The 59687-nt window shown below is 40.7% G+C and overlaps 3 protein-coding genes across 5 annotated transcripts; 2 read left to right on the top strand and 1 right to left on the bottom strand.

Moving 5' to 3' along the window:
- The first annotated feature begins 1172 nt into the window (after window positions 1-1172).
- On the top strand, window positions 1173-5870 carry LOC119030219 (collagenase 3-like). The gene is made up of 11 exons (XM_037117649.1): window positions 1173-1426; window positions 1641-1757; window positions 1916-2043; window positions 2135-2283; window positions 2460-2585; window positions 2982-3143; window positions 3455-3641; window positions 3731-3858; window positions 3947-4112; window positions 4267-4370; window positions 5335-5870. Exons 1-11 carry the CDS (start codon window positions 1289-1291, stop codon window positions 5436-5438), a joined length of 1509 nt encoding a protein of 502 aa, XP_036973544.1. The 5' UTR covers window positions 1173-1288; the 3' UTR covers window positions 5439-5870.
- Window positions 5871-8126: 2256 nt separating this feature from the next.
- tbrg1 (transforming growth factor beta regulator 1) lies at window positions 8127-16019 on the top strand. Of its 3 annotated transcripts, none has more exons than XM_037079478.1 (15): window positions 8128-8368; window positions 8617-8748; window positions 9257-9314; window positions 9416-9498; window positions 9696-9732; window positions 10098-10160; window positions 11217-11453; window positions 11537-11607; window positions 11745-11986; window positions 12094-12230; window positions 12409-12555; window positions 13346-13443; window positions 13626-13736; window positions 14259-14404; window positions 15379-16019. In XM_037079478.1, the coding sequence occupies exons 2-15, from the start codon at window positions 8630-8632 to the stop codon at window positions 15465-15467; spliced, it is 1638 nt and encodes a 545-aa protein (XP_036935373.1). In that variant the 5' UTR covers window positions 8128-8368; window positions 8617-8629; the 3' UTR covers window positions 15468-16019. The 3 variants fall into 3 exon arrangements, with proteins under 3 accessions (XP_036935375.1, XP_036935373.1, XP_036935364.1); XM_037079469.1 differs by having other exon boundaries at window positions 8129-8405; XM_037079480.1 differs by lacking the exon at window positions 10098-10160 and having other exon boundaries at window positions 8127-8405.
- siae (sialic acid acetylesterase) lies at window positions 15836-24435 on the bottom strand. The gene is made up of 10 exons (XM_037079481.1): window positions 24194-24435; window positions 23815-23976; window positions 21699-21853; window positions 20675-20813; window positions 20290-20458; window positions 20117-20199; window positions 19331-19464; window positions 18929-19083; window positions 17430-17616; window positions 15836-17242 (listed from the first exon to the last, which is right to left on the bottom strand). Exons 1-10 carry the CDS (start codon window positions 24246-24248, stop codon window positions 16976-16978), a joined length of 1506 nt encoding a protein of 501 aa, XP_036935376.1. The 5' UTR covers window positions 24249-24435; the 3' UTR covers window positions 15836-16975.
- Between the last annotated feature and the right edge of the window lie 35252 nt (window positions 24436-59687).

Raw genomic sequence — 59687 nt, 5'->3', positions numbered from 1 at the left:
AAAGCAGCACACAAGGGAACTCATTGTTTACAGGTGTAAACCAACAGGATCATAATCTATGAGCAGGCAGGTAGATGCAGATAATCAGTTTCTGTCCACTCCTGCCTCATTGAAATTCCAGGAGGAAAGACTTGGCAACTTTGGCGTCCCCGAATGGCAGCGGCAGGTAGTTGCACCCTCCGTCAGTGGAATTCAGTGTTTGGTATAAAGTCATGTAACATGAGTTAACCACACATCATGCCCTGTTTACCCATAGGCATATATACATAGATGCCTCATTGAGTGGGTTGGAACGCTGTCGATACGTCAACGTCACCACCATATTGGAGGAGGTAGCTCTGCTCTGTGAACTGATAGGAGTGAACTTTATAAACCACACTTATACAAGTGCTATAAGTTACTGTCTCTCATTTACACATTCACACATGTATGGATATATTCAGGAAACAGAGAGTAGCCAAAAACAACGTCTGTAACGTTATCGGATGATTATAAACGTTAACTACTCCTCATATGTTCAGTATACAGGTCAGCACCAAGCCATTTTATGTTTTTATGAGTGTTTACATCTGCTAATGTATGTAACGCTGTTGCTGTGATGATACATGACAGTCAAATATTGAATCTGTCTATAATAACCACATCTTGACATGTAAACGTGATCTGTGTGAATAAAAAACACCAACGTTTTTATAAATACAGTGATTTTAGATGAAGAACTAATAATAACAATCATGGCGACAAACAAAGCCTGCAAATCAAGATCAGAAACTGCAGCAGCAGTGAGCCTGCTTTCTTTTCTTTCAGCAGTGACGAGATATACTCCATGACAGAACATTATAACATATGATAATGTATACAATAACATTTCATGGTAAAGAAAAAAGTAAAATTGCAGCAGGCTACTGTTATAAATATGCGCCATATAGAGTTTTCATTATTGTTTTCATTATTATTATTATTATTATTATTATTATTATTATTATTATTATTATTAGTAGTAGTAGTAGTAGTAGTAGTAGTAGTAGTGTAGTACCAATATGGCGGCAACATTGATGTATGGTCCAGCGCTCAGTGAGGCATCTATGTGTCTATGATGTTTACCTACCAAATTGGACTGTGGTCCCTGTTCAAGTGTTATCAAAGAGTACAAGAGAACACTGAGTACCCTTCCCCCTTTGGTACGGGTGCTTGTGTGTGCATTTTCACTGAATGTGCAAGAGGACACTGTGTTCTCCTATTCGGCTTTCATCAGGCTGTCGTGCCTGTGTTTATAAGAGGAGAGTGGATGGAAAGAAGACAACATTTTAAGAAGATGTCTACGGCTGATTTTGTGACTTTGTTGTTGCTGGGATGTTTAGCCGTGTGTCGTGCAGCACCTACCACTGCTCCAGTAGTTTCACCGGAGGATGAAAACCTGGCTCAGGTAATGCAGCATATAGTTTGAAGAAATACTAGCAATAATGAACTGTCTGGATCTACCAGGTGACAACATGTTGAATTTAGAATCCACTCTGATAACTTAAGAGGTGGAACAAGCTGTAAATTGAGTCTTGAAATTCCTGGAATTAAGCTTTGTCATAGATTTGATAAAATGTGAATGCTTTGCAATAAAATCACCTCTCTTGTGCTGACATTAGGCGTACGTTTATGACTTCTACTCTGACGTTGGGATGACAAACTCCTCAGCTCGAAGCCTCGCTCTCTCGAACTTCACCGAGGACCTACAGGCCATGCAGTCTTTCTTTGGCCTGGAGGTATTCACAATGAATGAAAGATTTCACTGATGTTTGCCCTCTTGTAATCAACGCTGATGGCTTCAACACTGACAAAGCATAACATAGAGTAAAATGTTAACACATTTAAAACCTCACTTTAAAAAAATCTCTACCTCATATCATCATGTGACCACAAGGTGACCGGTGTCTTGAATAACGAGACTGTTGAGGTGATGAAGGCACCTCGCTGTGGCGTGTCAGACATTAGCCGATACGGACACTTCCATGGGAAGCCCAGATGGAGGAAAAGGCTAATCACATACAGGTGACTGGAAGTTACACGCAACGCCTGAGTCACATGATTTGCATTTTCACAAACAGAAATGTGACGGTCATGATGATATATGATTGAACAGGATCACTCAGTACACTCCAGATCTGAGCCGGAGTCAGGTGGATGCAACCATTGCTCAGGCCTTCCAGCTCTACAGCGATGTCATCCCACTGAATTTCAAACAGATCAACAGTGGCACTGCGGACATCATGATCCTCTTCAAGGGTGGATGTGAGTCTGGATTAAGCAAGAGCTTTTTAAACACAGCCTGATAAAAAATACTCCCTTTGCCTTCTTCCTTTGTTCTTGTCACTGTCCCCAGCTGATCTTTTCAGGAATCCTTGTCTGTGATTGAATTATAGACTCTAGAAACTACAGATTACATTATCTTCTTCATCCCTTTGTAGATCATGGGGACTTTTACCCTTTTGATGGGGCCGGTGGTGTTTTGGCTCATGCTAACTCTCCTGGTGAGAATCAGGGAGGGGACACGCACTTTGATGATGATGAAACCTGGACTCTTACCCGAAGAGGTAAGTACACTCTACTCTGTCCACTGGGGAGAAAATCAATATAAGCAGTACATCTCCCTCCATAGCAGTTTAGTTGTCCATTGCATGAAGAAAAAATAAAGCCCCACAGTTGAAAAGATGAAATGGCTGCAATTGAAAATAAATATGCAGAACCTTTTGTTTCTAAATCTCAAGACAGTTACCTTGAAATTAGGAGCTGCCCCACCTACTAATACAGGCTATATTATCAGTACAATTTTCTCAATAGTTAATTGTAATTTTATAAAAAATGTCTCTGTTACAAAACAGGCAGTTTGATCACTGGTGAAAATAAACACCTGCACAATAAAGCAAATGTACTGCAGATAAAATATATATTTATATGTCTGACTGATTCATTGTAATTGTTGTGTTGAGGTGTGAATCTGCTGCTCGTGGCGGCCCACGAGTTTGGCCACGCTCTGGGCCTGGATCACTCCAGGGACAGACGAGCACTGATGTTCCCCACTTACCAATACGTCAACACGAATGGATACAGGCTGCCAGACGATGACAGGCGTGGGGTTCAAGCCCTCTATGGTGAGTGAGGACAGCACGTTCCATGTAATGAGTCACATTAATGTTGGATTATTCAATTATGGTGAGACATTCTTCTGTTGAAACAATCAGTCCAGATATGCAGGGCGAGAGCCAAGCTGAATTTTGCAACTTCATATTTGGCTTCTGACAGTATCTTCCATTCAACCACCACAATTAAACTGGATCCAGTCTATATTAATGTGGTTCATACCCCTGACTGATTTAAACATGAGTTTAAGGCCCAAGCATTACCAAAAGTGCATCTTGAAGTTATTTATGGTGACAGTCTTTCTTGCTAATCCATCTTTCAGGCAGCCGCCAACCAGTGCCCACACCAAAACCTAAACCACCTCCTCAACCAGAGCCTGAACCAGAGCCAGAGGACCCAACAGAGGATCCAGACGTAGGTCCCAACCCAAAAGATGAGCAGTGCAGCCGCAGTCTTGTATTTGATGCTGCCACCTCCATCAGGGGAGATCTATACTTCTTCAAAAATGGGTACTTTCAATAATCACCTTGATCAGTTGTGGCACATTTAAATATTGATACATGTATCTTGTGACATTTTAAATTCAAATCTTAACCAGGTACTACTGGAGGAAGAGTTCAACTCAAGGACTCCGTTTAATAAAAGTGAACACGAAATGGTCACGAATCCAATATGTTGATGCTGCCTATGAAGTCCCAAGCAAAAATTTGGTCCACCTGTTTGAAGGTAAGTTTCAAATGCTTTGGTTATGGACGAATACTCAATTGAATGGATACCATGAAACAGGTGATATCCTCCAACTGATTCTCTGCAGGTAATCAATACTGGGGCATAAGAGCTTATGCAAAGACAATAATGCCAGGCTATCCAAAGCCCCTTACGGCCCTCGGTCTGCCCTCTTCAGTCAGAAAGGTAGATGCAGCTGTCTATGTGCCAAGGACTGGAAAAACACTAATTTTTGTGAATAACCAGTACTGGAGGTGAGTGTTTGTAAATGATCAAGTCTGTATGTTTTTCAACAAGGCACATACTCTTTGGAAGATAAAATGTAAATATAAATCAGTGAGATATTTATTGCGTACAACTACATACCTACAAAGCTTTTGTTACAGTTTCTATTTTTTTCCCTCACAGCTATGATGACCTCAGAAACCAAATGGACAGGGGATACCCACGATACATCTCTTGGGATTTCCCTGGCATAGGCTCCAAAGTGGATGCCGCCTTTGAGAATTACGGTGGGAGACATTATTCACTTTACTTGTTTAACCCAAGTCAAGAGTCGACTGTACTTACAAGGACAGAACATTAACGGCAGCAACAGTTAGCAGCCGGACCTGACTGGGAGCTCAGAATGGCATCACTTGACAGGATGGGCCAGTTTTAGCTGGTTAGCATGTTCATTTAAGTACACACCCCTGGAATGCAATAAATAGATGTTCTTGTTTTTTTTTAAAGCAAAGTTTTCACCTATTTCAACTTTAAAGACTAAAAGCAGGCTGGGAAAGGCAGCCAGGGTTTGGCCCAGTCATTCATTAAGGAGGTTATGGGGTTGACTCCTCAAACTTTAAAAATCGCTCCAATGACTATATGTAATGTGAAAAGGTCTCACATTTACAAACCCACAGAGAACTCCTGCCATATGTCTAGGGGTGTATTTTGGGTTTTATGGGCCAAGTGTAACCTAGTTTCCAGCAACTATGTACTGTTTTTTTTTTTTTTTTTTAAATAATAGATCCAATAAACCAACTGCGCCCTGTGTCTAACACTAAACAGCAGACTGACGCCGCTAGCTATTACCTGGTGAACACAGTGGAGCAATACGCAATGAACGGGTGGTTGAGACCAAAAACAGAGAGAAAATGAGAGTGAATACACAGTGTACATTCATTTAGGTGGCAGGAATCATGACTCTAAATTAATGATGACGTTGGTCTCTGTAAGAGACAGTTCACTCCAAAATCAAAAAATAAATAGCCCCACCCTTTTTTTCAAATGTTTTTTTTTTTTTTTACACTCTCGAAGCACCAGAAGCAATCTAGTTCCACTACATTTCAAAATCTGACAATTCACACCAGAATAATACAGATGGATAAAAAGCACCGTAAAAAAGGAAGAGGAAAAATATCTATTGATTTCGGGGTGAACTGTCCCTTTATTGGGTTGGTTGACTGCATATAAAATGAATCTCTCCTCCCACAGGATATCTGTATTTCTCATCTGGCCCCAGACAGATTGAGTACAACCTGGCATACAAGACCGTGGTGCGTGTGCTGCTCAACTACGGCTGGCTCAACTGTTACTGAGAGACAGAGGAGGCACAACGACACAGATGTCAACATCTGAGATGTGACTGCAGTTAAACATCATGACGTAAAAAAAAAACATGAACAACTGTAATATATTCTTATGAGGGGGGGACAGTTCAGTTCAGAGACAGATGTTGTTCTGCAAGTCTTACTGCAGCTGCTGACGTAAATATCGCAAATACTCTAGAAGGCAAAAGTCAGTGACTGATTAGCATTCGATTAATTCAGTAAATAATCCTTGACACACTAAAGTTCTGTATAATGTTTTTTTTCCGTATGGATGATGCAAAGGAATGTGCTGATGGTGGATATATTTGCTCAGAGATTTTTTTGTCATTGCAGCGATAATGAATTGCAGAGTTTTGAGTGTAATGTGAGGAGTCCTCTGAACACGTCTCGGGGTTGCAAATAAATGATAAAATAGGCTAATGCAAGAGTTACTGTACGATTTCTCCATCCCCTTTAATCTTTCAATTTACACTATTATTTGTTTTTGACCACATCTCTGTTATGTTCAGAAGCGCTCCTGTGTTTTGTGTGGATTCTGCAATTTTAAAATTGGACCACAGGGCTTGTTAGGTCAACTCTGGCCACATGAGAAGAGACTCGATAAAGAGAGAGAGAGAGCTGAGTCACTACTGTTTTCGTGAATGTGGTTAAAATAAGGATTTTATAGTTTAGTGATGCATGTGACCAAGCAGTACAGTCTACAAAACAAACCAAGAACGTGAACAAAACAAAAGAGGTGCTTTGAAGGGTTAGTTCACCCAAATTAACTTAATCTCTTAGATGTAATAGCATCCACTCATTTTGGTTTTATTTGCTGGGGTTTTAAAATATCCATCACTAGAATTTCTGCTTGTACCTGAATACAATGGAGGTGACAGGACTTTACAAGTGTTATCGTCACAGGATTACAAAACACCAAAATCTTGAGTGTGGGGACACACTCAAGATTTTGGTGTTTTGTAATAGCCTGAACACACTGTCAGCATTTGTCATAATGACTCTTACTGCAGTGGAAAACTATCCACACGACACACAAAGTTACATCTCCACTGTAAGAGGCAGCGATCTCAACGTCAGCAGAGAAAACCAACACTGTCTGCGTAGTTATTTACCGCAAGGAATAAGTGAGAAATGCTTCATTGTAATTTGGGTGAACCGACCCTTAAATTAGTAATTCTGGTGGTCTTGATACTGATTAGAAGACGTAACTGGTTGAATCAAATTTAAGGCAGGGCTTGTCCTTCTATTGCCTGCTAACACGTCAACATGACAGGAATCAGGCAGTAACTCAAGTGTAATTTAGTTTGGAGATGTTGACATTCCAGTAAACAGCCAATCAGATCAGTTTGACCTCACTTTTGTCAGTCACCCATGAATTCGAAGGACTTTTTGGTGCTCTGTGGGGGGAGATGTGGCATATTTTGTGCTCCTCAAGATGTCCTCGTGATCTGTATCTTATTCTCTGCACATAAAACAACCACACAAACATTTAGATCTGTATCACATGCTGTCAATTCATTTTGCAACTATGAGTGATGAGAAAATTGAGTGATTTGAGTAATCTTGGCCCTAAAGAGTTCTTTCAGGAAACCAAGTTATGTTAACAACTGCTGAGGCAGAAGCAGTCTATACAAGTTTGTGCTAGTACCACAAGATATCCTCTGACCTGGACGACTGAGAATTCAGAGGAACGGTGAAGACGTCTGAATCCAGGTATCTGAAGAGGAACAATTCATTTACTTAAATGAGAACATGGGACACAACACTAAACTGGTCAGCACTTCCAGCAGTGGTGAATTTTGAAATTTAGTTTGAAATCTATTCTTTTTCAGACAGGAAGTCTGTCTGTGTTTGTAATACAAGATGTTTGCACATTGGGAGTGGGACATTTGGACACTTACTAAGGGAACAGGATAATATTGTACATGTAGTGATAGCTATACACAACAGAATAAACACTTGGGATATGTTTTGATCTTGGCAATTTAATTCAAAATGGTTATTATTCATAATTATTATATAGGACCTCTTTAAAAGAAAAATAATTTAGAAAGATAATCCTGGACAAACTTTCTTTTCACCTGTTATTAAGTCAAGAACTCAGAAGAGAAACAATTACGATCAGATTTAGAAAATGGATCATCAGATTTTTTGTTTCTCACTTGCTTCTTGGGGCTTCAGTGCATTTGGGGATTATGTATCCCCAGATTATAATCTTTCTCCTATCATATCACACACCTTCTCTGTATCAAAAAAAAAGATGACCACTTAATTGTCTTTGTTTATCTGCGCTTGCCTTATTTCATATTCATTAACATAAAGCTGGATCTTAAGTGTTTCTCCTCTCCTGAAACCAGTCTGATAGATGTTTACATGTCCATTAATCTTTTACAAAATATGTTAATCTTTCATTTACAAAATCTCCATTATTATACAGAGGTTGGATGGATGGGAAAGTAAGTGAATGTGACCAAACCAAGGACTAAACTAAACAGAAATAAAACGTTAAATTAATTGAGATTCAATCTTCAACAATAGAGAAGAGAAAAAAACAAAAAAAAACAAAAAAAACAAAAAACAAACAAACAAAAAAACCCCCAAAACAACTAAACCGGATATCCGCTGAAGGTGCGCTCAGTTATAATGTCCGGCCACTTCCGGTACCAATCTGCTTGATCGTGTATATTTATTTTTACATACATCATGTATATCTTTCCCGTCGAAACTCAGATTTTGAACCACAGTTCTTCCCTGTTTTCTGCACACAGCTCCGCAGTGTAGGTCGACGCAGACGTGGCTGCTGCTCGGTGGTGAACTATAGCATTTAGCCTCTCCGTATGTAAACAATGCGATTAAGGACGACCGAAGGTTCCGGTTGACTCACGGAAATAAACAATCCGGGAGCACGACCTGAACAAGTGAGGCTTGCTGGTTTGTTGCAGTTTTTACCGAGGTGTGAGTATTTGCTTCTGTCGAAACGTATCTCCTATATATTACGTTTTAGCCGCTATGAACAATTAGCAAGTGTTAGCTAACCACACCGCGACACAGTATGCAGATATCTGTGCCTGCGTGCCCTCAGAGTTGCTGGTGATACTGCAGCTCAGTATACAAGACTCTTGTACGCAGAGGATGATACATGTTGTGTCGGTGTGTGTCCGTGCAGGTCCCTGTCTCATATGGAGTCACTCAACACGTTTGAGTCTGAGATGGAGGCTGACGGGCAGGGGAACTACTCTCTGTTTCCTGCCCTGGACAGCATTGCAAGTCTGTCTGGGACTGCTGAGACTCTGGAGAGGTTGTCATTTTAAAACATGTTATTACTGTGTCACTTTAGAAAGTGTCGAATTTGCTGCTTATATATAGAAAACTGTGGAAGATGTAATTCATGACTCACTTAGATTACAGAGGGATGGCTAGAGAGAAGAGCATCACAGCTGTTTGTGCCCAAATGAAAACCTCTGTCAGTGGGTGTAGTGTTGTGTTTACAGGAAATCGAATTATAATGCAACTCGTGTTTAATGCTATGATTTAATGCTACCCCTAAACAACAGTGGCAACGTTATTTGCGACTTTAGACTGCATCATTCATGTTTATCTGGCTAAAGATCAGTTTGGTATCAAATGATTAACAATGCGTTGCCTGTTTCACTTGGAAGCCAACATTCTTAGTTTCCTGGTACAGTTTCCCTGCTAAAATATGGATGAACATGTACTCTAAAAGTTTGATATTTTGTAGATAATGATTTCCATAGTGCCAGGAAATCAGTGTTGCACTGGATTATACGAAGCATTTCTACTTGCAGTGAACCGCAGAGTGAAATCGCAGAGAAGCCAAACCTCACATGGCTCGATGCTGCACAGGTACCCGCCATTTGTTCCGCAAACTCTGGTGTTATTGATAACATTCTATCATAAAATAAGATGGTTTAGCGTGTTGAGTCATTGTCCTTATTTTTATGCAGATCGTGTTGGAAGAGGCTGGACGTCCCATGCACATAAAGGAGATAAAACAGAGAATCATCGACAGGGGACTCGTTCAGTCGAAGTACAGTAAATCTCTCAGTTTAATGTACATCTTAGAGCTCAAGTGCTCACATGTTAAGCCAGGTCATGAAGCAGTGAGGATGGGTTTTTAAGCGCTCACTGAAGGCTCAGTTTTGTCTCAATTTTTGAAGTAGACCGCAAACTTGCTCCTGAATCTACATTCACACTCCGCTTATCTCGCTGTTCTCTCGTTGGCAGTGCAAAGTCAAGCCTGGAGGCTGTCATGTACCGGGAGGTAAGGAGGATGTTTAAGACTCAGTCTAACAGCAACCTCTGCTGTTGAGTTTTACAGCCTGCACCTCCATTTCCCACATGTGTTGAGTTTGGTTGCTACAGGACATGCATTCATCTGTTGTATTTCTGTTTACTACTTTTCTTTCTCCATGTTGTCCATCCTGCTTCTTTGGCTTTATTTCACATTTTATAAAAAGAGACACAGCAAAGTATTGCTTTGTGCTCAGGCGCAGAGGCCTTATAGCTGCTACATCTTATAATAGTGGAATTAATTTAAATTGACTCCCCCTCCCCCACCGGCTTTTGGCAGTCAAATTTGGCTTTTCCAGCCCAATGCATTGGCATCAGTCTCACATTATGTTTCAGACACAAAAAGGCAGCAGGAGATTCAAGAGGATTGAGAACAGAAACGGAGTCTTTGCACTGCTGGTGAGTTATTTGGGACACTAATGCCAATTTCACACAAAACCTTAATATGATACTGAAAATGCATTTGACTATTGGTCATGGATTCTGCTAGGGGTCGGAATTTTGTTGACACATCATGATTTGATTTAGAGGGCTACAGTGCAATTCTGATACAGCTATTGATGCACCAAATAATTTTTTTCCGCTCACGGTATGACCACTTTTAAAACATTAATGATCCATATGTAAAATGAACAGATTAATTTACATCCATTATCTGTGCTCACGCTCAGCCATCCTCACCAAAACTCAAGAAGTAGCCTAGCTTACAAAAAACAAGACAACAGCCCGGTTTTGCAGAGTCATTATGGGGGGTCATCGTGTAAATTGGGTGTAAAAGTTTCTATTACTGACCGTCCCGCATCAAGAAATAATCTTTCAACAGAGAATCACAGTGTGTCTAAGAATCGAGAAATGGTTTTCTCTTGTGCTGTTCACACAGGAGCTGCAGTTTGATACAGATCATTGACTGGCATAATTATAATAACCAGAAAAGACACTATATAGATGTAGAAAATTAGATTTCGACATAATTTATCACTCCTTATATCTAATTACAATGATCAGTACACATCTTACTACTTTTACACAATCAAAGCTGAGCTCATAGTCCATAGTTGGTAAGTGTCATGCCTGTGTTAATCGTAGCCTGGATCCATCTTAGAGCCATTTCAGACGACTCATTTTGACTTAGGCGTACCTGGCTTCAACATTATTTTTCATGGATGTGTGTTTCACTTGAAAAAACACGATAAAAAGGGAATCCTACTATTGATAAATTCAGTGTGCAAATAATTTTTTTCTTTCATTTTCTTTCGTTTTGAGGAGGCCGCGCACATTTTGTTTTCCGCAACTTTCACCGTTTGTCATACAGCAGGTTAAGTGTAAGCTCCATCAGTGTGATTTTGCCGTTTATATTCTCATCCATCATCCTGGAGGCAACACAAGCTTTAGCCTCAGGTGCTTGTGGTACCGATGAATAGATCTGTATTTCTCTGCGCCATTTTTCCCTCACAGACTGATGAGGAGAGGCAGCAGGCCCTGCAGGCCTTCACCGCCCAGTCTTTCCTCGGATCCCCGCAGCAGAACACCATCTCCAGTTCCGGCTCAGGTGCCTCGGGACCTGCCTTTCCATCCCCTGCCAGTTCCTCTGAGCGTAAGACCAACATGAAGAGAGGTCCGCGAAAAAACCAGAACGAAAAGTACAGACTCAAGTACCTCAGACTACGCAAAACTGCCCGGGCCATGATATTTGTAAGCAAATTATTCATTCTTTTCAACGACTACGACTAGTTCTTTTGTAGGTTTACTCGGTATGATAATGATGATTTCCACAGGAAAATGCAGCCCTCTGTGATGAAGTTGCCCACTTAGAGGAGAAGTTTCTGAGAGCGAAAGAGGAGCGGAGGTGAGTAGATGGTTTAAAATTGGTATTGGACAACTGGTGCGTCCAGCATGGACTTTAATGTTCGTCCAATTTCATTCCATTTTTTTGCACACAAACCAAATGACTGATTCACATCAGTATTCCCTTTTTGTTTGCAGGTTTTTACTGAAGTCGCTGTTGCAGTATCAGTCTTTGTCAGAGGGTGAGATACTGCCAATGCCTAGCTCGAGCTCTCATCCACCTGTGCCACCTGTGGCATTGACCTCAGGTCCTGCGGGGGCTTCGGGCCTGTCCGTGGGCCACAACTTGGTGTCAATGGTGTCAACAGGGGAAGACGGACCACTTAAAAAACCAAAGAAGGAAAGGAAAGAGCGAGGCAGGGAGAATGGAAAAGAGGAGCGTGAGTGCTGGAATAAGATAATATGAGATGAGGTGAAAGGTGAAATTCGTTTCACATTTCACAACGGCTGGGCCCTTATTTTATTTTATTTTCTTGTGATTGTTCAGTTCCAAAGAAGATGTCCAAGAAGAGAAAGTTGGCTGACGGGTCTCGGAAGCTGGTGCAGCCCATACCTCTGGACTCATCTGGTCGTCCCGTCTTCCCCATCGTACTAGGAGGTTTGACGGTCTACAGTCTGGGAGAGGTCAGTGTGTGGCGTCACTCACTAGCTTTATTATCACTGTGGTGACTCATATTGATGGGCATGTGCACTCTCGTCATGCTGTGACAAATCCAACTGTCCATCAGGCGGCGGTTCAATAGATAAATATCGAGTCTGTAACACAAAGAGAGCTGAATCCGACCTTTTGTCTGATCTCCAGATCATCACAGACAGGATGTTGTTCCACGATGAGTGTGCCATCTACCCAGTGGGATTCTGCAGCACGCGAGTCTTTGCCAGCATGAAAAACCCCGACCAGCAGTGCCTGTACACCTGCCAGATCAAGGATGGGGGAACAGGTCCACAGGTACGCACGTGCACACATACTTGTTGTTGAAGTCATGTTTGCCAAGTCATTCTCCTGACCATTGTTTTTCTTTATGTAGATAGCATTTAAAGACAATTATTTGAAATCAAGATAAATAAAGAAGTCGGGTTCCATTTGTAATGCCATGATTGACAGGATTCCCACAGGTCTTTGAAATCCTTCAAGTTTATGACTTTGAGGGGACGGTAATCAAGGCCTTAATTTTTTTTATAAAGAGACATGGCTATCTTATGCCTGGATTGGACATTTTGTGCAGGAATAGATTTTAAGTTCTTTTGACGGTAGCACAGGTCATGTCCCGCTGTCTGCCTGTGTGTCTCCCGCTGTTTTCTGCCCTCAGTAACACAGCAACACAACTGAGAAATGTTCCCTTATTCACACATCCTCTCTTACTTCTCAAGATTTGTCTGAGAGCTTCTGTAAAGCCCACTGGTTTAATTATTTATTATAAAACTTAGGTGCTGTAACACTAGTCAACCATTGATCTGTGTCTCAAACCATGCTGTGTTTGGTCCTTGAATATGACTGAATTGGGGATGTTTAAAGAAGTATTGAACGACTGGCCCAAGATGGCCAGAGATTTTTGTTGGGGTTCTTGGTACAGGTGAAACAGAGACAGGTTCACAGCTGTTCATTTGCATTTTTACCAACATTGTCGTGACACAAAATTCAGCTGCAAAATTCCCACTGTAGAAGGTGCAGGAAACCTGACAGTCAAAGGTATTAAGTAAACTTTACTGACACATGCTATTCCATATTGTTCTCCCAGTTTGAGATTGTGCCTGAAGAAGATCCTCAGAATGCCATCGTGGCCTCCTCTGCCCTGACGTGCCATTCCAATCTACTGAAAGCCATCGCGTCTGTCAGGTACCAGAGTTCACCACAAAGGCTTGGAGTGGTTGTGTTTAATTGGGGCGTTTGGTTTTAATTAACAAACAACATAAATGCTTTGTGCTTCAGAGTTGGATATTAGTCCACTATCAGTCCAAGACAGCCAAGTCAACTGTATTTGATCCTGTTGGAAAACTCTTGATGTGTCCTCCTCTTAGTTCAAAGTCTGTGGTGCCCATCGTGCCATCAGGAGCGGATTTCTTTGGCTTCTCACACCCAACCATCCAGAATCTGATCCAGAGTTGTCCTGGAGCACGCAAATGCAGCAAGTAAGTTCACCGTTCTCACTGAGTACACAGCACACACTTCACATCCTTTCTGACTTTTCAGAATCTTCTAAGATTAAGAAGAAGATGTTTTTTTTCATGTTTTTACAACATTTTAGATTTTTGACTGTCTACTTTGAAAAGGACATTACTTACTGTGCCTAGTAATGTAAAGCTTACATTATTTAAACAAGAACCTATTCTAGGTAGTGTGGTCACTTAGGGAAAAATCATCAAACTATGAGTGAATTTTACAGATGGGTCACTTAATTACAGTAATTATTATAGACTGTGACAATTTTTGCAACCGGTTTTCCTAGATGATGAGTAATATGATTCACAATATGAAATAATTTAGAATTTTACCATTTTATTTTATCATGACCCGATCTGTCTTGTGTCCATCTAACCAGTTACATGCAGTAAACTGAAGCAGAAAGAAGAAAAAAAAAACAGTTTTGCAGTTCTTTCAAATTCCTTGTTGATATTGCATCAAATTAACAGGGGTTTACTCTGTTGCTTTAGCTACCGGTGGATACGTTTCGAGGTGTGTCGCCCTGGTGACGGCCAGGTTCCTCACAGCCTATCAGAGGACGATGCCTCGGTCAACTTTGATGCCTACCAGAGACGCCAGGGCTATGATGAGAACATCAAGACGGAGCACGTAACAGGTTGCCTGAATATCATTTACATGTACATTTAGGGCATTAAGCAGACACTTTTGTCCAAAGTGACTTACAGAAATTCATATAATTCATACACTGATGGTGGTGGCTGCCATGCGAGGTGCCGACCACCTTATCACTTTTCCATACTGGAGATGTTTCTAGCTTTGTGGTACTGTTTATTAGACCTGGGAGTAACAAGTAACGTAGGAGCATTATAGCTGACTCGTCAAACATATAGAAACCAGTATAGCCTTAGGTTGATCAGCTGGTGAGGAATTCTCGTGGTGGAGAAACAAGTAAAAGCCATCTTATTCCTCGATAGCTGCTGTCAAAATGTGTGAAAGTGAAGCTGCTCAGCTATACTTTTCCCTGCTAGAGTGTGTGTGAATTAGCTCCAGGCCTCCGCCGGTAAGTAACATATTACAAGTGAAAGTGCCAAGGTTAGCTGAAAACTACAGGTGCACTCCTCTTACAAGAGTAAGGGTTAAAAGTGTAGCCACGCTGCCAAACCTTCCATAGTTTTAATTATTTTTTTTTTTTTTGATACCTCTTGCATTTTCTAGTGCTGACATGATGATCCCTGCAGCATTTAAAGTAGCTGTATGGACAATATTTCTTCAAGCAGACTGAAATCACTCCGACTCTGTTTAAATGCAGTATGATAAGTGATCTGAGAGGATGTGTGTTTACATGCCCTAAAGCATTTTATCACAATGTAACTTCTTGCCATGTTCTGAAGCATCTGATCTGCTGACAGGTAGACCAGTTATAACTTGAAATGATATTTTGGTGAGGGATATGCAGTCACACAGAATCTATGCACAATTCATGAGTAAATGGCATAACAGTGGTGTAACGTTACACAGCATATTTGCCCCTTTTCTGCCCCCCCACTGTTTGTGGAATATTATATTGGGGTCCACTTAAATGCAGCTAGTGACTCGTCTTCTCATGTGTATCCGTCTGTCTTTCCCCAGGACAGACACCGCAGTCCCCCAGCTCCTCTCATCAGCACCACCTGACCTCCCCGACCATGAAGCCCTCGACCTCATATTACAGCAGCTGAAGCAGCAGCTTGGTCAAACATGATCCCAACCGCTGTGAACTTTCACTTTTTACAGTGTTGCTTGTCTTCCTTTGTCCCCGCCTGGCTCAATAACTCACTATGCCATCTTCAAGCGATCCCAGACTGTATTACCGGGAATATATGTGCTAGCATGGTTCATGCTAATATACCGGATGTGGTTGGTTAGTTGGTTAGCTTTGTGCTTACATAAACCCAATACCTGTGTTGGGGGACATTACATTTGAAATGCAATTAGTATAAAATTTTTACCAACTGGTGTGTTGGCACATGGAACACTATAGTCCTGTGGTATTTAAAACTGCAGTAGTTGAAACAAGTAGATTATTGTGGATTAATAATAAACTCACCACATTTCCATCAGTTTTATTTTGAAATCATCTGCATCAGCTTTGATTGTAACACACCCACATAAACTTAGTGGCTGCTTTGACATTTGTTTGTGCAAAATTGTACTCAAGTCTCATTTGTGCTGTAAACTTCAAAATCCACAGTTTTGTTTGAATAAAAACCCATTTGTCACAATTACCCACATTCATACAGTCCAGCAATTATTATCAGTGGTTCTAACAGCACATATTGTTTACAGGATAAATCCATCCAAACCTATCTGCCTTTGTAAGCGCCAGTAAGTTCAAGTAAACTTTGTGTTTTACAGGCAGACCGATCGTAAGTGGACGAAAGATTGTTAAATCTACTCAAGTACATTTACATTACTGAAATATTACTCAATTACAAGTAAAGGGTTATTATTAACTACTGGTATTAAAATAATATTCAAGTAAAAGTATGCACCATTCTTCTCAATTGCTACCCTGAGTATTAGTTACTTTTAGCCCTTAATGTTCAATACTTTTTCAGTAACAGCATTTAATCATAGTGGTTTCTGTTTCTCTAAAGTTTTAGTCTAAATTCCTCTCAACTGGACCTGCGCCTGCTGGACAGTTCCGTTTAATATGCCCACATGTCAGGGTTTTTATTGCCCTGTTTTTGATTGGATAGTCTTATTGGGTACAAAATGTGTATATATACCCAGCACTCAATTTTGATTATAAAAGTAACAGTAGATTATATGGTGTATTGCACACTTAAGTGTAATACAAATTACAGAATGACAGACAACATTCATAACATACAAGTGCCCTTAAGAATGACCTACAGTCATTTCAGCAGCTGTTGTTAGTTAATTCAATCTCTGCTGACCTTAAAAAAAAATAATGGTAAGTTTCCCTCTCAAAACAATGCAGGAGCCAAGTTGTTGATTTAAAAAAAAAAAAAAAAAACTCCCTTTCTTGAAGATTTTTAGAAAAAGTAATTTTTATATCTCTGAAAAACAAAAAAAAAACATTTGCTACATTTATCTCACCATCACTTTTACATTGTCATCAATTGTCTTGTGCTTAAATCTGGCAGCGTCCCTCCAAGCAGAATATTTTCATCTCAATAAAAGGCACTTGCTTTTATCAATTTGTCTTCTCATAGTCGCTGGTTCAGTAACTTATCCAAACGTTTCCTTTGGTCGGGTAGCGGGTCATGATGAAAGGCGGTGCAGGTAAAATCCCGCTGGAGCTGTAGATTGGACAGGCTTTAAACTCGCAGGGCCAGTCTCTCCATGCATATCTGATGGCAGCTACTTCATCAGTAGGCTCACACACCTTGGCAGACACTTGGACAGTGGTGTTACTCCACTGCAGGATGGGAGCTTCAATCCAGCGAGATTTAGGCCCACATGGAGCCTTAATCCGTGAGCAACAGATCTTATTAAAAAGGGAAAAAAAAGAAGACGGATGAAAAAAAGATAAATGTTTTGTGTTGTTTGATTAGCAAGATATGAGTTTGTTGATTACCAGACCAAACATCCACTTCATCTAACTGTTATTTGACAATGGTTTTCTACCAGTGGGTTACTATAGGACACAGCTCCCAGTGACTAACCAGCCTTACCTCAAAGATGTCTTTAGATGGTGTGACGGAGACTCTCTGATCGTAGGCGATATTGACGTACATTAGAGTGGATTGGATGGATTTGGGGAAAGGTCCAAGGAAGGCCACGTCCTGCTCATTGTAGGCCACTGCCCTCGCTCCTAGTGTCAGTCTGAAGGCTACATCCTGCTTGTCTCTTGGGTGGATCCTGAAACAACAAATAAAAAGCAGTTATCATTTAAAATAAATAAATAAAAAATCATGGATGAGCCAGATGGTGAGACCAGACAGGGAGGTTGAAAGTCAATACAGTAAAAAATAAAAAGAGCTTATCACTTAGAAATGAAAATAATCACATAATCAGATGTAATAAAGAAAAAAAAAAACAGAGAGCTGTTTCCCTGCTGGTCTTTCATCTTGTGATGCGTTAAGGAAGTCTGTAGATGAGAATTATGCCAGAGACTTACTGTGCCTTGGCAGCATATCAGGCGCAAGTCCATTAAAAAGTTTTATGGATGTTTATAAGCATCTTAAAATTCATCCAAAGACTGACTGGAAGCCAGAGCGAGAAATCCTTGAACAGGTGGGATCTGAGCTCTTTGCTCCCATTAAAAAGTCTTCCAGCAGAACTCTTTACAAACATACTCAAAGTAAATGGAATCAGGTCAAACCTGTCACGGTCGTCAAAAATAGCGCTGGCTTTCTGCACCGCAACGCTCAAATTAAAAGTTAGTTTTACACGGACTTCTGACAGCTAAGAATTCTTGATCAAACCTGTATGAAGGAGTTGCACAGCAGTAGCTTGAATGCTTATTTTACACGGTGTCTCAATATGAATTGTACCCCACATTCTACCTGAATGTCCTGAACACGGGGCTGTAACGAACAGAGTGAAGCTCATTCATAACGGTGCCGTTGGAATCACAGATGCTGCAGAGTTAGTTTCCTCCTGTACGTATAGTCATTCTGATTACGTAAATTGTCCCTGTCCCCCCAAGAAGATGATCATGTATCTGCATTAGCTTGGCGCTCAGGCAACACGTCATCACTTTCATACCACCAACAACTGTGGAAAGATGTGGAGCCCGCTGATTGTTTTATGCCTTTAGTGGATAAGCCTGCCTCCCACATGGTTATGTCGACAAAACTGTTGAGTTAAATTCATTCAGGAGATTTGTTTCATAAAAAAAGATATTTCAAGGATCCCTATATTCAAATTAGGTTGGGTTTTTTTGACGTCATATGATCTCACTAGAAGCTCTGAATGTTTATAAAAAAAGAGAGACATTCGGTAAAGTCCTGAAGAATTGTACTACAGAGTATGATGAGCTCTCCTGTGCATCGCTTGAAAATCACACTTCTTCTGGTTTAGTCTTGCTATGAATGGCTATTTAATACACATTGCGTAACCTGGACAGACACAGTCAGGTATCAGCAGGGTAACATTTGTTAATAACATCATAGGTTCTGTTTAGAAAAGTGTAATGAGTTCAAATGTTAGGAATGAACACGATCCTTACGAGCCATAGGGGGAGTTCTCGTCTGGTAAATCCATAGCCACAGCCATGAAGGTTTTCTGCATGCGGGGGTTCGGGACAAAGCCGACGTCTGCTGTCTGGTGCCAGCGAATGTTCGGAAAGCCGTCGTCTGTGGTGTCTTTTTTGTATGTGGACAGCTGCGAGTACAAAGAAATTATGGATCACCTCTACCACACTGCAAATGATAATTCTGTAACTGATTTTACCCACATAGTAGCACATTTTCTGCTCTGATGCTACCAAAGTCCAAAGTTTAGAATTCTACGTGTAGTATTTTTAAAATACAAGACCTGCAACTATTTTTGATTGTTTGTTTTTTTTTAATAAACTTTCTTGTTGTCAGCACTTGTTTCTATTATGCAAAAAACCCCAATACCAACATACCTGGACAAATCCAAAGGGGAAGTCGTGAGCTGTCTGCCACCCTGAGCCCTCGTGAAACGCCATCCTCCAGTCATCAATCATAGCGGGGAAGGAGCAGTTGTATGTATCTTGATGATAGATTGTATTTGCCTCACCTGGGGGAAAGACGAGAATTATAGATGCATGACGGTCAGTGTATCTTTTGATCATTTGATCCCCTTTGAAAAAACGGGTATTAAAAAACAAAGTGATAACAATAAAAATACTTCAAGGCTTTTTTTCTTTGTCATGATCAAAAAGGGATGAGTGAAATTACAAGGCAAGACCGTCAGATGTAGGATTATCAGACAGTTCCTTAAGCCTGGGTTAAAGTGCAGTCAAGCCACCTCTTGGATTTTGATGCACATTTACTTGCGCTATTATGGTAGCAGTGCTTGGTGTGAACAAAAAGGACAAAAGACTCACATTGAAGCATAAAAATGATCATTATTATTCATTTGGTCTCATTGAATCTGACATTACCAAGTAATAAAATAAAACCATTGGCAACACTGTGTGGTGCACTGGAAATTCCAAATTTTTGATGCTCTTTACAGCGCTTTTTTCACTGAATCAAAATTGAATAGAAAAATTACATTCATGTTTATGATCAGAAAAACACCTTATATTTGAATTTTAATGTTTGTATTTTAGAAGGAAACTTAAATTACTTGTTTTTTTTGTTGCTCTTTTTTTTGTTTCCAGAGACTAAAAGGTACTTGGATGCATGGTACAGCAAATATCTGCTACCTGTGCAGGCGGTCTTACCTTGGTACCAGATGGCTCCTTTGATGGTCATGTTGAGCAGCGGGTGGATCATCGCATTCCACAAGACAGAATTGTCTTTAGGACTGATCAGATGTTAACAGTTAGTGCATGCCAGTGCAAGTTTACATACTCAGCTCAGGCTGCAGCTTAGCTGAACTGTGCCGTATCTTTACCTGTCATCACTTGGATTTAGTCCACACTTCTGCAGTGCCCTGGACGATGACCAGGCTTCGACAGGGGTGCCTCCCCAACACGACTCCACCAGCCCGATGGGGTACTTCAGGTTCTCGTACATGTAACGTCCAAAGAGCCAGCACACTGCTGAGAAGTCTGCCACGTCTCCTGGAAATACACCCACTTGTTCATCAGTCATCAGCAACATGCAAATAGACGGTAGTACGCACATAAACAAATAGCATAATTGTTCTTTAATCCATTTACTTGTCCTGTAAATGCATTGATAACATCTCAGTTAAAGTTCAGTACCCAAAACCATGACATTTAGCTGCACACTTTAAAGTCCTTAAATAACTCTGAGTAAATAAAACCTTGACTCACTGGCTGTAGGCACAGACCAGGGAAGTTCCACTTGAATCAAATCAGTCAGCTCAGTTTCACTTGTGTTCAAGGCCACCATAAAAGTCCTCACATGAGGATACTTTGCTGCGAGGGCCAGCTCCTCTAATGCATTGAAAATCTGTCAGAGGATGTATGAATCATAAAAAAATAGAGTTCATTAAACAATAAACATTTTTTTGAAAATACACAGCAAATAAATTGTCTTTTTGTAAAGAACGCTTCATAGCCACTTGTGGATTTTTACGGATTCATCACAGCCAAAGTCAACTTTGCCGGTTTTGCTTTGTCAGAGATGTTGTAAGTCATCTTTGACCCTGATATTGTCCTCTGAGGCCAATTATGTTGCAGCAAACCCGAAATGAAGTACATTTAATTTATCAGATTCACACACGTCATTGCATAGTTTATGTACTAAACATCAAAAAACAGTTTAACACCTCACCAGAAGTCCAGTAAAGTGCAGTGATATACAGTTTTAAAGGCATACCGTGGTATGAAGATTGACAGTTATTATACTGTGTAGAGTTGCTTATGTTCAGTATTGACCTCTACTGTATTAGTGTGATTGAAAAAACAATAGTTCAAGTTCATATTTGGTTTGTATCTGTCAGGAGGACATTATATACTACTATACTACTATATAATACTTTTGTTTTTATTTTGTTACGGGTCATTGTAGTCAAGAAAAACAATTTTAATAATTGTCTAATGTATGCTGTATACTGTGATACTCTGAAACTGTGATATTTTCTGAGATATTGTACCATCAAAGTCTCATACTGCAACATACTGTATGTAATATAGATACAGGGTATATAAAACAGTGAGTTGTATTAATTCGCTGAGATGAAGTTTTCTGTACGAACAGTGTTAAGGCTGCACCATAGGGTAAAAAGAAATATACTGTATTGTGACTTAGACAATATGTATGATTTATTATGCAGCATACAACATAAATGAGCTCATCAGAAAGACGGACTGGAGTTCACCTGGCTCGGCCTACCTGAGATGTTTTAAAGTACATGTTGCTCTGCCCTCCACACAGCCAAACATCTCCAAACAGCACATCTGTCAGAGTGACGTTGTTGCCCCGAATGGCCGCTGTCAAATTGTAGGGACCGCCGGCTTCAACAGGGTCAAGAGTTACACGCCAGACACCTGGAAAGTCAGTGTTTGGTACATGGACTTTAGACAGACTCAATCTCATGTTTCCCCTTCGGGCTGAAGACTGGGGTTGCAAACAGTGTGTGATTTTCACAATAAGATAGCTCAGAACACATTATGTTTTCACAGTAGAACACAATATAATTCAGTGCTGTAGGTTAGTAAATGTATTTGGTATGATCACCATCATATTATACCACAGACCTCAGTGATGGAATGTAACTACGTACATTTACTCAAGTACTGTGCTTAGGAACACTGTTAAGGTTCATTTTCTGCCATACTTCATCCATCCAACCCACTGCGCTGTGGAGGCAGATACTGTACTTTTACTCCATTATATTTATTTGATAAGTTTAGGTACTCTTTATTTTCCAGATGCTGCATCAGAGCCAAAGCAGAGCATTTTTAAATTATTTTAATTGATTAGCAATCGGATTAAAAAACAAAAAAGAAAGCCACTGAAAAACACAGTGTTATATAAACTACCCAGAAGTCACTCTTGAGTAGAAGTAAAGATAATATGTTAACATATTTCTTTGAGGAAAATGTAAACCAATCATACGAGTCGCATCTGATATTAAATGTATTAACTGCAAAAGTACAAGTCAAAGTAAATTAAACATATAATACACTTTAAGTAAGTTAACCTTACTTATGCGACCCACAGTATACAGTATATCCATACATGTATGGATAGATATACTGTACACTACGGGTCGACTGATTATTGGCCTGACTCATAATCGGATCCAATAAAACAGAATTTTTCAGATAGGCATTATCAGTGTGTTTTCTATGACCGTAAACAAAATGCATTCAATTAAAACTGTGCTACTTTGGCTCTGATGCAAAATGTAACCTGCAAAGTAACTCGTGTAATCTAGAATAGCGAATAACACTCCACAACATTGTGTGCAGAGAGAGAGAGAGAGAAGCTGCTGCCTCATCAAGAACTCCACCAGCACACGTGATAGTGGAGCAACTTGAACCTTTCTAAGTTTTAAAATCATTAACATAACTTCCTTTAAGGGTTTAACAAGTCGCCTTCGACTCATTCAATATGCTTAAATATTAGTCATATTTCAGAAGAGCGCCCAGTTGCGCTTGTTGAGATAACTGCTTGTTAATGAGAGTTAAGAATAATCTAATCTGACATTCACTCACAGTTTGTCACATCAGATGTGTAGCCTGTATTTCTAGTTTGCACTTGCCCTCCAGTAAATAACCTACTAATAAACCAGAGTTCTATTGCTTTTTTAAGAATTGCAGCTGAATTGCATGTCTTCCAATCCTCAGTATTGTGATAATGTGAATAAACTCATGTTGACACAAATGAAATGCCAATATGCGCTCACATACCACTCTTTTCTGACTCTGAGCACCTGCACTTCTATAATCATGTGCACGTCCTTGCTAAGGTACATTCCATCACTACATACATGTACATATATAAAGAATTAACTCATACTTGTACTTTTGATATTAGAAGTACAATTGTGTGCCAGAAGAGTACTTTTGATACAATAAATTTAACTAAAGTATTAACCATATGGGTGAGTTTCATCTACCACAGTAATATTTTAAAATAGTATCTTTACTTATACTCAATATAACTTTTGTGTACTTTTTACAAGTGTGTATGGATGTCAGGCAAATTTGTGACAGCGGGCTGTATAAATAAAATGGACACAGTAACAAACACTGACATGTTCTGTGATGTCACAGAAACATGCAGCTAGGAAATATAATGCATTATCTGTAATCTATTAAAACAATGGTTGAGAAGCTGATTCTTTGTGCAAACGGTGGTCACAAAGCCAAAGCTCCCGTTCACAATACGGGTCCCTCTCTGCCATATCTGCCGCTGTGTGGATTCACTCTGTGTGGCCCCTGCTTGCATTCAGGGACCCTGTCGATGTCAGCAGTAACCCTCCCACCTGGCTTGCGCTCACCTTTTGTCACATTGGCCAGTGAGGCCCTCTGTTTGCCGGGTCCTGACAGGAGGAGGGTGACCTGAGCACCCTCGGGCCCGTAGCCCCACAACACGGCTTTCTCTGGAGACTTCTGCAACACCATGTGGTCTCTGTAGTAGGAGGCGAAGTGCAGGGTCCCATCTAGACACACACACACAGAGTTTTTGACCCACTACTTCTATAACATGCAACCATTATTTTGAAAGTCCCATTCAATCTATGAGGCGTTTAACATGTAAAGAGGAAATTGAAAGTAGAGGCGTTTGCTGTCTGTTTTTACAGATATTGGCAGTGTCAGCATTATCTGATGATTGCAAAAGCTGTTGACAACACTTGCTGTTGAGTGCAGCCTACTCACCAGAGCTCTGAACGGAGGCAGCAAGAATGAGAAGAACACACAGAATCACAGCCATGGCGAAAAGACAGCCCACATGAACACACAGCTACAGAGCCTTGACGGACAAAGTCATGAGAGGTAGTCTGACTCCTCCTCAGTCACAGGACACGCGGCTGACCCCAGATCTGTTCGACTCGCCGGGATTACTTTACGACTTCGAGGAGGAAGCAAGGACTTTAACCGTGCCTCTGACGTCACCCAGTAGACTGAGCCCGACTGCGGGCCTTCAAAATAAAAGCACCAAAGAGCAAGCGCGTCAAAAATGGTAGAAATCCTGCAAGTGTCACGTGATCATCGCATGATGTGGCATGATGGGGAAAAAAACACCACATACAAATTATTAAAGTTAAAACATATAGGTACACATTTTATATACCTATGAATCCCGTGTTATTGTAAGTATCAATCCTGGATATTTCAACTCCAAAATAGAAAATAATGATAATAATAATTTAAAAATTAAATATATAGTTAATTAAACTTTGGTTAACAAACAATGAAATGCTTTACAAACTAAGCAATTGTAAAGGTTTATAAACAGTCACATGAGTACTTACCGCCTAGTGGAGTTACTTTCCACCAGTAGTTATTAGTTGCTCCAATTGTTACTTGTGAATTGATAGATAATCTTAGTTAGATAAAGTAAGTGGGTGTTTTCCAAAGTTACAGTTGCTTTGTTTACTATTCCTCAGTTCCTCAGTCCATGGGATCATAATAAAGGACATTTTGCGCAAAAACAATTGTACCCCTAGAATACAGTTACTTTATAGTCCTGGTTGCTCCTGTCTTGAATCGACAGGCAAATTCTGTGGGGAAAAAATCTGCTCACATGGGAAGGACCAACATGTTCTTTAAAGGGGCATGAATTTATGCGTTACCACCTGGGGGCAGAAGAACTCCACAACACCATGACAGACAAAGACAATGTTTTAACCCAGTAAGCTTTAACAGCACACATAGAGCCACATGCACATTGCAGCTCAAATTCCCAAATCTGAATCACTAGCGCTTGTTTGAATTTCTACTTTTTCACTATAGTTGATATCTTTTTTGCCTTTTGGTGCTGAGCAGGTAGTAAACGGTCATTGTTTTGGACACGTTGTTCCTGTAAACAAGCTGACATTGTTGAGGCCGAAAAAGTTGTAATATGACACTGAGAGTTAGTAACACCTTTCATATCACACACATATTTCACAAAAAAAATTTTGAAAAAAGATGTGCAGCTTTAAGGTAAAAGAAATGTGCCTAATTTTGTTTGTATGAATATAAGAGAGAATTTTCCTTTTACTGAATACAATAAAACAACGCCTCTGTGTTGTGTGTCCTGCAGTTACTGAGCTGAAACTGGTGCAGATACTGCTGTTCTTGGTGTTTCTGCTGTTCACTGATTACTGCTGTAGGTTCTGGAGCCCAATATATTTAATTCTTGTCTCATGACAGCATGCAGATACTGTTGCTGCAGGGTTTGGCAAAGCAGTCGTTGTTGTTAATTAGGTGAAAATAACACTTTAATTTAATTGTCTCCATTCATTTTTCATGCAGTCATGATAAAACAAAATTGTTGAGGGATGTTGATTTTCTAAAAAAGCACATAACCGTTCAGTAAAAAGAAATACACAAGTGACATTAACATGATTACAAATGTTATAAAACAAATAACTTCATAATATAGACAACATCAACAGCACAAATTGGAGTAGTCAGGTAATTAAACATGATAATTTCATCAAGTTGTTCATTGTTCGTCCTAACTCATTTTCAGGTTCATAATTAAATTCTGGGTTACTGCTAGAATAGGTTTAAATGCTTTAGTGTTCAAAAAACAGATCAGTTTTCTCTTACTGTCAAGTGCTGCAACACTGTATTCAACCTCTGACTGAAACGCCCTGTTTTAGCTCCCGTCTCTTTAAGGCCCCCCCCCTCCTGAATACCCAGCCTCCTCCGATTGGTCAGTTCACACAGGCCTGATGCAGCCCCGCTAACAACTACAGAGCACCTGTACAAAATCAATTCTTACTTGCCAAACTAGGCATTCAGTGTGCAAATGTGTGGCACGGTGACGTAGTGCGATGTCACAAAGTTGCAGAATTAAGGGTGAGGCTACAGGCGAGGCATTTCAGCAGCTGTTGTTGGTGTGGACCTTTTTTTCACTTTCCAGATCTTTTACATGCGCATGAACCTGTATAAAACACAGAAGAAAAGGAAAGAAAAAATGGAAAAGGCACAATAGGTTTCCTTTATAATTTTCCTTTATAATAAAGCTCAGATCTGGAGAGTTGGACAGTATTTTACCCTCAAAGCTGAAAGTAATTATTTGTAATTGAATATGCCTATAATGCTGTGTGATGATTCAGGTTCTGTATCAGAACAGTGGCAACGGCTATTCAAGAGTTAACATCCTCTACTGTAAACCAGTGTGGGCTTTTTTCTTCTTTTCATTTCTCCTTTTTTTTTTTTTTTATAAGTTTCTGTTTTAATTTGAGTGAGTCATCCTCTCAAACACAAACAGCTTCAGATGTTTGCACACTTTCTGAAATGTACTTTGAATTAATTAAACTCGTTGGGCAAACTTTCCAAATATAGCGACCTGCTCACATGCAAGCCCATGTTACGCTGTCAGACATATAATGAATAGGATTTTTGCTGGAAACACTGAGGTAAAGAAAACAAACTAGCCGAGACATTTATTGATTCATTTAACACAGAATCACAAATTATCTGCAAAGAGCTTCAGTATCTGCACAGCATACAGCACCACGGCTCCCTCTGTCCTCACACACACATTGGATAAAGTGGGTGCTTGTGAAACTTTAAAAGCAGCCTCCCACTGTGAGGTGAATCCTTATGAAAGCCCAGAAAGTAATTAACATCCATGGTCTAAAACAACAGCATGAAAAATGAAATCGGCTGTAACATTAATTATCCAACAGTTTACCAGCCAGGTGTTTACTTACCGGAGCGTTTTACGTGTTTTTTTTGTTTTTTGTTTTTCTTTAGTAGAGACAAATGAACATGCTGTGTTCTGTTGGCATGCTATTCACCACAAACCTTCAGCACTTACATGGAGATAATAGATGGATCTGGGCAGGAGAGTGAGAAAGCTGTTGGAGCATAAGGTAATGAGAGAACTGCAAAGTGAGGGATGGAAATGTATTTGTGGAGTGTAATTATAGTGAGATGTGGGGTAGCTACATACGTTACCACAATCAAAGGGGTTCATGACATCATTTCCTCTTTGCATTAGTGCCAGTGTGCACCCACTGTGTCAATTACAGACCCCCTTCAAAGGCCAGTGACAATATTTGAAAGTTGAAATTGCAGTGAAATTGCCCATTTATCTTAATATGAACCCCCGGCTCAAGGGTGTTTAAACGTATGCCACTTTCAACACGATGATGAGGAAACAGAATGGGAGTGATACGTCTGAGGATGTAACTTCTGGATGTAAAATAGGGAGGTCTTCATTGTATAAGCAATTACAGTTTAGTCTCCACACACACAAACAACCTGACTGCTCTGATCATAAACACTGTCAAAGTCATCAATTTTAGGGTTTGTTTGGTTCATGTGGTTTCAGGCAGGAGGCGCAAAAAAAACAAAAAAAAAACAAAACACTGAACAAATCAAATATAAATCATGTTATGCAAGTTTCAGACCTGCAGATTATTTTCCTTCACAACTAAGAGCTCCAGCTCCACAAAAACATATCTTTCAAACGCATAACTCAATTTTCAAATTTGGATCTTGAAATCTATGGCTTGCAGATCAACAAATAATGCAAAACCCCTTTCCAAGACTGTTCGAGATAATTGAGACAGAGGACAATGCATATTATGTTGTTCCTGTTGGCTACATCAACCCCACTGACTCTGACAGAAAGCTGCTGTCAGTTATCATTTAGTGAAATCAACAGGAATAATATCTTTCTTTGTCTTTGAAATCTCACAAGCACTTTACATGCACTGCTAAAACTGATTCTTTTCTTTTCTTTTCTTTTCTATCGTTAGCAAACAGTTTCAGAGGTACCATCCTGCAGAGGGAAAGTGAGATGAATAAAGTGAACATCTGAATTAACTAATCATGCGGAGGCAATCTGTAAACACAGAGAGGCGTCATGAATGAAATATTTTCGGAAATATTTAGCATTTCTTCTGTGCCATTGTAAATGTTCCAATCTTCTTCAGTAAATAGGCATTAAAACTTAAATTTTGCAAATAAACTTTAATTATTTTTCCAGCTTCACACAAATAGAATCTCAAATAATTTATAAAGGTGAAGACGTGTTTGTAAAAGTGCCCACCATTGCAAAGCCGACTGGTTACTACACCAAATTATCCATTCTTCTTCTTCTTCTTGTTCTTCTTCTTCTCTGATTTTCTTGCCTTTTCCCTCACATAGGCCTGCATGGGTTAATATACAAGCATTCACTTAGGATTTGATTGACATTAGAGAAACTATCAGTGGTGTCATGTTATATATAAAAAAATACTGTTTAAAACTGCAATGATTTATGTTAATTTTTACAGAAAAAGGTCAATTAAATCAAAAAGAATCAATGATATAATTAGATAATTAAGTGTTATGGACAAGTTAAAGGAGATCAGATGCTTTGGAGATTTTTCTTTCATGTAAAAACAACAACAACAAAAGACATAGCATCGATACGGGACAACACTTGCACTTCAGTATGGTTGCTAAGTGATACCGCGCATCAAGAAGACAAATGGGACTAGGAATACAAAAAACATTATTTCCCCCACATACGGCTGCTACCTTTATTTCCTGACGGATTTACTGAAAGAGAACAATACCTTGCCAAGCGCTTCGCCAATTATGGCGGCATGCACACTTTTTGTTTTTTCCCCAGCGTACATACACATACACAGCAGATCAATAGAGATGCAGACATTTCTGAGGTTCGCTCTAAAATGAGAAACAAAAATTGAATAATTTGTCATCATCAGCACCCCCAGATCTGTAATTTACTTATCTTGTTTCTGTACTTGCCGACCAAGACAGCATCGACCTGATGTGACAGTGCACTTCCGTGTGAGTAATGCATCAACATTACCACTCCACTTCAGAGTCCGAGCCAGTCCTCAAATTAGATCGCAGAAATTGGGTTGAAAATGCCCATCCCTCCTCTAGTGATCCGTGGAATGGGCTCTGCTCTGTTCCATCACATTTTACAGCTAATTTCATGTGGAGAGATGAGAGATGCAAATATGTTTGTGGTTTCATGCATGAACCAAGATTTATGACTGCTGTCTAGGGCCCTCATAGGTCTCTTAACACATCGGCTCCCATCCATCATGTGATAAATCCCTCGAATTAGCGCCTCCCTTTAAGTCACTCAGCAGCTATTAGGTGCATGAGAGGAGCCCGAGCATCATCTCCTGCAGCCCTCAGTGCACCGTGCTTTTACACTTTCACACTCACTGCCACCTTACTCCGTTTACACTCCAGACTGCATTGCCCTGTTTACGCAGAAACAACCTGCCGAAGAATATATTTTCTGCACGCTGTAAATTCACTTTTGAGGGAGCAGCCGGGCAAAGTAACTGTGACTATCAAGCGACATCTCATGGGGAAATCAGTTCATTCGACTCTTGCGGGGAAAAAGTGGATACTTAGAATGTCTTTCAACTTTGACTCATACATTTGTGCTGCATGATGAAAAAAGAGCAAGCTTTTTTTTACCTCAATTTTCCTATGCTGTCTCATCACTATCACTTACAGTACAGTTAGAGTTGGGAGGCTCAAAACGCAAAACATAACCCCCTTGATGGAGGTAAAAATGAAAATGAAGTGCATCCACCACAATCTCCTCCCTATGTGGACTTTTGTCGATCCTTACATGACATTTCCTGACTTCTTAAAAGCTCTATAGCAGAACAATAAGTTCTGTCCAATCGCAGCACAGTAGGACGGGGCTACAAGGTACAGTCTTGGGGGGGAAAAAAATGATAATAATAATAACGTGAATGATCAGTGTGCAGGTTTACCCGGGTGGTGGATAGTGAACTTGCCGTTAGCTGGCCAGCTACAGCAGTTCGCAAACGAGCCCTCCACAAAGGGCCCCACAACACCAAGCTCATGCAAGCAGATTCATGAATTTTAAAGAAGTGGGGTATTAAAAATGTATTAAAAACAAGCAACAAAACAAATATGCCCAGTCACGTCCGGCCTCACGTGCCGATCCAGCGCTCAGCCTCCCACACAGATCTAAATTGGTTTCTGGCTTCATGATGGGCCAAGGTGTTCATACTGATCAGGCACTAAACGAGTGCAAGATGCGTTTGAGTCTATTTGTGGGCACGAGGCACTGAAGACAGTGAGCATCAATTTCCTTCGCTATTGTCGTATGGCCATTATAGCTTCATGTGAAACAGCTGGAAGTATTAAAGCTGGAAAATTGATACAGCTTCTCTCACTGATGACCGACATTATATAGTAAAGCCAAGCAGCAGGGGAAAGAGGGCTCCTCACCCTCTGTCATAGTTACTAATAACATTGCAAAACAGAAATATCCACACACAGAAGTGCACCCCTCATGTCATGAATAGAGTGATATCCAGAGGGGCAATATGAAAACGACTGCGAAGCAAAATGCAAATACTATAACGTTATTAATGACCTTTTCTATTTGGGTGGCAAGCCATTAGATGATAGAGCAAAGCCCACACTGAGACACGCCTGGGAGGAACAATCCTGGCTGAGTGTCACATTAATAAATGGGAGTATCTGGCTCATCAGCTATTGTGTTTTTTTTTGTTTTGTTTTTGCTTTGGAGGAAATCGCATAAGTCAATACACCGCGCTCATTTTTCAAGTCGCAGCAAAAGTTGCAATTTGATGTGTGACATGTTCATTACTGTCACACGTTGTGAAATTCCTTGTGAAATCGGAGTCTTTGCGCACGCACACACACACACACACACACACACACACACACACACACACACACACACACACACACACACACACACACACACACACACACACACACACCCATCACGATGACATATTCCCCCGATTTAAATGTCTCTAATGTGAAGGCACATTTTATGATGCATGAGAAGTACACTAATAGAAAAATAGGCCACTGAATTGATGACAAAGTTTGCAGTCATCATTCCTCCTGTTATTACGGTTATTACGATTGGTCCGTTTTGTTTGTCAACTTTCTCAGCATGCTGTGTTGCCAGGCAACCAGCCCTCCTCTCCCTATGAAAACAAAAGACTCTTTCATATTGCCGTCAGGATTAGACAATAGCATGCAGAGGGACAGACTGCACGCTCAAGTGCAATCATTTAAACTTACCGCGTGCAATTAGCTGCATATTGACACTGACTGTAAATCATTATTTTATCTTAATTACCTGCTGTTCCATGCACTGTGGTGGAAGCTATGAGGACGGGTAGTGAGCGGTGCATTTAATAGGTTCACAATAAAAATGCACATAAATTTCTGTGTGTGCCTCTGTGTTTTTTCTGTAGAAGATACAGACATTAAGAAAGTTTATTACGCATTGAGTGTCAAGATTAACAAGATTATCACAGCATCCAGGAACTTTTTCCCCTCCTTTCCTCTGCTTGTGGTGTGAAATATGATCAGTATCTACACATGTAATCTGAAAATAAACATCCAGTGGCCAAAATCCTTTGTCTCTCCTTGAATAGCAACATTTTCGGTGTGTCATTGTGCAAAAGAAAAGACATTTCTTCCCATTTTTCTTCCTCTTCCAGGTATGTTTTGAGTGAGTTTATTTGTGGCTGCTGTTGGCCCTACATTCTTATCTCTTCCTGTACCACCACCCCCTTAAAGAAATGGAACATCACCTCAGCTCCTTCATCATTAACAGGCTGCATGTTAGACACTGGCAATTACACACTTGGTGAATTTAGTCCTTTCTGCCTATAATATCACAGTTTCCCTTACCCTGGGGATTAAAGAGCTTTAAAAGAAACAGTGAGAATTAGCTGTAATAGATTGCTGTAAACCAGCTGAAGCTGCTTTTTTTTTTTTTTTACCTGTAAAAGGTGAGCTGTGTTTCCATCTCGACACAATGGGGCCATTGTAGCAGACGGATGCTGGACGTGCTTCAGATCACCAGGTGGCGCTCTCACGTCAGAGGAAATAGGCCGGGCCCTGTTCACTTAGACAGGAAGCGGAGATGAAATTAGGTGGAGGAAGTGTGGCACACTTAGGGAGCTGATGTGTTTGCCTTTTAGTTTATCTAAAGCCTTTCAGAGAGGACAACTTCAGTCGTCTGGATTATAACAACCAGGTTTCAAAGATAAGCCACATCAGACCAACACAGTGGGATTTAGTTCTTTTTTTTCCCCTTTCATTTTATAGATAGTAATGTCTGCTACTCAAGTGCTTTGTTTAAGACTTGGTGCATAAATGCTGCATCCTACTTTTAATGTCTTGGATAAGCTCCCAGGCCGAACAGTGTGAAATCACTTCGACATGATTATTGCATACAACAGCGGAAGCTGAGATATCGATGCACTGCACAACAAATGCAGTATCCCTCAGTCGTTTCTTCTCATTCTGTGTGCCCTCTCGTATGAATAGATTCATTAAACAATCCCCTCCACACATATATTAATGCAAACACAGAAAGTCTCTAACCCTTGTCTCATGTTTTTTTTTTTTTTGTCCTCTCGCTCATTAGAAATTCCAGAATAAATGAATACACAAATAGTTTTCATTTCAAGTTTGACTGCTGGGCACTGAGTGTGTGCGCACAGGAGGGTTCAGGTTTTCGCATCACTCTCCTGTGTGCCGAATGCTGAAGCAGGATTGGCTTCCTTACTATTTGTGAAGTCAAGCTTGTAGGTCTGCCTCTTAAAATCAGGTTTTAATGAGCACAGGGTAAAATTGACACTTTCAACATTGAATGTGAAAACAGCCTGCTAATGTCAAACTCTGCACATACGTCATTCTATGCAGTGAAGCTCAAACATCCAGCAGCTTTAACAGGCAATGTCGTTAGTCTTAAACCTGGTCCCTATATACACATGTTTTGTTGAGTAAATGATTTATACCTACCAAAGGTTTTGGAATTGGCCCAGTGGATCTTCTCAGCTGGCAGCTGTTGGACGGCTGCAGTGGCGACATAATCCTTGCGGGCATATCTGTCAAAGTTGTATCCACTAAAAGTGCTTGTTTTTGCCTCTGACAGGCTGAGGTTTGTTATTGTAAGTGTCTGACAGCATTATGGAAATTCCCAGAAACACAAGTCTTGCTTCTTAGAGAGGTGAGTTGTTACAGTTGTTGCCTCCTCTGACTCACGTTTTCGTCATAGTGTGTTCCTGCAAAAACTCACCTCTCAACTTGAGTCTTCAAAACTTTCTCCTTGATGATTTTTGGTAATTAAAAGAGATCCTAATATCTTGCTAATCTACAGGAAAAGGAATCATTTGGGCAATGTTGTCAGACACTTGGAATGCATTTCGATGGCATAAACAAGCACTTGGATGTAACTTTGACAGTTGCCCCAAAGGATTACAATGCAGTCATTGTTGCTGGCGTGTCACAGCTGCCGGCTGAGGCAATGTGATGGACTGATTCCACAGCTTTTGGTCGGTATGAATCATTTACACACTAAAATATGTAAATATCAGGCACAGTATTAAAAATACCAGAATTCCTCTATGAAAAAAAAAATACTTTTGAATTTTGCATCTCTTTTTTTCATGATAAAATGTGATGTTCAAACTGGTGAGACACACTGACAAACCATTTCCAGGATTCAAACCTGTGTTCTGCTTTGTAATTAACTTGCAATTTTTCTTTGTGTGTGCGTTTTTGACAAATTTATATCTGCAGTCTTGGCAGTTTTCCATTCATATTAAACATGACAGAATCAGTGTCAGTGCAGCTGCCTGCATCACAAAGTCTCGGCCGGCTCGGAGCAGACTGACAATTACAAAATCTATTTCACAAATTGTCTTCTCTTGGTGTAGCACAGGTGAAGTAGGGAAGCAGTTACAGCTTATCAGCAGCAATCATGTGTCTATCCGGGATTATTGACCTGTCAGGTGAGCTACAGTGAAAATAAAATTATGCCACAATTCCCAACACACTGCTGAATGCCGGTAAGGAACTGAGATCAGCAGGAATAATTGCCTCCAACTCCAGCCCCTTGATGAATTAAAGGCAATAAAGTCCCAGAAGGCAGAGGTCATGCACTGGATGAAATTAGCTGAGTATTTCCAATTTTACCTTGGACCTAAACTCCAGCTATTAAGAGCCAGGGTCATATATACTGGCTGCCCCCTTTTGCGGTTTCCTCTCGGTTGAATGCTCAAGAGGCTTGTGGAGCAATTTCCTTCATATTCAATCAAACGTGAGTGAGGTGTTAACAGTGTAGCAGGAGGAGAAAACACACTCCGACTGCCATGCCCAGACACCTCTCCAGATTAATAAAGTCTGCGAACGTGTAGTTTCTTTTATGAGCAAAATGCACTTCCCAAAAACTGGTCAACCTCTGTCAGCCTCGCATGCTATCAGCGTGACAAAGTGCGAAAAATATGTCGAGGAATAAAAACGCTCTCTAAAGTCATTCAAATTTAATACTATACAGCAAGGAAAGATGCACATTTTTAAAGCAGCGCAGCAAAAGCCTGTCTCCTTTAATTTACAAAGTGAAAGATTCACTGCGCACACACCGATTTCCCACCGCATGCCCATTTCTGCGGAGATGAGATGGGAGTGCGATGCGAAGCAAGAGAGGAAGCAGGGCTGCCTAATAGCTTTATCTGAAAGACTGACTTTGAACTGCATCTCCTGTGAAAAGGCATCTTAACACTCAAAATGTTTTTTGTTTTTTTTCTTTCACTTTAATCATCTCTCAGCGAGCTTCAACATTTATCTATTTTTTTTTTTTAAATCTCTAAATAAAATTGGCAGAGCAGAGATGACACTCACAGATTTGAGGATGGATGGCCACTGCGGTTGTTTACTGTGGGCTAATTATCTATTTGGTTCATGAAATGTGCAGCTTGTGGTAATTAGCTGATTAATGCACATTTAGAGCTTCTGTAAAGCGGCTTCAATACCACATAAGTCTTAACCCCGCAGAGGAACATTTTTTCAAACCTATCCACGTCCTCCATGTCCTTTAGTTTGTTGAAATGGCAGAAAGAGTCCTAACTGTGTGTGACCTTAAATAAAATTCCGATTCATATAGGTCTCCACAGCATGGTTGCTCATTTCATTGTGGCGGGTAAACACTGTGATGCACCACTCAGTATGTTTGAACCGCATGTGACATTTGCACCCCTACATCTTTTCTTCCATCTGCCCACAGTGTGAGGCAGGGGGACAGAGGACCGGTCCCCGCCTCTGGATTTAATTGTGTTTGGTCCTCTGAGACCCTGCTGTGCCCCTACTGCGAGATGTGGGTTACTGCTGTTTAACATTTACACAGCGCCTGGTGTGAATTTACAGAACAAAATGGGAAAAACTGTACATTACTGTTTTTTTTCTTCTTTTTTTTTTTTTGGGCAAGCACGCGCACCAGCACCGTTTCTCTGTTCTCAGAGTCCAAAAAGAGGATGAAAACCTGAGCAGCTCATGATGAACTGGATGGCACCACATTTCAAGGGGATGCTCCCACAGACGTTATAATGATAAAATGAACTGGAAAATCATCAACATACAAAATACACATACAAAATCATAAATCATCACTTGTTTATTGTATTGTATCATAGCGCATCGTATCGCATCCTATCATATCGTATTGCATTGTATCGTGTCATATTTACATCATATTTAGCTATGTTTTGTCTTTGTTGAACTTAACTACCATCTTCTGGATTTTAGGCCAAATGCCCTATCTCACAATATTTGCAAAAGATAAAAAACAATTGATGTGTATGCCCAGTGATTTGGATCCGCTCCAGAATTGTATATGCTCTTCCATGGCCTATGGTAAACCCTTCAACTGTATCTAATCAAAACAGGAAAGATAGTTTTTCCACAATGCTGCCAAAAAGACAAACAAATAGAACTAAAAACGCAACCTCTTTGGCAGAAGGCCTTCATCAACAGAAATAAGACACCCCCCACCCCCCGACACACACACACACCATCCATTTAAGACAACCTCCTGTTACACTAATGAAAGTGTCACTCTTGCTGTTAATGCAGCCCGGTGCTGGTAAACACGCAGCCTCCATCAGTCCTGTCACTGCTTCAGTCTTCCCCACAACTGGCTTCTTTCTTCCTGTTGATACAATTCAGTTAAATCTGGCTACCTGACACCTAATTGCAAGCAAAGACTAAAAAAAAAGAAAGTAAGAAAGAAAGTAAACAGCTGTTAAGGATTTTTGTTTTTAGTGGATAATCCATCCACTGTCGTACAGTGTCAGTGCAGGTGCTGTGGCTTATACTACGATAATGAAATAAAAGGAGAAATGAGGATGTTAGTGCGATGGATTGGCATGTAGGAATTCACCTCTAACATTTGAGGCCCAGAATGGAGACTCATCTTGTGCCAAGACTCAGAAATGTCTTTTTAAATGTTCAAACATGACTATAATATTACACTGAGTTGTTTTCAGTAACACTATAACAACCAGCATTAATAAATCACACATTTATAGACAATTAAACTTTACTTGATAGTTATTTCACTGTCAACAATCAACAAAACACTTGATAAACCATTTATGAAGCAATTCTAAAAGTTTATAAACAATAGTTGGTACATTAAAGCGGCCACATGTTGATGAACTACCAGTATTTATTAACCATTTATGAAGTATTATCTTTAATAATAATAGTAATAATTTAATGAATGTTTTATTAAGCACTGCATTGTTTATTAAATATTGAAAAGTAATAGCAGAAAATTGCCAACATGCTCCCTTCAGTTTACTAACATGTAAGATTTACTGTCAACATGTACTGTAAAAAACAAAAAAGGGTTATGCAGAATGATCTGGTATGAGCACACTGTTTGGCAAGTGGTTTGGAATGACAAAAAAAACAAAAAAACACAAACAAACAACAACCATCCCCGTTGTGTAACGTAGACAACCAGACATGCAGACAGGGAGTACATATGTCAGGACACAAACACCGAACCCCGAATCTGCATAAACCCTGACATTTACCGCCCACAGACAGCATTGAGATGTAACAAGGGGTCCCTCCCAGTCCCACACCTCCCACCGGCTGGCCACCGCGTCTATTAATCAAAGCAGAGCTCCACAGGTGCAGGTGATTTGGGATTATTTGTCGCAATCAAGGCAGCGAGTGAAATAACACTCATGTGGTCTCAAAGCATGCATAAAACCATGAGCAATAAAAGCACGGCAATAATGAAACCCAACTCAACATTATATAAAACCATCCAGATAAATAAAACTTTAAATATGGAAGCAGGAATGTGAACACAGCAACTTAAACGTAACTGGAAATCTCCAAACTTGTGTGACATGGAGAAAGTTCAGCAACAAATCACTTTCATGTGTGCGAGCGGCGATGTACGTGTCGCGACACACCCAAATTGCAGTTGCGTTCAGCTTCAGTTTAACATCGAAAGTGACACTTAAAGTACGCGCCGCCCTCTGAAGTGGGGAACTGACAGAGTAAAGGACGACCTTGAGCTCCACCCCCCCCCCCAACATTTTGGCATAAGTCAAAGTATTTCATCATCTAATTTGGGGGTCTTGCTGAATAATTCAGGTACACGAGCTCCGTTAACACCTAGGTTACTTTATGTTGACTTTGTTTCCTCACTGAAGACGAATAGGTTTGAGATATTTACAAGTAATACTTAGAAATCCCTCACATAGTAAACAAAACAAAGCCACGGAGATAACAGAGGAATTGAACCTACCCTCGCCCTGAATAAATGATTCATGTGTTTTCGCTTTTCTCATATCTCTCATTAGTTCCCCATCCAATCCAAATTCTGTCATGTAGCCAGAGATGGAAACTACAGGAGGATAAAAACCAGCGGCTGGATATATAAGGAAACAAGATTTAGCCATAATCACACGGGGAGAATCCCTGAAGATACGGCCGACTCAGCGGCAACGCTTTATCTTGGTTATATCTGACAGTTCTATCATGTAGGCAAATTCCGCAAACAGAGATAGACCATCGTAAATCAGATGAAGGGGAATAAACGGGTTGATCCCCGTCTAATGAGTCCCATCCAGCTCGGGAGCCAGACTGTGACACCTGAGGAATTTATAGCGCTTCCTTTACACCGACCAAAACAAGACTGGCTCTGCATTAGTTATGGCTTTTATGTGTCTCCCTTGCATCCATAAATGCATCATGATGGCATGTTCAACCAGGCGCCACGCAGGAAAATGAACTGCTTTAACAGCTGACATATATCAGATTTTACCTTCTACAAGAGGGCCAGTGAATTTCAAAGTGTTTCAGGTAACGGCTTTCCAACTGCTCCATACCTAGCACAACATTGTAGGTGAAATGTTAGGGAGTACTCAAACCTGCAAAAAGTCGTTCATTTGGTTTTCTCAACTAATATTAACATTCATGTCATTTGATTTCTTTTGGATGGTCGAGCACCTGCACTTCATGGCTAGAAATGCTCTATACTTTGTAATTTTCTAGAAGTCAATCAAAAGAAAAGATCAGAATAATCACTGTCCAAAACCACCTCTCAGTATTTCCCCATCCCTTCGGTGGCTTCCCTTTTTACTGAAATCACAACACTTTAAAAATGGGCACGACAACCAAATATATATGCTAACTATAAAAAATATAAACAGCAAACATGCAGTTTTTTGTTGGGGACTATTTTCAGCTGCAGTTTTGGCGCTTTCGTGAATTCTCCAGCAGCAGGACAGTGTATGCGAGACATCTGTGGCAATTACTGTACCTCGACTGGTCAACAGATGATGCTGTCTCTCTAGCATTTCAATTTCAGAGTGCTATAAATCTTCGAAATAGACAAAGACTGACTCTCCGTGTGGTTAAAACCTAAGACTGACTGTCTGTTGGCTTCTAATTGTCTGCTTGGCTGTCATGCTGGCCATATGGTGTGCCGTGTTTGGATGGAAACAGAGGCATTTTATTGTTTGCTCACTTACAACTGGGGACACGACACTGGCAATTAACTACCAGACATTTAGCCACCGAAAAACGTTCCTGGCCTCAAAGCAGTTTCCTCTCTGGTAAGGAAGTCTCAGATATTATGCTTAATAGTAATTCATCAGATCTTTCATGTCTTCCTTAACTAGCCAGCAGAGATCATTGAATCACCACGCATCACAGGACAATATTGTTGTACCACAGTGTGTCTAATCTGATTATTATAATAATCAGCACGGGGGGAGACGGTCTATTTTGGGCTGTGATGTGGCAGCAGGCTCAGTATCACTAGCACATTTTAATGTTTGCCATTCTGTGCTTTTGCCTCCCACTGATCAAATAAAATCAATTCTACACCAAATAAAATAAGAAAGGCCAAAGGTGAACAAAAGGGTAAAGTGTATTGCACCGACTTCATGTTTTTTATGAATTCAATGCCCAGCATAAAAATGAAATGAAAGAACATTCACAAAATGAATTTGTGATCAGTAAGAGTTGCTTTCCATCTGAATCCTTAAGGCAGGTGCATACTGTACATGCTCCATTTAGTGCAACATCATACTGTGTTACTGTTTAGAAAAGACCATTATTTGAGTGGCTGCCATTAGTGGAGCCCATTGAAGCTCGCGCTATCAGCTGCTGATAAGAAGATTAGCAGAAGGAGGGGTGGTGGATACGCTGAGAGCGGGTACTTGCTTAGATTTGTGCCAGCATCTCTCAGCAGTGTGAGCCCGCCAAGGCTGATAATGAAAAGAAGCCACTCAACCAAAAGGTTCAAAATCAATTTACAGATTTGGGCACATTTAGGGGAGAGTGTCGTAAAGGCAAATGGGACGAGTGCTGCGGCGGTCTGAGCCGACGAGAGCGGGAGGCGGGTGAGCTCCAACAGATATTACAACACAAACGTGTCATATAACAGACATACAGGCACACAGACGTGACGTTGCTTTGCTGGCCAATGTTTTTATTAACATACATTTCTAAAACTAATATATACTCTATGACCACTACTTTGGCACAGGGGTACAAAGTGGTAGGTAGAGGACTCCCAGATATGCTATTCTAAAATGAGATAAATAGATACAGTAGTATCAAAAATACTTTAAAGGTGCAATATGTAAGAATTAGCCACCTGTAAAAACTTGTACTGAAAACAAAGCGGGAGCAGCATACCAGCAGGTCACGTCTAGCTGCTGCTAACAGGAGATCAGTAGGGGAGTGTTGGTGGGTTAGGGTTTACACTGCTAGCACAGGAGCTTTGGACTTGGACAGGCTGGGGCTAATCGGCTAGCATGCTTACATCAGGAGATATCCCTGTAACACAACACATAGGCACCATAACTTCAGAAGTGTTTGCTGATGATTTTCATTTCTGAATGTTTTCAGTTGCATATTGCAATTCTTGCATATTGCACCTTCAAATGTAATTTTAAATATGTTTTTATCTCACGTAGACACGTTCACGCATGTGGCGCACACATACGTCATCCATGATTAGTTAGGGGCAAAACTCAAGCTGTGATGGCAGAACAATAAGTGGATGTAAAATGAAAAGTTAAAAAACACTACAAACACGGCTGCAAGCAGCAATTGGGAAGAGAAGAGTGTCGCATGAGAATAATAATCATTGATGACATGTAACAAGCATGAGTGTGAGTGGCCTATGCTTTTTTAAACATTTTTATTAGCACCAATTGCTCGAACATTGATGATACAGAGTGTCCTTTGGGGGGGTTCAAACAAAGCATCACTTTAAAGCATCACATGACCTGCAGTTCTGGCCTCCATGCCGCGACACCTTTCAGTGATGACAGCTCATTGTTGTTAAGTGTTCAGTGGGCAGCAGTGAATGAGTGAACAGGGGGCTGATTTCAAACGGCATCAGTCTATTTACAGGTATACCATTGGCTCATGTCACATAACTTACTACAAGCCAGGTATTGATGTAAAACATTGTTGCCACTTGTAGTGTATGGACGGACTTTTCTGTTACACCACTTGCACTGGAACACGAAAGCTCCCTGAACAAGTCCTTCAAATTAAAACACAAGTGTCCTTTTTAGGCTTAGGGAAAGATCGCGGCTCTGGTTTGAGTGTGTCCTTTGTTAAAGTATGGGAGCTTTGTCATCATGTTTGTAATAATAAGTGCTTGGTTATGTTACAAAAACAACTGAGGTCATTCAAAAAGCAAACAGCGCTCTCTCGTATTGACCTATGTCCCTCTATAACAGCATTGCCCGACTTCCTCCTCTGCTGCTGTCATAATTACTGCGCCCCCTTGAACTTAAACACACTGTATGTCGTTTGAGGGCTACTTGGTGAAATGACTGATGCCGTCGTTCTGCTTGAGAGACGATCTCATTGTGGATTTCACTCACGTTTTAAGTTTGATGGTATTGATTCTCACCGACTCAACGAGCTCATGAAGGCTTGTTTTTGTTGCTTCAACACATTGTTGACGTTACTGGGAAGGCTCATGAATAGAGTGCTTTGCTTGGATAGTCACAGAGGAGCGCATATTTCTGACCCGATGCTTGCCTGATGTTTAATATTTACCGTTTTGCCCATGCCGCGCTGTCAGTCAAACAGACAGTAAATTAAAGTAAGGGAGAGTCTGTCAAACATCCCCACGTCCTCCAGTTTTCTTACTTCGTCTGGAAAACACAATATTACAAAACATTCTGACAATACAGCAATGACTGGGGATTGTAATGCAGACAAATTAGGGTAAAGGCAACTATCTGAAAATCTTTATGAACAAATGTATTAATTAGTCTTCTAATGATTCAGATTGGAACATTTCAACTTTCATCAATAATGATGGGCAAGCATTACAAACAGCAAACTGGAATTAAAAGATGGAAACACTATGAATATAAGCTTAGCTGTTCTCTGTGGGGCAGATTTTTCCCACTGAATGTTATAATTTAATTCAATTCAATTCCCTCACAGATCTCTGGCTTAATATCTTCGGACCAAATGGAAATGAAATCATAATTCTGCTCTCTCCAGCCTCATCTTGTGGTTTCCCTTGAAATGCATTATTGCCTTAAACTTGTGGGGTTAGAATTAGGAAGAGTTGCCTCAGCTGCTGTGCTTTTCACAAAATCTACAAAGTCAGACATTTATGTGTTTTGACACATAAATAAGAAGTACGATAAATAAAATTAACTCTCGCTCCTCATAAATCTGACGGGGGGGAATCATGTGGGTGCATTTGCATTTCCCACTGTGCCATCTAAATCTCTAAGAAAAGCCTTTTTTCTCCGAGAGCTTAAAACAACATCACAGACAGGCTAGCGTCAGGCGAGACTGCTCTGTGCACGTCAGTTTGCTTGCTCTTTAGTTTTGTGAACACCCAGATTTAAAAAAAAAAAAAAAGATGAAGAACAAGCGCTCTTGCACTCTCAGATTGAGGGCTCTCCCATCTCCAAATGTCTGTTCCACATCTGACCTGCAGCTGGGGAAATGTGCTGTTTGTGGACGAAAAAGTTAAAGGGAAAATCCACCCATTTTAAACATTAAAGTGTGTTTATAGGTCATGGGAAGTACTACAACATATGTGAAAAAAAATAGCAAAAATTCTCGTGGGGCTCCAGAGGAAGCTGCATTGATCTGATAGACTGCCTCCGGGGATGTCACTCACTCGCGAGGTTGCGCTGAGGGTAATGTAGGCGGCAGGTTTTGGAAAGCAGTGCACCGGTCTAGCAGTGCAAACGCTGTTGGACTTGTTTGCAAACTAATGATCAATATCAATACAGTAGAACAAGATATTAACTTATCTTGCATAATGCAAGTTAGCCACTGAGCTGGAGGCACTTTATCAGATTACATGCGGCCACAAAAGGCTTTATACTACTTTGTCACATTTGCAGTAATTCTCTCCAAGACCTGTAATCACAAAATAACGTGTTAAACTGGTGAGTTACCCTTTTTAAAACCAAAACTAAAATCCAGTGGCACATGAGCAAGTGTGAGTCATAGCTCTGCTCCGTATTGGGACTTACTAATTGCATATCTAAGCCCAATCGTGTCCTACAATACAACACAGATACATACCTTTTTGTTTCCGCCTCATGTTAACAACAGGCAGGTTTCTCTTGGGGAGAGAAATCCCCTTATCTACATTTGTACAGATCTCGGCTGTATTGTCTCTATCAATGGTCTTTTGCAGGCAGAGTGTGATCAAGCAAAGGGTCATCTGGAGCACTTTGTTCAGCATCGTATCGGCCTGAGCTTCTGCTGTTCAACAGTAATTGTGAGTCTGAAGAGTGACCTTTTCAATTTTCACCGACCTCTACGCGTCTAGTTTCTCTTGCAGCCCTGCGGTGGAAACATTGATTAGTCCCACAGCAGTCCCTCCCTATTGTTTACCCACTGACGTTTTTCTGTCACGATTCAAACCCATCGCACAGTTGAGCTTTAAACTAATAGCCAATGATGACAGATTTGTGTTTTCTGTAATCTCATCCAGCCAGTCTGATTTAGTCTATTCCCTCGGACGCTTATATTTGACATTTTGGCATGTGTGGCTGTCTGCGATGTCGTAAATTCAAATAACAGCGTGCAGAGGGAAGGTTGCATGGATCATTTAATCACTTTGAAAATAAACGTCAGGAAAATGATTTGCTTGCCCATCGGGTGAAATGTGACAAAAAGTGCATTACTTGTTTTGTATGGAAATGAATCACTAACCAGGCCTCCAGGAGAAAGTCCTGCTGTTCTTAATACAAGGTGATGAATGACTGTGGAATTAATTTTGCCCAAAATGACACATTTCTGGAAGGTGGTGTGCCTTACTGAGGGATCAGTTTTGTTGATGGCTGGAACCTCTTTTTATGGTCATCAGTGGATCCAAGCAGTGCTTATTGTTGTGTTGTTAAAGCAAATACATGCGCAGTTGGCAAAGGGTCTTCTTGTAGAACTGTGCCAAACATAATAAAACTAGTGTTTAGTACTAGTGCCCCACCAGTGTGTAGTTTTTCTTTTGAGCAGCAAAAATGTTGAACATGTCGAAAAGGCAGAAAATCACACAGGAAAAAAATGCCTGAAAATGACTAAAGTATGCCTGTGGTTTAGATGATCAGACACTACATGATGTGTCCTGATGCTCTAAACCCCGAGAATCTGAGATTTATTTGACTCATATCTTCAGAATATTACATTCACCCTGACAAAGAGAATGGAAAATGAAGCATGTCAGCCACACATAATGCCGATGTTTTGTTCTGGGACACATCTTAAATGAAAGAAAGGAGCGAAATACGCTCTTTCACTGCGAGGCCACAGGCTTCAGACCACTGAGACTTCAGCTGGAGCTTGTTGAGGCCTAAAGAGGCTCTTCTCGTTTCGCTGTAATAACCAGCTGTTGTTGATTGAACCACAGCGCCTGGAGGAGTGCGCAGGCAGATGCTATGGTGACACTGAGAATGACGAACACCGTCTGCCAGCATCTGCATCACCGCAAAAGTATGCAACAAGCACGGCTTAAAACGCACACTCACACACACACACACACACACACACACACACACACACCTACAGAACTCTCAGCTGGGACAGTAATTGTCCACAAGATCAAATGAATGTGGACGATTACTACGGGGGCTCATCAAGAGCACCTCCAGCGTTCAGACAGTTGAGTACAAGGACCAGGTTGTTGTGCACCGCTGAACGATGCGGTAATGAGGGAGCGATCTGGAGAGGTTTGTTTGATTTTGATTATAAGCTGCTTAATGTGATTGAGTGCAACATCTGCATTTTGGAGTATTTAAATATTTTTTTTTTTTTTTTTTAAGTCTAAACCAAACTGGAAATTAGTGGAGTTAATTATGTTTAATCATGTGTCATCTCGTAAAAAAACCTGAATCAGTATTGACCAACAACATTTGTCACTTTCTAAATGAGCTTTTGCATTCACAGAGCTTGTGCGTCACATCATCCACACAGATGCGAATACAGTGATGATCTGTTACCTATCTATGTGAAACATTCATCATAATGATGAATCCCAAATGAAGGTTAATGCCGAGCTTTGATCGCTAGTAAATGACAGGGCTCAGACAACGATCGGATGAAACCCGGAGCCTCACAGCGGGGGGCGCCCTGTGCTGGGCTGCACAGCAAATATCAAGTGTGTTTTCATTTGACCAAGGCCATCAGTTGCTGGGTTAGGATTTGGGTCTGCTAGCTGAGGACTCTATCAAATTACTCTGTGGAAAGTCTCTTTGATATTCTGGTAATCCTTTTGGACTGCGAGATCAAAGATCAGTATACAGAGACAGCATCGTAATTGCTGCCACACACTTAAATTAAACCAGCGGGTTACTCCAGTGTTGGAAAAAATCAGACCGTCATGCAACAGTGATGTAATAGTGTGACTTTTTAAAGCATTTTGCTTCCACATTGTTGCAGTTAATTACCACCAGTGATGCCAGGAGTGCGTCACATAGTTACTTAGTAATGCGTTACTCTAATCTGACAACTTTTTTCAGTAACGAGTAATCTAACACGTTAATATTTCCAAACCAGTAATCAGATTAAAGTTTCTTTTTTAAGTCACTGTGCGTTACTAGTATTTTTTGTCATTTTTCTTAGTAAGAATATATGTTTTTGCTTTCTTCTTGCGTCTCGGGGAGTGATGTCACGTTTTCAGCACGAGGAAAACAACTCATGTGTAACACCACGCAGCAACACACACACAATCACAAACACAATCAACAATGGAGGGAGGCGAGAGATGCGCGTTTTCTAGCTGGAAATACAGTCACTGTTTGATTTTGTGTCAGCTAAAAATGAGAATGTTAAAGGAGTAATCACTAATTGGATTAATTTTTCAAGGTAACTGCGGCAACACTGATTACCACTTTAAAGCTGCATTAATCAATTGTTGCCTAACACGCGGACTCCTAAACAAAATCAATGAGCCATAATAAATATATCAGCTACTCAAGTTTTTAAACAAATATGGACCTTTACGAGACAATTGTATTACAGGAACATGTGAGCCTTGGTCAGATAACTCTGTTGTCTGAGTCGCAGCCACTGTTAACTTTCACGTTTTCAGGTATTCCTCTTTAAATGCTGTTTTTAAGGTATTTCAAGTAAACTGTCCCATTTTCGCCTGATATTTTACAAAGCAATAGATGAAGACAGCAGTGTCTATATGTGCACACTAACAGTGTATCTTAAAGAAAACAAGGGCATTAATGAAACTGTGAGTCGATACCACTTTAAACTTCAATAAAGCAGAGATCCGTGACTCACAGTGGCTGCTTTGCAATCGTCACGAACACACAAGACGAGTTCATCAATATGTTAATCTAGATATTGGATCACGACATATATAATTCTAATTTTCTTGTCCGTCAGTTCAATTCTGCACAGTTTAGCGGAAAATAATTAGATATCAATTCACTGATCGTTGGACAATTTGATTAACGAGGTTGAGGGAATATCTGCTTTTTGACAGCCTGCTGATGAGAGATCTGTACTGTACGTATATAATCTTCGCATGACTCAATCTTTGGCGGCACAACTGTCCATCATAAGCTCAGCCTGTAATGTTCCCACCTTTTTTGCACCGTGACAAGAAACCTCGAGGGAGTCTGGCAAGTCAAACGACCCCTGAATGAAAGCCTTGAAATGCAGGTTATTTCAAACTGGTATAGAAGTGCTATCGCATTTCATTCCCTCTTTACTGTCATTATTCCCGCTCAACCGAAAAGACTGAGGTGGGACTCTCCAGTTTAATATGAGAATATAGAAAGAGAACTGCTAAAAAAACACTGACTATGAGAAGAAGTTTGCTGAAGTAAGGTTGGGTTTTTATATTACAGTTTGTGGTGCTCACTGGGACATTATACAAAACGATAAATGAAAGAAAAGACAGTATGAATTAATTTAGTGTTCATAGCTGCTGGAACACTTGCCAGTGGATCATTGGCAATTCATCTAACATGTATCATCAGTGTAAGAAGTTTTTTGCCAGTGATTTATAACGACTTAATTATAACTAAGTAATTGTTGCTGAATTCATGAATATTACATTTTTGCACAGGAGTTCACTCATGTTTTCACAGAGCTGTACAGGCTTTACACCTTTTAATCATGGTACTAAAACTCCCGTACCTCTGAGCCCTACCCCTGCATTTTGTGCATATTTGTGTAGGGGAGGGGTCTCCTGATTCTTCTGTTGGGGCTATATGGCCATCTAAACAGAAGTTCTTCCACATTGTTACTGCTGATCTGTGCGTGGCAGCCCTGCATTTTGATGTATTCCAATGTTGAATTCCTCTTTGATGGCCAATCTCTAAATTAAGTCCAGCAGTGAAGTTGCTTCCCCTGGTACCAGTCCTCTAACATCAGTGCAGACTGGTAGGGTGGGAGCACGAGTTACTAATGTTAGCTTATAGAGCACCGCTAGTGGCCTAGTTTCCTGGTTATGAAATTAGCTGGATTCTCTGCATTTTGGGGCCCACGGAGCCCAGAAGGATTTAATCATGTGGCTCTATGGTTGTTCCAAATTTTTCTGGATGGAAAAGATCAAATTTTGATGAAACACGTCATTTCGCTGGGGTTGATGATCCAAAACATGTATTCACCATTTTATAGCTGCGTCTTTCACAATGTAAGCTTAAGGTGAAAAGTGTTTTTGGGCCCCAAATGCATAATGATGAACAGGGTTTGGCCATTATGTAAAAACGTCTTTAAAGCCTGGCTCTCTTCCTCAGGGCTTGAGACTTTAGCTTTAGTAAGACTGAACTGTTTACAATATTTCACCCTCATGGATTCCTAACTACAAGCAGGGGTAACAAGGGATTTGACATGCATGTTTCTTAGAATATATATATCTGGTTAATGTAAGACGGCGTGTGTTCTCAGTCAGATCTATTACCTGGCCTCTGGTTTTCACCTGCTGTGGTCCTGGATGTGACCTACATCATCCACAGAAGGCTCAGCCTGCCTTTGTGCCCTTTGTTTCAACCCGTTATCCTTTCACTCTGGCAGGTTCAGAGTATCAGGTGCTTCCATCTAACAGTTTTTTTAAACTCTGCCAGGAAACATCCCAAAATTAAATTTCCTGTTTCATATAGTCATCCGCTCACACTGACCGCGCTGGTATGCAATTCGCCACTGGCTGGTTGAATATCTGAAACAAAACTTTAGTAATTTTCTGCATTGGATTACAGTTTGAACAGTTTTGTTTAAAAACCCATGCATCAACCAAACCCACATAGCTGGCTAGTCTTTTTGCCATGTATGCAATGTATGGGTGTTGTGATTTGTATTCATTCGACCCCACATCAGATCATTTCTCTAGGACTGTGTTTGAAAGTGTATACCTCATAAGGCTCTGATGAAGGTAGAAGAAAAAAGATCATTATGCGATCTGATCTCAGTGACAGGGCACATGTTATCACCATCTGTTCAGTAGAAACAGAAATATAGTTGTCTTTATCTTGAGGATACCACTGCATTTAGTGACAACCTCCAGAATGTAAATTTTAAGTACTAAGAATAACACATTCCATCTATCTATTTATTTATTTATCTGTATATTTAGTGCAGTCCCTCTGGAAAAATCCAGGACAGTTTTACCTCGACCAGCAGTATGTTAAGCCATAGGTACTTTACCAGGAGTACTGGGAATATGATGCAGCAGATTCTATTTTCAGCCTCGGCACATGAGCTCTGATTGCTGGGAGGGGTGAGGAAACAGGGCTGGCCGAAGGTAGAACAGCTTGGTTTCACACTTGGCCAGCCTCCATTGACTCAGTTTAACCAATCAACGAGACGGTTAATGAGAACTGATGACACCGCGGTCCCTTAACGCAACATTACGATTCAAATCCTTTTACCTGACAGTAATGGAAAAGAAAAACAGAGAGCTATGGGAGGTTGTGTCAGCAAACTGAGAAAGTGACTAAGTGCAGTAACAGGAGCGATCTGGAAAGAGGAGAGGAGTAGTCAGGGACTGACAGAACAGTCTAAGAATAGGAGACGACAGGACAAGGTGATAAAGGACAGGACGGTGGAAGGAAAGGCGAGGAGAGGAGAGCAGGGGAGGAGAGGGCATGAGAGCAGAGGAATGAGACAGGATTGGACAGGGCGAGGTGGTAGAGAACAAGACTGAGTCATCATTATGGTAATAGAGAGCGGTAGTGAGCACAGAGCAGCTGAATGGCGCTGACTCACTCAGATGCACTTTGGGTGAAACATGGAACGTCATAGCACACCCAAGGGAGGGCATTATCAGTCCAAGGTTAGAAAATAGACATAGCACTTCATTTGTCTACGGCTCAGCTTCAGCCTGCCCCCTGTTTCAAACCAAAAACTGATCGTGTCTACAGTCATGTGACGAAACTTTTTGTTGCATTCATTCAATTGGTTAATTTTGGTTTTAACGTTAAAGAGCTACACATTACAGACCTTCTTTCCTGTCATCGCCAACTACATGCACTGTGTTTCCCTGTTCTTTTTACCCAAATCAATTGATAAGTTTACGGTAAATTCAGTCGGTATTCTGTTTCTCTCATCCTCTCCGAATATCACCGAAAAGTGCTAAATTTCTAACTGACTCCTCATGAAGTAGCCTCACAAATCAACAATTAAACACTTTGCCTTCTCCACTTAACATGTGCTGTCATGCTCATTCTGTTTTCTTATGTTGTTTGTCCATTTTTCCAGTTCTGGCGATGACTTGTCCAGACCTGTAATGGGTGCGATATTCCAAATGTCCCCAAAAAGTATTTAACTCCAGAAACAGAACCATTTTTCAATTTGATCTGGGCTGAGACCAGCTCTTCTCATTGGATCAAGGTCCAGAGCAAATTTCATTAGTTGGCTAATTAAGTTAATTTTAGTTGAAAATGCTGTCTCCTGCTGAATTGTTATTGTTAAGCAAAATGCCAACTTGATTATCTGTTCACATCAGAAACAAACAATTGGGAACTATTTAATATCAGGTTGTTATTTGAGACATAAACCAGTGTTTTCAGTCAAAAATACACTGAACAACATTCACAACCATTTCTGAGTTAATAAGTGTTTAGAGTTACACATAACCAAATCTGCAACAGTAGCCTGATTATTGTTGGATAAAAAGCTGTGTTTCCTCTTGTTTCACAACAAAACAAAAAATCAAAACAAAAAACAGTAGCAACAGTAGCATTATAATAGCAACATAATTTAAAGCCTTCATTTGGATGCATCATCGGTATGCAGCAGTCAGAAGGACATTTTTCGAATAATTCTGCAAGCTCAGTTAAACCATCACCACTCTCCTAATGAGCTGCTAATGAGCATGAAACAGAGTGTGCAGTGCCAGCTGCAGTGCCCTTTTAACCTAATAACTCATAATTGTGCGTCTTACTGTAAATTAGCGCATCACATAAATGGATGATAAGTATCAATAAGATACCTTAGGCACTCTCTACCAACCTTTGTCAATTAACATACCTGATTTCCCAACTGGATTCTCTTTGAAACAATCAGACTGGTATCTGTTTTCTAGCAAATGATGTAAAATGAAAAACACGAGTGAGAACCTTTATAATATTCATGAGGCTGAATGAAAACCAAGTGTCCACATGAGACCACTCGCAAAAGGAATTTGATATTTTGGGACATAATGACTGATCCTAATCACGTACAAACAAACTGTTAGACCTCGTTCTCACTGGACTCCACTAACACACACTAACATCTGACTTGGTCTGTAATATGAATGGCAACAATCATGAATTCACTTCTGCCTCAAATGACTCTGAAACTCTGACTGGCTGTAATGAAGACACAGCTAGGAGGACATGTTAATTTACGACCTGTCTTGCAGGCCTTGAACATCTCTCACTTGGCGCCAAGTTTAAAGGACAGACTGAAGGACAACATAAACCAAGTAACCACCATTTTTTCTGTCAATGGCTCCCCCACCAATACCGGATCCTTGCGAGCTGCTGCCTGGTATTTTGGTTCAGAATTCATATTTTTATTTCTTCAAAGCTTAAATACCAGCACAACTAATGACCTTCCCATCATCAGCTGTGCTTTGTGTTCAGCACTGATTAGAAAATGTTTACATGCATAATTTAGAAGGGAACATGGTGAACCCTGGCATATTAGCATTGTCATTGTGAGCATGTTAGCATTTAGCTCAAAGCACCATCATGCCTGGGCCACACTGCTCTTGCATAGCCAGATACAGGTGTGCGTCATCACTGGAGAAAGGTCCTCCTGCACCAATTTTCATTATTGTATAGGGAAAAATACGCTCTGGCATGTTTGTATTTCTTTAAACTAATGACAATCTTCTATGGTGGTGCTAAACCCCGGGATATAACAATGGTGACCCCACAAAATATCACTGAAAACACTTAAATCCCCGCAAAGACAAAGGTAACAACTACTAACTTCTTTCGTTAGTGTCAAGGTGACTTGTATGTTGCCATAGCATAGTTGTTGTTTATTTGTAGCAACAGGGATTTTAACAAAAAGTGAAAATCTAATATCAATGTTGGAGTCTGGCTTCTCCCAGTAGCTTATATGCAATGAGCGACAAACACTGGCTGGTGTTACTGTGGCTAGCTAGCAAACATAAGATACCGGCTACCTAACATGAAGAGTTTGGTGATGGTTATAAATGTGTTTTATTGTCTTCATTAAGAAAAATTGAAAAAAAAAAAAAAAAGTGTCTTGCATATCCTTTGCTTGAACTACTTAACAGACGTCAGCCACCAACAACACTCTGTCAGATTACTACACACATACTGTAACAGCGTTATGTGCAACTGCTAAGGGTACAAGTAACACACAGATAGCCATAGGGATGAGAATGCCCATGGAAATAGCATCCAATTGCAGGCTTAACAGTCTACATCCAGTGAGTCAGACCAAGGTGTCGCCGGCATGATTGTCGCCTTGACTTATAAACAACACATGCCCAAGAACAGAAAACCGCAAGTCAACACGCTTTAATGGAAAGACCATCTCGACACCGGCTTGTTATCCTGTTGAAGGGTGTGTCAGCTCACTGTTGATGCAGGCACATTTATGACAGCATTCAGCTGTGATAGTTGTTCTGGTTGGAGGTGAAACAGGGTTGTTTCTCAGCCAGGTCTGTATTGTTCTCTAACTGAGACTACTTATATGGGTTAGTCATCATGTTTGAATGCCACCCATCTGATTCCTCCAGCTGGATAGAACACAAGGGATTACTTGCATGTCCAACGTGACCGAGGTCTTGTTGATGGTCATTACAGCTGCCGGGTCCGGTGGCTGTCGACCTTTTTCAGATATAACTTCTATTAAACCCATCTGTGTGAGTAATTTCAGGACATTTAGAGGGGTTTAACTCTGCTGGTGCTGTCATTTCCAAACTGAGCCTTCCTCAGCGAGTGTGCTAAGCTGCTGCGAGGGGAGCATCTGCGCGCACGGGAGCAGGCGGCAGCGGGGGCCGCTCACGCGTATGTGTGGCAAGAATTTAATGGGGGTCAAGTCCTCACCTTATTGTTTTGAACCCGGGGGCTTATGTGGGATCTGTGGCGGCTCGAGTTCACCGTGGTGGGTGTCATCTCGTGCACACAACCAGCGCGAAGGCTGTTGCTTTAGGTTGTTTGACTCTTTGTGGCAGTAAAGAGCACATTTGCCTCTAAATTCAGGGCTTATAATCCCGGGAGAAAGGCCAGTGCTCGGTTAGCCATTTAAGCAGATGTTGTTAATGCCACAAAGAACATATTCATCTGTTTGTGAGCAGCTCTGGCCGAGCCACTGCAAACCGCTGATAAACCTTTAATGGCCTCCGCAGCCTTTTGCGCTGGCGAGCACCTACACATGCACCCACACTTAGGGGCATTTTATGAGCGTTTATGTTGGCTGATAACCTTTCATGCTGCCTTGTCGGTTGATGCCTTTCAGTCAATCTCGAAAGCCTCCCTCTCTGCTGACCTATCTCACTCTCATCAGGCCGTCCCTCTCATTTCGCCTCTGATTATGATTAACACTTCAACGCTATTAATGATGCAACGTAATAACAGTGGGAGGAGATCGAGATTCAAGGTCAAGAGACAAACAAGGACGCCGCAAAGGACAGCAGGCACGGACCAACATTTGGCGCTGCCGAGCCTGGGCTCTTTTTAAAGGCAGATTCGGTTTTATAATACTGTCTGAGTACAATATTTCTGTTGTGCTGTATGCTCAACTATAAAAATCCAAACCGGTGCTTACCTTTCATTGTTATCTTGTTTTGAATTTGTCTGACAGATGGTGATTCTATCTTTGACATGAGGAGCGCTTCCTCCACACCTCAGCCTGACACATTTATCATTTCTCTCCCTGTTTTACAGCTGCACAGACAAGTCCACAACTCAACTACGGATTTTTCAACATCATCTGTAACGGAAAGAGATTCTCTGGCCTCAAGTTTGACGCCGTCATGTTTCCTGATCAAGTGATTGCTTGTCGACTTTTCCCTCGTGGACACAGCTTACTCTTCAAGGTATTGCTATCTTGAGTCAATGAGAGCCCCTCCACTTATTAAAGCACTCAGCTTAAGACTCCAGTTGTACTTGTTTAATTCCCTCCTGGGTCTGCGTGTGTTCAGTCAGCAGGAGGCACCATGAGACGGGACAAAATATCTTTTCTTTGGAGGAACGGGAAGGATGTACACTCATTACTCCGATGCATCCGAGTTCCTTGTTCTCTCTATGATGGCTGCCTGTGAGTCAACACTTCACCAAAATAGCTGTGCTATTTCCTCCGTCCCCTCAAAATGTATTTTCTTCCCAGATGTGATGCAGTTTTTAATTCAGCGCGTCACAGCAACGTCACTGCAGTGATTATGTCATGGATCAGTACTTCATCATTTATCACTTGATGAGGGTGCGGTGCATAACTCAACATATCGACTGTACTATCAGCGCTCTTACATGCACTTAAGTATCTGGGTCAGGGTCAGCTAAAGAACTAGGACTTTCCATAGAAGACTTCTAGATGTCCCTCAGAAAAAAAGCAATTTATTTGTTTTCTTGACCAAGTGTCAACATAATCCCCCTTTTTTGTGCAAAGGACAGACTTTAGACATGGAAATTATTGCTGTGACAGCAGCACGGCAGGATTAAAGGAGAGATTATAACACGGACGTGTCCTCTTATTTATATATTTAGTCTGACAAAAAGTGAAACTAACACAAAGGAGCCTGTAGCAGCTGAACATTTGACACATTTGTAAAATTCCAACATATTTGCGCTCTGAGGATCAGTCTGCTCGGGCAAAGGCAGACAGACACACACACACATATACAGAAATATTGGGAAACAGCATCTTATAACAGTATTCAGTCAGTGCTTCATGTTTCCACAATATGGTCTTTGTTGTATGAATTAAAGAATATATGTGATATTAGTATCTGATATTAAATGAACTCAAGTATCAAAAGTAATGATCTCGTAAAACATGTACTTGAATTATACATATATGTACATGTAAGTGTGTCCTGTGTATTACTGGTCAATCGATTATTGACCTTGCCATTTATCAGATCTGATATTCAGAATTTTTACAATTATCGGAATCAGTGTTTGTTTTTGTTTGTTTAATTTGATCGTTGATAAAATAAGTTAATTTGACCATGCACTCATTTCACTCTGATGCAGCACATAATCTGAAAAGTAAATAGTAACTACATTTATTAAGTTATAGTGGAAGTATAAGGTAGTATAAAATGTATCTGGTGCTTATGTACGGTACTTGAGTAGTTGTCTATGACATTCCATCACTCGTCTGGGGTATGTGAAATGTTTGATGAGTGTCCTGTATGTCCTCATTTCCCAGAGTAACCCAGATCCTAGGAATCATGTAAAATTAGCATTTGCAACTTTTCTTGAGCTTTATGAGTGAGTTTAGTAACATTTATTGGATCATGATAATAATTTCAACAGTGCATCAAACAGTGCATCCAAGCCAATTTTGTAGGGTTAGGGTTAGGGTGATTCACAAAGTTTGATGTTTAGTTGTTTATTTGAGAAGTGTTTGGGCTGTGTTTGGGTCATGTAAACATATTTTTTACACATTGTAGCCCAGCTTCTGCTGTTTAATTTGATATAAAATATACTACTACTATATTCTGTCATAATTAGTGCAGTAGTGGCTCTGTGGTTGTTCTGTATGTCTTAAGGGTTGGGGTTAGGGTTAGGGTTAAAAACCCTTTAAAGGGTTAAGGACCAGTCTCCAAGCAATAGAGTTCAACCTTGCACCCTCAGGGAGCTGTAAAAAAAAAAAAAAAAGCGGGCATCACACATAAGAATGGCAGGCGTGACAAGAGATGATCAATACAAGATGAAAGGTGTCGGGGGCACGACCCTCCGATCCTGCTCTTTTTGACAAATGAGCCCGGCTTTGTGGAACAGACAGCAAAAACAAATACTCCACCTTCTGCCTCGGGCACCGCAATTCTGGAGGTAAGTGACATTCCTCAGAATGAGCGGAGACAAAAGAAAGGAACAAAAGATAAATGTGTTACTGCACGGAAGAGAGAGCATGGCACGCTCGCAGCTAAATGAAGCCCCAGACAGGAGGTGGTGATGTAGAAGAGAGGTGGAGAAGGTTTTTTTTAGTTTTTGGTTTTTGGAGACGCAATATCTACAGAATGCAATGAGTCCATGGTGGACAGATAAAAAAAACACAACAACAGGCCTCTCCTGGGTCATTTGTGTTTGTTCGTGGTTATGACAGCATTTCACCACTGAAGGATCCAAAAACCACAAACGATCATTTGAGCTTTTTCATTTGAATATCTCTCAGTCAAAGTAAACTTGATTTCTAATGAGTGTTCCTGCTCGCCTCCTACTGAACCTCCAACCCCCTCGTCGACCTGCTCCACCGCCACACTCCTTCACACAGCCTTCGCTCCTCCGACGCCAGCCTCATGTCTCCACCACTCAGGACTAAGTACCAGACCTGGGGCAATGGAGCTCTTTTCCCCAAACACATCCAAGACTGCGGCGATTTAATTCCATAATCAAAATGTAGCTTCACAGGACTTCTTATAATCTTGGCATTGTTTTTCATGTGGGATTTCAGTGTGTTATTAAATTAGGATTATTAGAGGACCAGACAAGCCAAAACTTGATATTTTCCTCACCCTACCGAGTGTTTTTTGCACCTAAACACAACCAGACCATAAGCACACTTTTCCCAACATAAAATGTTAAACTGATCCTAAAGAAAATCGCAACATATCCACTGTGTGCTAAAAAGCTTAATTCCCAGCATTTATTGGGCTGTGCATCAGCCAAATAGATCCTTTAGACACCCTCTAGCACTGTCCTTGCTGCCTCCGTCTCTCAAAGTTAATCGTGAAAAAAATAAACCAAACCACCCTGACATCACTATAAATTGCCTAATTTCTTTGCACCGATCCAATCTCTCTAAGTATTTTTGCGACAATTCCTCAGCCATCCTTCACGCGGAGAGCAATATAATCTGTGCTGTCAGTCAGGCGTGGTGACACTCAAGGGAGCGCCACAGTCAGGTGATTGACTCGGAACAAACTGCATTAGGTGGGAACTAAACAGCGTGTTGACAAACAGTGCATGCTTCCAGGTGGTGGAGACACAGACATAATCTCATCATCAAACAGTCCCTCGGCTTGTCCATGATAAAATTAGTACAGGGACTTTGAGTGTAATGTGTTGATAGGCTGATTTGTCACTTTAATGAGGTTGGACGCCAGAAATTTGTGAGCAGCTTTTTTTGTCGCCCGCGAGCTCTCTCGTTGACTCTTGTATCCTGTTTTCTTCCTCTCTCGTGTGTCTTTGCAGATTTCAAAGATGTATGCGGCTGTCGGGCGCTGGTGTTTAAATCCATTTTCTATTTTCAAAGAGGGGGATTCAGTCACTTCTGGTCAGCGTAACCTTTTCATCCAGAGCCACAGATTGTCTCCTCAGCAATAAATGAATAAATCACTCGCTAATTTGATTTATAATGGATAAAAGCTATTTAACATGTTAAAGTCCTCTAATTGTCTGCCTCTTAAGCATCTGTGACTGATACCCAGAGGGCCAGAAAACACCTCCTATCTCCCAACAACACCCTCTCATAATGGACTTTTAATGGTAGTATAATAGGTTTTATGGAGTAATGAATTTACTGTAATTGTTGCCCAGGGTGGCAAGAAAACAGCGGCACAGTACATGAAACCATTTCAGCTGGTCCCTGATCACAGTCACATTCATATTCTGACTTTTGCAAAACACATTCAGCAAAAAAGGCCTCTGCGGCATGCTCTTTACAATGAAGCACAAACAAAAATAGTGAAATGCTGCCGTGGAAATCAAAATTAAGTTAATTTTCTCCTTTATAGGCACGGTAATGGTCCCGCTGAGTTATATTAGGGGCGCAAATCATTCGTTGATGTTTTTAATTTTCTGTAAATTATAAATGAGTTCACAATTTGGCCCATCATTTTAATCAGGAACCCTTGAGATGCTTTTATGAAACCAAGTTTTAATTTGTTTTCACATTTAATATGTAATATAAATGGTACCGAGCACTCACACAGACACACACGCGCACACACACGCACGCACACACACACACACACACACACACACACACACACACACACACACACACACACACACACACACACACACACACACATCGATAGAGACACATTTGCAAAGCAATAAGCAGCAGATCACGCTGTGAAGCTCTGATCATTTTTTCGAATTGTGTTTTTGGATCCGAGAGCCGTCGCAGTTCACAATCCGTGCTGTTAATCAAACTAATCGTGGCTTGGGACCCATATTTTTTCTGTCACATTAAATATGCTATCACTCAAGTGACTGTAATGTCAGGTACATCGCTGCAGTGCTTCCAGAGCATCACGGAGCACACTTACAGCATCTAACACATAGAGTGTCTCCTAGCAGGTTGGAGGGTCCTGATTAGTGTGCCGCTAGTTTCCACACTGACTCTGTTAATCCATGTGGTGAGACAGATGCTGTGAGAGCTGATTATGTGTCCCCAGTGGTGACATAATACAGTCAGTTGAGCCTAAAGAGGTTCAAGTGGTCACCTGCTTTCGCTTCAGTGGCAGGATTTGGCCACAGATCATCTCAAAGGAGATTAAACCCATTTTTGGATTAGCCCTCTTTAATGCACAAACTGATATTTTCATTAAGCACTGCCGATGTATTTTAGGCAGCATGGTGCATCGCTTGAGATGAGGACATGACACGAGGAAGAAGTTGGTTAAGGTTAAGTTTTTAGCAAATGTGCAGAAAAAACAAAAATGATGCAACGAGATGATGAAAGAATGTTCAGGTATTTTACTGTACATGTCTCTGACCGCTGAGAGTTTACAGCGTAAAACTTCCAAACTGTCTCAAAAACAATCATGTGTTGACATTGTTTCCTTGACTGAGAACGTATTGCAGTGATCAGAACATAATGCAGCGTGCACAGTGAACGGGAGAGCAACTCCACTGGAAGAAATGGGAGTATGCTGCGTGACGGGTCTACGCCGCTGTGTATGTGAAGAAATAAAACAAAAAAAAGTAGACTTCCAGCGTAAATAAGGGGGCTGGAGTGGGTGTGCTCTGAAACACAATTGAAAACTTTGTGTTTAATTCAGAGATCTGACGACCGGCTGTGCACCCATCTGGTTAATGGGGAGAAGGATTTTATTTTCTAGCTGGCTGCTTCGTTTTCACAAAACATATAAATGGAAACAGGGAGCCTCATCGGGCTGAGGTGTGGCATGGGGAGGATACGCCGCTGTTACCTAAGTAAAAGTATGTACGTACTAAAGTGTCAACAGTAGGAGTATCATGATGTGGAAAAATGGTCCCTGTCACAGTTTCATTATATTATGTGATGTTTTGGGATGTTTTTTTTTATAATGGTGCATTATACTACTGCCGCAAACATGTAATTCGTACTACTTTGGGTAGTTTAATCCACTTTTGAGCATCATATTCTATAAAATGAAAATGTGTATGTGGTGTAGCTGTCCTCTGAGGCCCTCGTATCTCTTGCCTAATCTAACGAAAAGGGGCAGTTTGTAAGCTCTGAAGAGCCAGAATTTTAGTTTAAAACATTCAGAACTTTAACTAACATTATCATCAGAGTGGGAAGAAACAACTGGTGACATTATGTTGAAAATGTCTATTGTGTTTCAGAGATGTAAACTAAAGTTTAAGTGATAACCAGCTAGCCCCGTCCATCCTGTCTCATAATGCCACTGTGTGCCAGCAAGATGTGGCAGTCCAAAAGCTCCAGTAGTTGCAGCTGGCAGATGTATTCCAGCTGTTAGTGTAATAAATAACATAAATTAATCTCCCAAAATGTCATTAAAATGAAA

Source organism: Acanthopagrus latus, chromosome 2 (assembly GCF_904848185.1).
Source record: "Acanthopagrus latus isolate v.2019 chromosome 2, fAcaLat1.1, whole genome shotgun sequence".
NCBI lineage: Eukaryota > Metazoa > Chordata > Actinopteri > Spariformes > Sparidae > Acanthopagrus > Acanthopagrus latus.
This window is presented reverse-complemented; position numbering and strand designations above follow the sequence as displayed.

Coding starts and splice junctions, on each gene's coding strand:
- LOC119030219 (XM_037117649.1), top strand. CDS start 1,289: ATGGAAAGAAGACAACATTTTAAGAAGATGTCTACGGCTGATTTTGTG. Junction 2,284..2,459: donor GATCCTCTTCAAGGGTGGAT/GTGAGTCTGGAT, acceptor ATCCCTTTGTAG/ATCATGGGGACTTTTACCCT. Junction 3,144..3,454: donor TGGGGTTCAAGCCCTCTATG/GTGAGTGAGGAC, acceptor TCCATCTTTCAG/GCAGCCGCCAACCAGTGCCC.
- tbrg1 (XM_037079478.1), top strand. CDS start 8,630: ATGGAGTCACTCAACACGTTTGAGTCTGAGATGGAGGCTGACGGGCAG. Junction 9,315..9,415: donor CATGGCTCGATGCTGCACAG/GTACCCGCCATT, acceptor ATTTTTATGCAG/ATCGTGTTGGAAGAGGCTGG. Junction 12,556..13,345: donor ATGGGGGAACAGGTCCACAG/GTACGCACGTGC, acceptor TTGTTCTCCCAG/TTTGAGATTGTGCCTGAAGA.
- siae (XM_037079481.1), bottom strand. CDS start 24,248: ATGGCTGTGATTCTGTGTGTTCTTCTCATTCTTGCTGCCTCCGTTCAG. Junction 21,854..23,814: donor ACTGGCCAATGTGACAAAAG/GTGAGCGCAAGC, acceptor CTGACTTTCCAG/GTGTCTGGCGTGTAACTCTT. Junction 17,243..17,429: donor CATCTAAAGACATCTTTGAG/GTAAGGCTGGTT, acceptor CTTTTTAATAAG/ATCTGTTGCTCACGGATTAA.